Genomic DNA, 72,089 nt, shown 5'->3' on the forward strand with positions numbered 1-72,089 from the left:
ATATTTGTAACTCGAAACAGGAGATATGGATTAAACGAAGATTGGCCAAGGACGAGGTGATGATGCGCGTCGGGAATGGTTCCAAGGTCGATGTGATCGCCATCGGCACGCAACCACTACATATACCTTCGGGGCTAGTTTTAGACCTGAATAATTGTTATTTGGTGCTAGCGTTGAGCATGAACATTATATCTGGATCTGTTTTAGTGCAAGACAGTTATTCATTTAAATCAGAGAATACTGGTTGTTCTATTTATATGAGTAATATCTTTTATGGTCATGCACCCTTGAAGAGTGGTCTATTTTTTTTCATAATATTGATGCCAAAATATGCAAAGTTGATAATGATATTGCAACATATTTGTGGCACTACCATTTAGGTCATATTGGTGTAAAGCGTATGAAGAAACTCCATCAGATGGACTTTTGGAATCACTTGATTATGAATCATTTGATACTTGCGAACTATGTGTCTATGCCTCATGGACAAGATGACTAAAGCTCCATTCTCCGGAACAATGGAGCGAGCTAATGACTTATTGGAAATAATACATACCGATGTATGCGGTGCGATGAGTGTTGAGGCACGCGGCGGATATCGTTATTTTTTAACCTTCACAGATGATTTGAGCAGATATGGGTATATCTACTTAATGAAACACAAGTCTGAAACATTTGAAAAGTTTAAAGAATTTTAGAGTGAAGTGGAGAATCATCGTAACAAGAAAATAAAGTTCCTACAATCTGATCGCGAGGGCGAATATTTGAGTTACGAGTTTGGCCTTCATTTAAAACAATGTGGCATAGTTTCACAACTCACGCCACCTGGAAGACCACAACATAATGGTGTGTCCGAACATCGTAATCGTACTTTATTAGATATGGTGCGATCTATGATGTCTCTTACCGATTTACCACTATTGTTTTGGGGTTATGCATTAGAGACAGCTGCATTCACGTTAAATAGGGCACCATCTAAATCCGTTGAGATGACACCGTATGAACTGTGGTTTGGCAACAAACCTAAGCTGTCGTTTCTTAAAGTTTGGGGTTGCCACACTTATGTAGAAAGGCTTCAGCCTGATAAGCTCGAACCCAAATCAGAGAAGTGCGTCTTCATAGGATACCCTAAGGATACAATTGGGTACACCTTCTACCACATATCCGAAGGCAAGATCTTTGTTGCCAAGAATGGAAACTTTCTAGAGAAGGAGTTTCTCTCGAAAGAAGTGAGTGGGAGGAAAGTAGAACTTGATAAGGTAATTGTACCTTCTCTCGAATTGGAAAGTAGCTCATGAGAGAAATCCGTTCCCGTGATGCCTACACCAATTAGAGAGGAAGCTAATGATGATGATCATGAAACATCAGATCAAGTTACTACTGGACCTCATAGGTTGAACAGAGCACGTTCCGCACCAGAGTGGTATGGTAATCCTGTTCTGGAAGTCATGTTACTAGACCATGACGAACCTACGAACTATGAAGAAGCTATGATGAGCCCAGATTCCGATAAATGGGCTTGACGCCATGAAATCTGAGATGGGATCCATGTATGAGAACAAAGTGTGGTATTTGGCGGACTTGCCTGATGATCGGCGAGCCATAGAGAATAAATGGATCTTCAAGAAGAAGACTGACGCTGATGGTAATTTACTATCTACAAAGCTCGACTTGTCGCAACAGGTTTTCGACAAGTTCAAGTAGTTGACTACGATGAGACTTTCTCACCCGTAGCGATGCTTAAGTCTGTCCGAATCATGTTAGCAATTGCCGCATTTTATGATTATGAAATCTGGCAAATGGACGTCAAAACTGCATTCCTTAATGGACTTCTTAAAGAAGAGTTGTATTTGATGCAACCAAAAGGTTTTGTCGATCCTAAAGGTGCTAACAAAGTGTGCAAGCTCCAGCGATCCATCTATGGACTGGTGCAAGCATCTCGGAGTTGGAATATACGTTTTGATGAAGTGATCAAAGCATATGGTTTTATACAGACTTTCAATGAAGCCTGTATTTACAAGAAAGTGAGTGGGAGCTGTGCAGCATTTCTAATATTATATGTAGATGACATATTGTTGATTGGAAATGATATAGAATTTCTAGATAGCATAAAAGGATACTTGAATAAGAGTTTTTCAATGAAAGACCTCGGTGAAGCTGCTTATATATTGGGCATCAAGATCTATGGAGATAGATCAAGACACTTAATAGGACTTTCACAAAGCACATACCTTGACAATGTTTAGAAGAAGTTCAAAATGGATCAGTATAAGAAAGGGTTCTTGCCTGTGTTACAAGGTGTGAAGTTGAGTTAGAATCAATGCCCGACCACTTCAGAAGATAGAGAGACAATGAAAGTCATTCCCTATGCCTCAGCCATAGGTTCTACCATGTATGCTATGCTTGTTGGAAATATGCCCTAGAGGCAATAATAAATGGTTATTATTATATTTCTGTGTTCATGATAATAGTCTTTTATTCATGTTATAATTGTATTGTCCGGAAATCGTAATACATGTGTGAATACATAGACCACAACCTGTCCCTAGTAAGCCTCTAGTTGACTAGCTCGTTGATCAAAAGATAGTCATGGTTTCCTGACTATGGACATAGGATGTCATTGATGACGGGATCACATCATTAGGAGAATGATGTGATGGACAAGACCCAACTTAAGCATAGCATAAAAGATCGTGTAGTTTCGTTTGCTAGAGCTTTTCCAATGTCAAGTATCTTTTCCTTAGACCATGAGATCGTGCAACTCCCGGATACCGTAGGAGTGCTTTGGGTGTGCCAAACGTCACAACGTAACTGGGTGACTATAAAGGTGCATTACGGGTATCTCCGAAAGTGTCTGTTGGGTTGGCACGGATCGAGACTGGGATTTGTCACTCCGTGTAAACGGAGAGGTAACTCTGGGCCCACTCGGTAATGCATCATCATAATGAGCTCAATGTGACTAAGGCGTTAGTCACGGGATCATGCATTGCGGTACGAGTAAAGAGACTTGCCGGTAACGAGATTGAACGAGGTATTGGGATACCGACGATCGAATCTCGGGCAAGTAACATGCCGATTGACAAAGGGAATTGCATACGGATTGATTGAATCCTCGACACCGTGGTTCACCCGATGATATCATCGTGGAACATGTGGGAGCCAACATGGGTATCCAGATCCCGCTGTTGGTTATTGACCGGAGAGGCGTCTCGGTCATGTCTGCATGTCTCCCGAACCCGTAGGGTCTACACACTTAAGGTCCGGTGACGGTAGGGTTGTAGAGATATATGTATGCGGAAACCCGAAAGTTGTTCGGAGTCCCGGATGAGATCCTGGACGTCACGAGAGGTTCCGGAATGGTCCGGAGGTGAGGAATTATATATAGGAAGTCCAGTTTTGGCCACCGGGAAAGTTTCGGGGGTTATCGGTATTGTACCGGGACCACCGGAAGGGTCCCGGGGGTCCACCGGGTGGGGCCACCTGTCCCGGAGGGCCCCGTGGGCTGAAAGTGGAGGGGAACCAGCCCCTAATGGGCTGGGGCGCCACTTTAGGCCTCCCCCCCATGCGCCTAGGGTTGGGAACCCTAGGGGGGAGTTCCCCCTTGCCTTGGGGGGGCAAGGCAACCCCTTCCCCCCTTGGCCACCGCCCCCCCTTGGAGATCCCATCTCCAAGGGCTGCGCACCCCCCTTGGGGGCCTATATAAAGGGGGGGAGGGAGGGCAGCACACTACAGCCTTTGGCGCCTCCCTCCTCCCCTGCAACACCTCTCTCTCTCGCGCGCAGAAGCTCGGCGAAGCCCTGCCGGAGAGCCGCTACATCCACCACCACGCCGTCGCGCTGTTGGATCTCCATCAACCTCTCCTTCCCCCTTGCTGGATCAAGAAAGGAGGAGACGTCGCTGCACCGTACGTGTGTTGAACGCGGAGGTGCCGTACGTTCGGCACTCGGTCATCGGTGATTTGGATCACGGCGAGTACGACTCCGTCATCCACGTTCATTGGAACGCTTCCGCTCGCGATCTACAACGGTATGTAGATGCACTCCCTTCCCTCGTTTCTAGTAGACTCCATAGATGCATCTTGGTGAGCGTAGGAAAATTTTAAAATTATGCTACGATTCCCAACAATGCTGTGTACCAGACCTGATGTGTGCCTTGCGATAAGTTTGGCAGGGAGGTACCAAAGTAATCCAGGAGTGGATCACTGGACAGCGGTCAAGAACATCCTGAAGGACCTGAAAATGACTAAGGATATGTTTCTCGTTTATGGAGGTGACAAAGAGCTCGTCGCAGATGGTTACGTCGATGCTAGCTTTGACAGTGATCCGGATGACTCTAAGTCACAAACCGGATACATAATTATATTGAATGGTGGAGCTGGCAGTTGGTGCAGTTGCAAGCAGAGCATCATGGCGGGATCTACATGTCAAGCGAAGTACATAGCTGCTTCGGAAGCAGCAAATGAAGGAGTATGGATGAAGGATTTCATATCCGATCTAGGTGTAATACCTAGTGCACTGGGTCCAATGAAAATCTTTTGTGACAATACTGGAGCAATTGCCTTAGAGAAGGAATCCAGATTTCACAAAAGAACCAAACACATCAAGAGATGCTTCAACTCCATCCGTGATCAAGTCAAGGAGGGAGACATAGGCATTTGCAAAATACATACGGATCTGAATGTAGCAGACCCGTTGACTAAGCCTCTTCCACGAGCAAAACATGATCAGCACCAAGACTCCATGGGTGTTAGAATCATTACAATGTAATCTATATTATTGACTCTAGTGCAAGTGGGAGATTGAAGGAAATATACCCTAGAGGCCATAATAAAGTTGTTATTTTATATTTCCTTATTCATGATAAATGTTTATTATTCATGCTAGAATTGTATTGATCGGAAACCCAAATACATGTGTGAATACATAGACAAACACTGTGTCCCTAGTGAGCCTCTACTTGACTAGCTCGTTGATCAAAGATGGTTAAGCTTTCCTAACCATGGACATGAGTTTTCATTTGATAATGGGATCACATCATTGGGAGAATGATGTGATGGACAAGACCCATCCCTTACCTTAGCATATTGATCGTTCAGTTTTATTGCTATTGCTTTCTTCATGTCAAATACATATATTCCTTCGACTATGAGATTATGCAACTCCCGGATACCGGTGGAATACCTTGTGTGCTATCAAACGTCACAACGTAACTGGGTGATTATAAAGATGCTCTACAGGTATCTCCGAAGGTGTTTGTTGAGTTGGCATAGATCGAGATTAGGATTTGTCACTCCGAGTATCGGAGAGGTATCTCGCCCTCTCGGTAATACACATCATAAGCTTGCAAGCAACCGACTAAGGAGTTAGTCACAAGGTGATGTATTACAGAACAAGTAAAGAGACTTGCCGGTAACGAGATTGAACTAGGTATGTATATACCGACGATCGAATCTCGGGCAAGTAAGATACCGATGGACAAAGGGAATTACGTATGTTGTCATAACGGTTCGACCGATAAAGATCTTTGTAGAATATGTAGGAGCCAATATGAGCATCCAGGTTCCGCTATTGGTTATTGACCGGAGAGGTGTCTTGGTCATGTCTACATAGTTCTCGAACCCGTAGGGTCCGCACGCTTAACGTTCGTTGATGATATAGTATTATAGGAGTTATGTGATTTGGTGACCGAATGTTGTTTGGAGTCCGGGATGAGATCACAGACATGACGAGGAGTCTCGAAAATGGTCGAGAGGTAAAGATTAATATATAGGACGATAGTATTCGGACACCGGAAGTGTTCCGGAGTGTATCGGGTATTTATCGGAGTACCAGAGGGGTTACCGGAACCCCCGGGGGGATATATGGGACATTAGTGGGGAGCACACAAGCCCACAAGGGGTGGTGCACCCCCCCCCCCCCATGGCAGGAGGCCGAATAGGAGAAGGAGAAGAGGGGGTTCGCCCCCCCCCTTCCTTCTCTTCTTCCCTCTTCCCTTTTTCCTTCCGGTAATTATGGTAAGGGGGGCGAATTGGGAAGATCCCAAGTAGGATTCGGCCTACTTGGGGCGCACCCTGGCTTCTCCCATCCCCCTCCCACCTATATAGATGTGGGGAGGGGGCGCCTAGATCACACAACATCAATTGTTAGCCGTGTGCGGCGCGCCCCTCCACAGTTTACACCCTCGGTCATATTTTCGTAGTGCTTAGACGAAGCCCTACAAGGATCACTACACCATCACTGTCACCACGCCGTCATGCTGACGGAACTCATTTACTTCCTCGATTTCTTGCTGGATCAAGAAGATGAGGGACGCTACCGAGCTAAACGTGTGCAGTACTCGGAGGTGCCGTATGTTCGGTACTCGATCGGTGGAGCACGAAGAAAGTTCGACTACATCAACCGCGTTGTGAAACGCTTCTGCTAACGGTCTACGAGGGTACGTAGACACACTCTTCCCCTCGTTGCTATGCATCTCCATGGATAGATCATTGCGTGTGGGTAGAATTTTTTTGTTTTCCATGCAACGTTTCCCAACAATGTGAACTATTCGTGTTAATCACATGGCGATGTCAACTAGATTTTGACTCTAGTGTAAGTGGGAGACTGAAGGAAATATGCCCTAGAGGCAATAATAAAGTTTTTATTTTATATTTCCTTATTCATGATAAAAGGTTTATGATTCATGCTAGAATTGTATTGATCAGAAACCATAATACATGTGTGAATACATAAACAAACACCATGTCCCTACTGAGCCTCTACTAGACTAGCTCGATTATCAAAGATGGTTAAGGTTTCCTAACCATTGACATGAGTTGACATTTGATAACGGGATCACATCATTAGGAGAATGATGTGATGGACAAGACCCATCAGTTAGCTTAGCATAATGAGCCTTCAGTTTTATTGCTATTGCTTTCTTCATGTCAAATACATATTCCTTCGACTATGAGATTATGCAACTCCCGGAAACCTGACGAATGCCTTCTGTGCTATCAAACGTCACAATGTAACTGGGTGATTATAAATATGCTCTACAGGTATCTCCAAAGGTGTTTGTTGAGTTGGCATAGATCGAGATTAGGATTTGTCATTCCGAGTATCGGAGAGGTATCTCTGGGCCCTCTCGGTAATACACATCATAAGCTTGCAAGCAAACGACTAAGGAGTTAGTCACAAGGTGATGTATTACGGAACGAGTAAAGAGACTTGCCGGTAACGAGATTGAACTAGGTATGAAGATACCGACGATCGAATCTCGGGCAAGTAACATACTGATGGACAAAGGGAATTATGTATGTTCTCATAATGGTTCGACTAATAAAGATCTTCATAGAATATGTAGGAGCCAATATGAGCATCTAGGTTCCGATATTGGTTATTAACCTGAGAGGTGTCTCGGTCATGTTTACATAGTTCTCGAACCCGTAGGGTCCGCACGCTTAACGTTCGTTGACGATACAGTATTATATGAGTTATGTGATTTGCTTACCAAATGTTGTTCGGAGTCCCGGATCAGATCATGGACATGACGAGGAGTCTCGAAATGGTCGAGAGGTAAAGATTGATATATAGGACGATGGTATTCGGACACCGGAAGCGTTCCGGAAGGTATCAGGTATTTATCGGAGCACCGGAGGGGTTACCGGACACCCCGGGGGAATATATGGGCCATATTGGCCATGAGTGGGGAGCACACCAACCCACAAGGTGTGGCTGTCGGTGTCAAAACTGGAAGATCTCGGGTAGGGGGTCCCAAGCTGTGGATCATGGATCGATGGGTAACAGGAGACAAGCGACACGATGTTTACCCAGGTTTGGGCCCTCTTAATGGAGGTAATACCCTACTTCCTGCTTGATTGATCTTGATGAATATAGATTAGAAGAGTTGATCTACCTCGAGATTGTATGTTGTGGTCTAAACCCTAGGGGTATGATGATTAATGTCGTAATGATCTATCGACTAGCCTGGCCTCGGCTTATATAATGTACCGGAGGCCTAGGATAACAAGAGTCCTAGTCGAATACGTTGGTGGAGAGGAGTCCTTGTCTTGATCACCAAGTCTTGTGTAATCTTCCTTGTATGCGGCATGGGCCGAAGTGGCCCATGAGTAAACCGCCATGGGGGTCCTCGGCCCGATCTACCAGGTCGGTAGACGACGCGGGGAGTACCCCCTAGTCCAGGACACCGTTAGTAGCCCCCTGAACCAGCTTTCAAGTTGGGGACGCTCCTCGATTCTTCCGAACTGCTCTTTATCTTCGGTCGTTGGTCTTGAAAACTGGTTCAACAAATCTTCTCATCTTCGATCTTGAGGATCGCCAAAGTGAATCCGAAGGGTTTACACGTCGGGTATCCGAGGAGCCCCTTTAAGTTCTCGGGCTTTATCAATGCCTTGTTATTTTTTACGCCACAACTCGGGTTTGAAGTGTTTCCGTGCGGCGGTATCCTCTTGCATCCGAGCTCCAACGCCGGACTGCATTCGAGGTATGTTTCACAGTCGAGCACCAACGCCGGACCGCTTCCGAGCTCCAACGCCGGAATATATCCGAGCTCCAACGTCGGACTATGTCCAAGCTCCAACGCCGGACTATATCTGAGGTGTCATAGATCACCTTGGTTCAAAAAAGTTGAAGGAGCTTAGCCAAGCTTAATGCCAGAAATGCCCTCTATGGAGCCAGCCACTTGCATTTGAGCTATATCCCGAAATGCTCTCGAGGTGGTTCAGCACCTCGGTCATGGGCTGATTGTTTGCAGATTTTATTTCCGATGCGTGTAAATTTATTTGATGTCAATATGTATAACCAGTAGCCCTCAAGGTGTGTGTCGGTCTAAAACCCGAGATGCACCTGAAGGAAAACATGAAAACCGCTGATCCTAGTAGCCCCTGAGACTCAGGTCGATTCGCGAAATCGGCCTGAGGATCAACTCCTAGCTTGGCTGCATACGTAGGAGTAGAAACACAGCGTAATATATTACAGGTAATAGTGATCGGCGGACGGGCCCTTGAGAGAGGGTTGGGAGAAGTCGCCGTGATATATTAGCTTGATGTCGGATAAGTCCCAGAGTTTACTTATTGTTGTCCGAGGACGTGCTTGTCCATAGTTCGGTCGTGCCGAACACTGAGCACTTTGAATTTTCTGCATTGAATAGGCAATGCAGTAGTCCCCGAGCCACTTGTCGGGTGGCAACACCAGATCAGGGTATCGATGTGCCCCTTTCATATTTATAAATAATGAGCACGAAGCCCAGTAGCCCCCGAGCCTTAATGTGGGCACGGGTGGCCGAATTAAGGATCAATATCCGGAGTAAAAGCACAAATTATGTGTAATGATTCTATGTATCCAAGTACTCTACATCATTAATGCTTGGATCCGCATTGTACAAAACTTTGTTGACCGACCATTGGCTTCAACCTCTTCGGCCAGTAGCCGAGGAGTGTTTTCCCACTTTATAAAGCCGTTATAAGGGAAAAGATTTATGGAAAACAAGGCAATCCGGCCATATGGTTGTATAAACAAAGGTACGTAGCGAGATATAAAACATCTTCCAAAGAAAATAATCCCGCTATCAGTTCCTTTCTTTGGGTTGTCATGCTGATCATGATCATGAAACCTCACCTCCGATCAATGTGGGAGGAAAATATTGAGGATTTAGTTCAGGGAAAGTTCCCGAACTCTATGGTATTAATGAACCAAAAATTTGACTTCTGTCGTTGCCGACCAATTATCTCCTTTAAGATCGCTAGCTTTCGGCTTCACCCAGTCTGAGGTACTAACTCGGATGACCCGGTAACAATCACAGAGGTGCTCCCTTTACCGCCTAGCGGAACAATCGGGAACGTAGGGGTAAGCACAGGAGCTAGGCAACCCAGCTTGGCCAAAATCTTAAGTCAAATTGATGCATATTTATGCTTTATAACGATGATTGCAGAAGGCAGCCCTCATATATTAAATACAAACACCGATGATATGTTTATTTTGACTCCGTTGTGACCGTTTATCAGTTGAAAGTGACCCATCATCGGCTTCCACCCCCTTGTAGATGCTATGCAGGGTGTTTTCACAATAACAAAACAACCCTTAGCCGATGTCTCAGTGCCCGAAGGCGGTTGTGTTAGCGGAAACGAGGCAATCAGATATGCGGGCTTTATAACTTTCACTTAGTCATAGGAGCTTAAAGTTGGGAGGCCAGTTCCCCGGTTAGTGTTCGGCGACAGTCGAGGTCAAGCCGTAAACACTTCGGCCAATGTTATGAACGGACCGTCATTTAACACGGGGTGACCTCTATCAATCTTATAGTTTAATACAGTCATCGGATCGCTGAGCAGTTTATGCTTATTGTGGTAGTCAGTTTTCGGCTTTCTCCACTGAGGTGCTTAACCATGCTAGCTGGAAGCACAATCGCAGTGGTTCTCCCTTTGCGCACCTAGCCGAACAAAGCGGAACATATGAGGCAAGCACAGGAGCCGGGCAACCCAACTATTGACCAAAGACACAATTCGAAACTAATGCATATAAACCAATATCCAAGAACATTTTGCCTAGGACTCCTCAGAGTACCTTGGCTTTTAGTGGGTTCGGCTCAAGTCGCACTGTACTGCGGGATTTATGCTCGGACCCAACACCGAGGTGCAGGTCGGCAGGAAAAATGCCGAACTATGGGTCGAAAAAGATTTCCCAAGCTGGATTATTACGCAGGGTACCTCGGTCAAGAGGATGTTCTGCCTCATAAAAGAAAAACACACAAATAGATCAAAAGTTCCATAAGCTTAAAAAACAAAAAAACTTATGCAGAAACTTTACGTCCGAACTAAATCAATTTTTTCTTTTGGTGCCAATCCAAAAATTGGTCTTAAAATTAGTTTGTGCTTCCGTCGTGCTTTAACATGACACATCCGATCTCAAGACTTCGAGTGGGTCAGCCTTCGGCTTCAACCTCCTATCCTTAAGGCGGAGTGCTTCTCAGGCCAGTTTAGCGAACTAAGCTCGAGCGACTTTAGATAGAAACCAGGCTATCCGGCTATTGACCACATACTCGAGTCGAGGAAGGAGTGATAGAAAAAGACTTTGCAAGGAACAAGAAGAAAACACATATATTATAAAACGATTCATATAAATTTTAAGAGCCCCCAGTTAACATGGGTAAAGGGAGTTTTTTTTAACAAACAACTCACGCGAGCATGGTTGAACTGAACTCAAATTAAGAATTTAAAAACTTTGAGCATGAAAGCGACTTAGCTGATTAATGTGTTCGGCGTTGATGATGCGGGTCGAGCTTGCAGCGAGTCGAGGTCCCAGCTCCCAAGCCAATCCCGAGGTGTCCGAGCGAAGAGCTCGGCTTGATGAAGTCGCTACATAGCACGACCAATGTGGCGAGGTGGAACCCCCAGGCCGACCGAGGCGACGGAGCAGGCCGGTAGTATGACGCCGAAGTCCCCAGTGTTGGTTAACGAAGTGATGACGAAACCCTCGGTTCAGCCTAGGTGTCGTGGTTCGTCGGTACGTCGAGGTGACAGCGCGGCCCGGTCTGGACCAATCGCCTGCACACATAAAATAGTGCAAGCCAGAAATAATAACAATAATATGCTTTAAAAAATTCTTCTACTTAATTAACTTAAGTGAAGTAAATAATTAAAGAAATATGGCCTGAATGCCGAGGTGACGAAGCAGGTCCGTAAGGTGATGTTGCAGCCACCATGCCCGCCGAGTGTCGAAGCTGGTCGGACGGTGACGCCGAAGTCACCGGAGCATGTTGATGAAGAAATAGCAGAGCCCCCGGTGCAGCCGAGGTGTCGAAGCCTCCATGTTAGCCGATGAGTCGAAGTAGGTCAGCGTGATGGACATCGGCTTGAAGAAGCAACAGTGCGGCCATGCCGATGCAGGTCATAACTCGTGACGTGGTCAATGCCGGCTTGATGAAGTGACCGTGCGGCGATGCCGGTGTGCCCGCTCCGTGTAATCTGTGGGGAGGCGATGTTGGTGATGATTTATCCTTCGCAATGCCGAGCTCTTGTTCGGCTCACCGAGATGATGCTCCGAAGAAGTTGAGCTCGGCTTAACAAAGCGACGACGTGTCTAGCGCAAGTCGGCAGCCGTGGAGCAATGTTACCGGACTGGTTTGACACCAGCGTGATGGTGAAGAGTACCTCAGAGAAGGCTTAAAATTTTATGGGCACGTGTTAAGAACAAAGCACAATACCTTAGAAGAAAATTCTTTTAAAAATGTTGTCCAATATCACGTTCATAAAGAAACACGAATTCAGGTCGGATCTGTATTCGCGCAGAAAACAGATCAGAAAATTGGTCCACTCATCGGAAGGTCCCGGAGTTTGAACCGTCGGATCGCGCTGAAATTTTGAGGGGTGGTAGATATGGGAATTCCTCAGCAGATGAACGGTTGGATCTTCTAAAGGACCTCCGAGCTGGGCTCTGGAGACCACGCCCTAAACTCCTCCAGATTCCCGTCCAGATTTGACACGGCTCCAGTATATCGTAGATTGCCGGAGATTTCTCCATCGGAACTCGACGATATTTTGCATGGTTGTTGTAGACTTAATTCCGCACAGTTCCACCTAAGCAATCGTTAAAACGACACTCGAGGAGGCGGTGGCAGCGGATACAAGTTCGCTGTCCAGAAAAACAGCACGGTCGCTCAAGGGCAATGTTGACGTTGAGCCCCCGGGCTCCATGAATGATTCCTCCATGATCTTGAGAGAGATCGAAGTTGATGTTGATGAAGGTCATCGTCAGAACATGACGATCTGACGCGGAGTGCAGTCCTCGGTCGAGCTAAGGTGACCAGTCGAGCCGGTGACGAAGATGCCGACGTCGAAGTTAATCTGCAGATGAGCCATTGATCCTTCATTGATCTCACAGCCGAACTCTCAATGAAAGCACCATTGTCGGTGTCAAAACCGGCAGTTCTCGGGTAGGGGGTCCCAAGCAATGGATCATGGATCGATGGGTAACAGGAGACAAGGGACACGATGTTTACCCAGGTTCGGGCCCTCTTAATGGAGGTAATATCCTACTTCCTGCTTGATTGATCTTGATGAATATAGAGATTACAAGAGTTGATCTACCTCGAGATTGTATGTTGTGATCTAAACCCTAGGGGTATGATGATTAATGTCGTAATGATCTATCGACTAGCCTAGCCTCGGCTTATATAATGTACCGGAGGCCTAGGATAACAAGAGTCCTAGTCGAATACGTTGGTGGAGAGGAGTTCTTGTCTTGATCACCAAGTCTTGTGGAATCTTCCTTGTATGCTGCATGGGCCGTCCGAAGTGGCCCATGAGTAAACCGCCATGGGGGTGTTCAGCCCGATCCACCAGGTCGGTAGACGACGTGGTGAGTACCCCCTAGTCCAGGACACCGTCAGTGGCGCGCCCCCCTATGGCAGGAGGCTGATTGGGAGAAGGAAAAGAGGGGGTTCGGCCCCCATCCTTCTCCCTTCCCCCTTCCCTTTTCTCTCTGGTGTTTTATGGAGGGGGGCGCCACTTGGGGAAACCCCAAGTAGGATTCGGATCCTACTTGGGGCGCACCCTGGCTGCCTCCCCTCTCCCTCCCACCTATATATATGTGGGGAGGGCGCCCCTAGCACACCCCAGACAATTTCCTAGCCATGTGCGGCGCCCCCCTCTACCGTTTACGCCTCCGGTCATATTTTCGTAGTGCTTAGGCGAAGCCCTGCGGAGATCACTTCACCATCACCGTCACCACGCCGTCGTGCTAACGGAACTCATCTACTACCTCGACGTCTTGCTGGATCAAGAAGGCGAGGGACGACACCGAGTTGAACGTGTGCAGAAGTCGGAGGTGTCGTACGTTCGGTGCTTGATCGGTCGGAGCTAGAAGAAGTTCGACTACATCAACCGCGTTGTCAAACGCTTCCGCTTAAGGTCTACGAGGGTACGTAGACACACTCCCCCTCGTTGCTATGCATCTCTATGGATAGATCATTGCGTGTGCGTAGATTTTTTTTGTTTTTCCATGCAACGTTTCCCAACACATCGTACAATGCACCGGCGAGGGTGGTGCGGAGGAGGAGGGTGGCGCCGGTTCATCGTCAGCAGCGTCCTCCATTGGGACGTCGTCGTCCTTCGGCTGCCTGCCAGCCGACAGCAATGGCGGCCATCTCCTTCCTCTAGTCCGGTGTCAGCCCGTCCGAGAGTTTTGACGGGGGAGGAATCCATGGTGGGAGTCGTGCGGAGAGGGATCAAAGGCGGATGACTGTGGCTATGGCCAGGGCAACGGTTTATATAACAATGGTGGGCGATAGAGGGACGAACAGGTGAGACGCCTCGGCAATCGCGTGCCATCAATGTGGACGGCAGACGAATGGATAGCCGTCGTGTCGTTTAAACGAGCATGAGTTGTTAGAGTTAAACATGACTTAGTAGTCCGTGTCCGGTTACGGTCTTGGAGGTAGTCACCGTGTAGGACTAGTATTGCTAGGTATAGCCTAGTATATATATGTATCTACCGTGCTCCTTTGTATCACAACAAAAAAGAGAAATAAAGCAAGGCTCGATACGAGCCTTTGGCCATAAATGATCACTTTTCCTGTCGTTAAGTTAGCCGATCACATGTTAAAGCAAGCCAAGGCCTACATGGTACTGTCCATCAATCCACCTGCTAGCTTGTGTGCTTGTTGAGGCTAGCTTGCGCCAAATATTCCTCTGTTTGTTCGCTGAGTCACGATCCGCTGACGATACAATCGAGTCTAGCTAGCTATGCTACTAGAGGTTCACGTACACGTACGGTGGTTACGCCGGCCCGGCAAGTTGCATGTACGTGGCTACTGTTGTCAATCCATCCAGTTGCCTGCCTGCGTGCTAGCTTGCACAAGTACGTGAGTCAACTCCTGTGATTTGATCTAGCGATCAAGACCCAACAATTGGTATCTAGAGCCTTGATGATCTACGATGACGGACAGCGACATTGAGTCAGTCAAGTCCAGCAATGGCGGTTCCAAAGGAAACAAGTCCGGCAACGGCGGTTCCAAGGCGAACAAGAACGGCGACAAGGTGAAAAAGGGTGGCAAGTCAGCAACTAGTGGTGACGGAACGGGCGGCGCCAATGTGCAGGCGCATGGCAACATCCCCATCCAATACCCGATGCTCACCGACGCCAACTACGACGTGTGGGCGGTCAAGATGAAGATTATTCTCTGAACCCTTCGAGTGTGGGAGGCCATAACGGACGACGACGTCGACCAGGAGTGCGACGAAGGTGCCATGGCCGCCATAGTTCAGTCTATGCCGGATTCTGTGTTGATGACATTGGCGGAGTTCGAGACAACAAGAGAGGCATGGAACGCACTCAAAGAGACGAGGATCGGAGAAGATCGCGTCACGAAGGCTCGGGCACAAGTGCTAAAGCGCCAATTTCACAAGTTGCAGATGGATGAAACTGAATCGGTGAACGACTATGCCATGCGTTCGACTACTTTGGTGGGAGAGATCTGCGCGCTTGGTGCAAAGCTCGACGAGACCGAGATTGTGGAGAAGTTTTTCAGTTCGGTGACTGATAAATTCACGTACATCATCAGCACGCTCGAGCAGCTTTACGACATCGACGACATGACCATAACGGAGGCGATCGGACGCTTGCGGACATGGGAAGAGAATGCTCGTGGTTGTCGAAAAGGCAACGGAGGAGGTAGTGACCAACTCATGTACTCGCGCGCAGATTGGGAGTCCCCAAGTAGCAAAGGAAGGCGCAACGTTGGCGAAGGCTTAGGCAACGCGAAGCGCGACGGACAAACCAAAGAAAGCAAAGGAAAAGGAAAGCCACAAGGTCGTGGTAAGGCGGACCGGTCTAAAGAGCGGAAGCCACGAAACTTGGATATGTCCGAGGTCATGTGCTATAACTGCAACAAAATGGGTCACTTTGCGAAGGATTATCCGGAGCCTAACAAGAGGGAGATCAAGGCAAATTTGGCGAAGCAGGAAGACGAACGTCCAGGTCTTCTGATGGCCAAAGTTTGTGATCTTGTCCAAACAGTGGTTGTGAAACCAAGCCGGAAGGTGCTACTTCATGAGAAGAAAGTAATAGCGAAGATATCCGGAAACCAGAACGTGTCATGGTATCTAGACACGGGTGCCAGTAACCACATGACGGGGTGCAAGGAGAAATTCCTCGAGCTGGAATATGATGTTCAAGGCTCGGTCAAGTTCGGTGATGGTTCAAATGTGGAGATTTGCGGGCAAGGTTATGTCCTCTTTGAGGGTCTCACAGGAGAACATCGCATACTCACCGGAGTGTACTACATCCCACGGCTCCGCAACAACATCATCTCTGTGGGAAACTTGACGAGAATGGATGGAAGGTGGATATTGAGAAAGGAGTGATGACGATCTTCGACAACCTTCGAAACGTTCTAGCGCGTGTGAATCGCATGCGTAACAGGCTCTATATCCTCAACCTTGATCAATCTCAACCAGAGCGTTGGCTTGCCAAGAGTGATGATGATTCATGGTTATGGCATGCTAGATTTGGACATGTTAACTTCTACGCCTTGAAGAAGATGTCGAAGATGGAGATTGTATCCGGGATGCCATTTATGGACCATGTTGATCGAGTATGTGATGGGTGCTTGGATGGAAAACAGCACCGCAGGCCATTCCCTGCTCAGTCTACCTATCGTACAAGTGATGCACTCGAGCTGCTCCATGGTGATCTATGTGGCCCTATCACCCCAGCAACTCATGGAGGAAAGAAGTATTTCTTCCTTGTGGTAGATGACTACTCGAGATACATGTGGGTCGTTCTCCTACGATCTAAAGATGAGGCGATTGAAGCGTTTAAGAAGCTGAAGGCTGCAACGGAGATGGAACACAAGCTGAAGGTTCTCGCTCTACGGACAGATCGCGGCGAAGAGTTTACGTCGAACGAGTTCAACGACTACTGCGAGAAGATTGGCATAAATAGGTTCCTCACGGCACCTTATACGCCACAACAAAACGGGGTTGTTGAAAGGCGCAATCGAACCATCGTTGACATGGCGAGAAGTTTACTCAAGAGCAAGAACTTGCCGGGGACTTTTTGGGGAGAAGCTGTCTCAACGGCGGTCTATCTTCTAAACCGGGCTCCAACGAAGGCAGTGATCGGCAAGACTCCATATGAAGCAATTTACGGACGGAAGCCGAATGTGTCTCATCTACGGACATTTGGGTGTGTGGCACATGTGAAGACGGCGGAGCCGCATCTCTCAAAGCTTGCCGATCGTAGCACCAAGATGGTGTTCATCGGATACGAGAGGAGTTCCAGCACCAAGGCATACCGCTTCTACGATCCACGAACCAAGCGTCTACGAATTTCACGCGATGTTGTGTTTGAAGAAAACCAAGCGTGGAATTGGAGCGCAGCAGCCGACGATGCTCCAAACGGTAACATATTCACAGTTGAACCAACTGATGATGATGCAGGGGAGGACATCCAGGTGGTTGGCAAGACTCCCAACCAAGGTGACCGCAATGGCAGTGACCACCATGGTGCCGACACCAACGACGGTGCACATGGGTCGCAAGGTGATAGCGACAACGACGTGCACGACACAGGTGGAGATCTCGACAACGACATCGACAACGAGGCGCTTACAATCAAGATGATGGTCACGGTCACGACGACTACGTCGACGATGAGGATGCCAACGATCCGACATCTACCACGCCCGAGACTCAACCGTCTTCCTCAAGTGCATCGACGCCGACACAATTTGTGTCACCTCCTTCACAAGCCACAATGGATTCTTCCGGGCCTCGTCGCTACAAGACCCTCAAGAAAGTCTACAACTACGCAAAGCCAGTTACGCTCGAGTACTCCGATTTGTGTTTAATCGGAGTTGAGGAGCCAGTGAACTTCGTAGAGGCAAGCAAAAGTTCAAGTTGGACGCACGCCATGGATGAGGAAATGAAGGCGATCGAGAGCAATGGCACGTGGACTTTGGTAACCCGACCTCCGAACCAAAAGGCCATAGGTTTGAAGTGGGTTTACAAGTTGAAGAAGGACACGAAGGGTGCCATTGTGAAGTACAAGGCAAGACTCGTTGCAAAGGGCTACATACAACGTCAAGGAGTTGACTATGAGGAGGTGTTTGCACCGGTTGCTCGAACCGAGATGGTGAGAGTGCTCCTAGCTTTGGCAGCACAAGAGGATTGGAAGGTTCATCATATGGATGATAAATCCGCTTTCCTCAACGGCGACCTCACAGAAGAAGTGTACGTGGAACAACCCCTCGGCTACGAGAAAAAAGGCGAAGAAGGGAAAGTTTACAAGCTCAAGAAGGCACTTTACAGGCTGAAGCAAGCGCCAAGAGCTTGAAACTCAAAGTTAGACCGAAGTTTGGTCTCGCTCGGGTTTAAAGGATGTTCCCTTGACGATCCAAAGGACAGTCTACCAAGCACCGAAGAACGGGTGAAGATTGAAGACGCGACCAAGGATGAGTGTTACCGTCAAGCTATGGATGACTTGACGGTAACAAAGTTAGTCCCTAGAATGCTACGAGGAACGACGAAGGCATTGCCAAGGGTAAAGCATAAAAGTAGTCGCATTTGGGATCCAGGTCGCAGAGAAGAGTATGTCATGTTTAAGGGGGTGAATGTTAGAGTTAAACATGACTTAGTAGTCCTTGTCCGGTACGGGCACATGACTTAGTAGTCCTTGTCCGGTACGGGCACATGACTTAGTAGTCCTTGTCCGGTACGGGCTTGGAGGTAGTCACCGTGTAGGACTAGTATTGCTAGGTATAGCCTAATGTATATATGTATCTACCATGCTCCTTTGTACCACAACGAAAAAGAGAAATAAAGCAAGGCTCGATACGAGCCTTTGGCCATAAACGATCACTTTTCCTGTCGCTAAGTTTACCGTCAGTTTCGCCGAGTTGTACGATCAGAGATCGTATCGATCCTGTTGGCGCTAGTACGTTCCGCCAAGAGAGCCGATCACAAGTTAAAGCAAGCCAAGGCCTACGTGGTACTGTTCATCAATCCACCTGGTAGCTTGTGTGCTTGTTGAGGCTAGCTTGCACATACATGTTGCTCCTGGTTGATTTGTTCTAGCGTTCAAAAGCCAACAGCAGTCACCTGCGTCGGGAAGCGGCACGGGCGGCGATCTCTCAGTCGCGCGTCGCTTCAATGTCGACGCCAGTGAACGGGCAGCGATCTCTCAGTCGGCCTGTCCCTGTTTAGGTGTTGTTATTTTTGTGTTTTGCTCTTGCTATTCGCTGAATTGTGAATCTGATCGTAAAACCTGACTCATTATAAGGCCGAGGGGAGTAGCCTGCTATCTAAAAGGGAAGCTGAATCCAAGAAATGAAGGACAAAAAACCTTAAGAGAAAAGGGGTGGATGAGAGATACCCGCCCCTCTATTGAGCTCCTGAGCTGTCAGCCATCTGAGGATGGGCACTTTGTTGCTGAGTTTGCCCATCCCAAGAAGTAGGGCCTCTTGAAATCCTGAATCTTTACTGCTTGTAGCAGGCCTCGAGGAGTTAGTGCTCACCACTCCTCCTCAGTTTAGGTGTCCGGTGGATAGCGAGTTGCTGCATAGCGGCGGCAAAGTCCTCACAGAGGACGGCTCCACGCCACCATCAAAGGCCTCACAGAGTCACGGATGGAGATGACCAGGGAGGACAGCGCCACCACCGGGCGCCGCGTCCTCTGACGGACCGCGCCCCTTCGCCACACCACCAGCAGGTTCGCAGGGGAGGGTGCCACAGTGGGGTCGCATCGTGGACGACAGAAGGAGGGGGTGGCTCACGGCCGATGCTGAGAATGGGAGAAGTAAGAGGAGGTGATAGAGGCGGATGAGGGTTGAACGTCAGACGCCGCGCCGATTTGTGCACGAGGCGCCGACGAAACCAATCTGTGTATGCGCCGTCGATGAAGAACCACCCCTCCGAAGAAGGGGCACCTATAGAGCCCACAACCGAAGAACGCCGCCACCCAAATCGGAAGAGGAAACAATTACGGAGAAAAAAAAAAGATGCAACACAGGAACAAGAATAGCCTGACGAATCCCCGCAACCAGACGTCGCCGTGAACACCTCCAGCCACCCAGCAGACCGGAGAAGGCCGATTTGGAAGACGAAACCCTCCCCGAGAAAACAGCAAGCGCCCAGCGCTGGGAACATCCTGACGCCCTCTCTGCGAAGTGTGAACCGACGCACAGCTGCCACCCACAAAACTCATACAGTATTTTTTAGGGGTACAAAACTCATCGAGAAGCAAGAGACGCAGAGGCCAGCACGTAAGGATTAGGCACATACAATTGCCACGACTCACCTACGTGCAGGCCCATATACATCTAAGCAGCGTAAATAATAGTATTAACCATCAGGCACGAACTGACTCTCTTTACGACGAGTCATCAGAAGCTCTCAATTTCTGGGAGCTTAGAAACTGTAGTGATGTTTCAGACAAGACTCGTGCATTCCTCTGAAGCTTAGAAGAATCAGGCTCCACATCACGGCACTTGGCAAGAGCGACTGCACGTCTCAACACGTCGACCATCGCCGCCGCGGCCAGGAGCAGGAGCAGAGAGCGGGGCATCGTCGTGGCCGATCAATGAGGACTGATGGACGAGTAGTTTGCAGCTAATGCAGCTGGTCTAAAAAAGTCTAACCGCTCGCAGATTCCACCCAGAGTCCATCTTATAACAAACGGGCGGTCTCCTCATCACCACCAAAATAAAACCCAAAACAGATCGAGGGTTCCCAAAACGATCGTTGCCACAGTCGGCGAGGCGATGGCCGGCGATGAGAACCAGCCGCTAAACGATGCACGTGCCGACGGCGTGGATGAGGACCAGCCGGCGCGCCTGCCCGACGACGTGATCGCGGACGTCCTCCGCCGCGTCCCGCCACTCTGGCTCGCCGCCTCCCGCTGCGTCTGCAGGGCCTGGCGCGACACCATCGATGCGCACCGCCTCCTGCGCGCCGACCTGCTCCCGCTCTCGCTGGCCGGCCTCTTCATCCACTTCAACGAGCACAAATATCCCGAGTTTTTCGCCCGTCCCTCCTCCGTGGACGGCGCCCATGCGGTCAGCGGCAACCTCAGCTTCCTGCCCTCCCCTGCCCCTCACGCCGGCGGTATATGGGACAACTGTGATGATTGGTACGACTACTACATCCACGATCATTGCAACGGGCTCCTCTTGCTTGGCAATAACTGCGTGGTTAACCCTGCCACACGCCAATGGAGTACTCTACCAACGTGCCCGGTCAAGGGTCGTACAGGGAGGGTGTCCTACAGTGAGCACCTAGTTTATGATCCCACAGTATCACCACACTACGAGGTGTTTATGATCCCTTTCTTGGAAGGCAATCCTTACGGACACGATGTAGACCCCTTGACGGAGGATTCTGAATGGCCACCGTCCCAATGTAAGATGTATGTATTCTCATCAATCTCTGGATGTTGGGAGGATAGGTATTTCTACCGAGAAGGGGCGGCTGCTGGGATCGTCGGCGACATGCCGGAAGTTTTCATGCATTTCAATGCTGTCTATTTCCGAAGAGCACTTTATGTACACGTCGGAGCTGGTTTTGTTATGAGGTACGCACTTAATTCATTTTATATATCATTTCACTTTTATCCTACAGAATTCTTCTTAAAACACTTCTATATAATTATTTGATTCTGCAGAATATCATTGTCCGGTAACACGTACAGTGTAATTGAACCACCCGTTGACACCACTAGCAACTATATGGATGCTCACGTTGTAAGATCAAAATATGGAGTCTACTTTGTGGCTTTCGAGAACTCCCGCCGTCTGGATAAGTATCGGCTTAGAGTTTGGATCCTTAATGAATCATGTGAAGAGACAAAGTGGATGCTGAAGCATGACAAAGACCTTAAGCCCGTGCTAGCACGTCACCGGTCCGACCAACGAGCCCATGGACCCTGGATCTTAGAAGATATTAACTACGACCTGTTTCATTCTTCTCGTTCTCCGAAAGACATCAAGGAAGCATCAACTAAAGACATACATGAATGGAACTCTGACGATGATAATGATGATGTTGAAGATTGTTACTGCAATAAAGAGAGTTGCAAGGAGACATATGATATCGAGATTCTCGGGTTTCACCCCCATAAAGAGATTGTGTTCCTGAGTGAATCGGTGCATACAGGACTGGCCTATCATTTAAATGGATCAAAGATTGAAGTCTTAGGAAATATATACCCAAAGGATTGTCTTAAGTTCAAAACGATATTGAATGAAAGGGAGTGGATCGCACCCTTTCCATACACGCCATGTTGGATTGAAGAGTTTCCCGGGAACAACTATAGTAAACTAGTCTTGTAGTTTCTCTCACATATGAGCCTATGTTTAGTTGCATGTATTTGAGCGCTGGAAGAGATGGCTCGATGTTTTTGTCGACTCAAATTTATCAAAAAGCGTAACTATATGTATTTATATGGACTGATTATTTTACTATTGAACGGAGTCAGAACTATATTTGTTTGTTTAGTTGCATGTATGTCGGACGTTAATTTTTAAGACATGGTGGCACGCGAGGATGGTATCTGAGCTGTCCATCTGTGCTATGAGATTAGCACTTAATATAACAAAATATTGAATACAAAAGTCATACGATGGATTTATTTGCAGAATACACATCTGTGATGCGTGAAGTACGTGGGTTGAGTGACCTCATCTTAAAGGGCACTGATCTGTGCCGGTCGACCGGCCGAGTCGTTCCGCCGGTCCAACTGCGTCCGTCAGATCTGATCCCCTGCACCGTCAGATCCCTTCCTCCCCTCACCTCCTTCTTCAACCTCCCGCACGGGAAAGGGACGGGCCCCCTCGTGTGCGTCGACGCCCCAGCACGCGCCGACCGCCTCGCCTCGCCTCTTCACCGCCGGTCGCCTACGGTCGCCGCCCTCGCCGCTGGTCGCCCGCCCTCACCTATGTCGTCTTCGTGTGTTTCTGAAACCTTCGTGGATGCAGCAGCGTGCGGCCATGGTTACGGCCGGTCGAGGTTGCAGCTCGCCGCGAGCCCGTAGCAGCTCGCCGGCGACCGGTTGCAGCATCCGCCCCTACCCCCCGTGCTGGATCTCGCCGCCGGAATTCACAGAAACCCACCACCGGCATCTGGCCGTCGTGAGAAAATGGATGTAGCAAAAACTGTGGACGGTAGTAGCAAAAATCCACATGGTTGAAGCAAAAATGTCACACGGTGGTAGCAAAAAGAAAAATGCCGGTTCCAACACAAAAACAATGTAGCATATCCAGGTGATGGTTCCAGCATCACCACCGGCCGTGTCGTAGCTCGCCATGCGCCCATTGTAGCACCGCCACACAGCTTCATCTTCGCCGGCCGCCATTGCTAGTTAGCCGTTTTCTGTTTGAAGCTTTTCTAGAAGCGGGTTGTAGCTTTTCTCATCACCGGTTGCAGCTTTTTGCGCTGCGCGGTGGCCGACCTCGATCTACCCCATATCTAGTTGAAGCTTTTTCTAAAGCCGGATGTAGCTTTTTTGGTTGCCGGATGTAGCATTTTTCAGTACTAGTTGCAGCTCTGATGCATGTCCATCGAAACTCATTCTTTCTCTGGTTCCAGCAAAATTGTCACCGGTCGTAGCATTTGGCTTTGACGGTTGTAGCTCCTATGTGCACCGGTTGTAACACCTGTTTTATCTTGTCCCTGCAGAAATAATGGCGCATGTAGCAATTTATGTCTCTGGTTGCAGCTTCGACCAGTGTCGTTAACAGCTTCGTCGTAGCCGGTTGAAGCATTCCCGTGCAGCACGTCGGCTTCTGCTGGTTCGCCGGCATATGGCGCCCTTGGCAGCACCGGCCATGGGCGGCAGAACAGCAGCATCGCGTGCACTCCCCAAATATGTCTCTGGTTGCAGCTTCCCACCGCAGGCCCTGACGCTCGTCTCGTCCCCATGGCGCGTCGCTGGTTCCACCATGGCGGCTTGAGCTTGCAGCACATCATGCGCGGGAGAGAGAAGAAGAAAATGAGAGGAAGAAGAGATCGAGAGGAGAGAGATGCGATCGATCATGAGAGAAAGAAGAAAAAAAACATGAAACGGTTCGTGGTGGGACCGGACAATTAGAACTTACACGAGGCGCACGCGGCCGTAGGATGTGGGCAATCGAACGCAGCGTCCGGCCGAAGACTCGGCCGGACTGCCGGCTGTAAACGTTTCCCCATCTTAAATGGGTTGGTGGGCTATACATCTATTTTAATGGTGTTGTGTTAATGCGACTCGGGCCATTTAAAACAATGGTTGACGTTTAATCGTGTGTCTCGAACCTGTACACCTTGAATGACAATTAACAAGTGTGGGCTTTCCGTTTTTGTTGCGTTTCGTTTTCCCAAGTTCATTTTGGTGTCAGTATAACTGAGGTGTAGTGATGTATCAATTCATCAGAGCCATGTGTTCATATTAATGCTGCTGCTCACTCTACTGTTTCTTGCTGTCCATATCACCATATGGCATGCACTCACTCTAGGCTATCATTTTGCTATCCATATAGAGCATGCACTCTACTGTTTCTTGATGTTGACAATGTTGGGACAGAATACTATATGGGGCCTTGTTCACTTAATGGTGCCATTTGGATTCCTCCAGTCATTGATTGTGCATGTTAAGAATGTATTAATGCTCCCTCCCAAGTGTGGCTGTGTGGACGACAATATGGATTAGAGTGCTCACATGTTTTGCTTACAATTTCTGGAAGAAATATAATATATTTTTGCTATGCATAAACAATAACTCAAACGACACTGGCATCAAATATGTATAAGAATATTTATAATTAAATTAAAAGGAAATATTTCATTTAGGCGGTTAGAACATTAGCGCTTGACAGAATCAAGAATGGTAAACTACTATGTCGCCCTAGATACATCTGCACGTTTGACTCCACAACATGAATCTCAACTTGTGATGACTAGTGGCAGTACAGCGACCTCATTGCCATGGGCGTCACTGGATGAGCTAAAGAACTGCTCTGGGACATTAATGAACACATGAATGATACTACTAGACATGAACATAAAATACAAGTGATGGAGAAGCTGGTGCTATGACGGAGAGGAGAGAGAGAGAGAGAGAGAGAGAGAGAGAGGACGAGGAATATCGACTGCAATATAGCTACGACTCTACATCTCCATTTTTTTCAGGAGGAGCTCTATATATATCTCCATGGATGAGTTCTAGCTAGCTATGCACGTGAACAGTGTGCATGAACTAGAGAAGAAGGATGAACAACGTGCATGAACTAGAGAAGGATAAGTGAGAGTGGAGCTGCTGGATGGAAAAAGGATTGGGAGAAAATGTAGGTGGTGGTTTAGTTATTGTCTCTTAACTGTAACGTGAAGAGAGATGCAGGTGGTACAGGTTGCCAATTAACTTTTCTAAACAATAACGTTGGATCAGTGCACTTATTGTCTGGTGGGGCATATACACTTATTGATTGTGGAATACATGAACTATATGACACTGATACGGTGCCAAGAAATCCATATACGGGGCTCATTGTATACAAACTGCACGAATCACGTGGCAACCGACGGGGTGATACCAACCTCGCGTGGCACCATGTGCACTCATGCATTTTCGCAGGTATGTCAATTTATATTATTATCCCACTACTTTCTACTACTATAGTAGTGGAAGAGGGTTAGAAATTTTGGAGCTCCTCGGTGCCCCACCCCCTATATAAACTTTAAATTTTAAAAATACCTAGATTTTTTTTAAAAGAACCCATGAGATTTCGGGATATCAAACCTTGGTGCTCAATTTACTCCCGTGTGAAGTTTTGTGAAAAACTCGGATCGGTGGTATTCTTAGTAGAAAAGACAAAAACTTCTATGTATAGAAAAAACCTGTTTGGATGGATCGTAGATCAGATTGTATTTTCTTCGCCACAAATACATCTCCTGCTATTTTTTCATGAAACTTCACACGGAGTAGATTGGGCACACAGTTTCAGTTTTTGATTTCAAAAATTTCCTGGTATTTTTAATAGAGAAAAGTATGTTTTTGGTCCCTCAAGTTTCCACAAAGTATAGAATTGGTCTCTCAAGATTTTTTCGCATACATTTGGTCCCTCAAGTCTCAAAACCGGATAAGTTTGGTCCTAAACCAGATTTTGAGCACGTTGACCGGTTTTGACCGCCACAAAACTGCCCGATGAACAGTAAATTTGAAAAAAAAACTTCAAAAAAATCTGATTTTTTTGGGATCCAATATGCTTACATGCGCAAGGTGCGACCAACTTTTCATGCTCTTTCGACACTCTAGGAGCTGGTGAAAAATAAAACAAAATTTTGCTCACAAAAAAATAGCCAAAATTGTTTCTTTTTGCTAGAGCCCGTCCGATGTCATTTCATGACAAAATTTTGGTCGGACCTTGCGCATGTAAGCATATTGGACCCCAAACAATTTCAGAATTTTTTGATTTTTTTGAATTTACTATTCATCAGGCAGATATTTTTGTTTTTTTACCACGAGCTCCTTGAGTGCCGAAAGAGAACGAAATTTTGTTCACATCTTGCGTATGCAAGCATATTCGACCCGAAATTTTTTCAGATTTTCTTGATTTTTTTAATTTTTTTGTCGAATTTACTGTTCATCGGGCGGTTTTGTTGCGGTCAAAACCGGTCAACGTGCTCAAAATCTGGTTTAGGACCAAACTTATCCGGTTTTGAGACTTGAGGGACCAGATGTATACCAAAAAAATTGAGGGACCAAGTCTATACTTTGTGGGAACTTGAGGGACCAAAAACATACTTTTCTCTTTTTAATATAATATTTATATACGGGGTGGAACATCTGGATGGTCTTGTGTACTTTCCCTATATAGTAGTGCTCTATGTTTTCGATAAAGGGTGGATTTTATTACTCAAAATGAAGCATCAAGAAGATACAACTAAAATGAGCACACACCCGGCCTCTGCATTGCTAGAATGCACACAGCCAACACTAACGCACACACACACAAAAAAAACCTACCGGCAATAGCAAAGTCATATAAGACCAAAGCTATGCCTAACCAAGCAAAAAAAAACAGAAGCGATCAAATCCACGATCGATAAACTACGACAATGACCATATCCGCACCAACCATCTCATGACACCACAAAGACAACAAGGTTCTTCAACAACAACGCCTTCAGGAAGGGAGTGACGTTCGAGCGCCACCGTCATCGATCTGACCACCAAAAGCCAGAGTGTAGGTTTTCACCCTGAAGAAACAGTCCGAGCATATCCGAGCAAGGCCTTCAACAAGGTAACGACGCAAAAAACATCGTCATTGTCAGGTACAACCAACTCAGGTCAGACCTAGGTTTTCACCCCGCAGCTCGAGACTTGGTACTCGAGGGCCGCAAACCATGGCACCCCTGCCGATCTGGGTGAGTTCAGGGTGGAAATTCGCGGGAGCGTGGCCGGAGGATCCTCGTCCAAATCGGTGACCTGGGAAAATCCGTGGGATTGAGTACCTGGCAAGCTGGCCGCATCTCTTGGGCATCAGTAGCCATGACGGAGAGTGAACGATCTGCTTTCATGGGCTTGAAGCATGCACTCTCTGAAGATGTATTTCTCCGCTTGAATAAAGTTAGTGAAATTTAATTTGGGTGGATGAACCACCCCCCCCCCCCTAGCTCTATAATCTCCATGATATTTTTTTTTGCGGGTGAATTTTTATGATAATTAACGACGTAACCACTATTTAAACAATAAAGGAGGCATGATGGCAGTTAAAAAAAAATACAACTGTTACGGTGATTGGCGATTTTATGAGCCGTCCATCTGCCCTAATCTGACGGTGGGAAAATAGGAGTTACAAAGAATTACAAAACTAAAATTACAGGAAATTACATCTAACAGTGGGACCATTACAAAACTTTAGTAGGACCAGTTAGTTTTTTCAAGGGTAAATCCGTCATGTAGGCCTCATTTGGTTGGCATTGATCACGGGGCATCTTTCCACGCCCGGGAGCTATTCCCTGATCTTATGGCAGGAAATCCTCGAGAAGCGACGACGCCGACCCGATCCTCCCGAGCTTCTGCCTCCGGCGACCGCCCGCGCCTCCGGCCAAGAGCTTCTCCCTCCACCGGCGATGTCATCCCTCCCCTCCTGCCAAGATCCTCTGCCCGGTGATGGCGACGGCCCAGAGGTCGGTTTCTACTTCCGGCAAGATCGACTACCCCTCGTGGCTCCCATCTCCTCATACGAACAACAACGAGCTAGCGGTCACCTTCCTCGTCCTTCGAGCCAGATTAGCCCTCTCCTCTTCCTTGTCCACCACTAACATCTCGTTCTCTCCTCTATTTGATGCCTCGGTTAGCACTGATGAGGTTGCTCCAGATCCACGGACGTGAGCGTCTGTTCCTCCTTTTCCAGCTAATCGGAATCTTGGAACTCTCCCAGCATTGTCAAATTAACTGTGAGCACAATCTCTTCCTTTCGCTTCTTTCACCTAGATCTGCACAATGTTTTGATTGGTCAATTGGCTCTGGTAATTGATTCTGAAGGTCTGATGCTATATTTTTGATCTTCCAAGGAACATTTTTCTTGTTTAGATTCTTATTCCTAGAGCAAAGCATTGCCTAATGTGTCGCAATTTGTCTACCGAAGTTAGATTATTGGCTGCATACATTACAATTTAGCTGCAATTCTGAAGAATGTGGCAAATGCAGTGGATTTGCTGCATTTTAATTACTGGCGAGTCTTGTGAGCTTTGGTTTACGCAAGTTAATTGCTTTTGTGTAGGCAGGCAAATACTGAACGTTTCTCTTTGTTAGATCCTTATGGCAGTACAATTTTTCAGAATTACTTTTTCATCGCAGGTAAGGATGGGGTCCAATGGTCGTACGTTTTGAAGGTGCATGTGGAGTGAGCAATGCAGTAGAAGCACCTGAGTGTGGCTCTTTTTAGCTACAGTGATTTCAACTGGTTCGTGTTCTGTTCTAGTGTTTTTCCTAGTGACCTGATAGTAGGTAGTTTCTGTACTGGGATCTGTGTTTCCAAGTTGAACCTTTGCATCTTAGTCTTTGCAGTAAATGTGCTACCTTACTGTGGTTGCATGGGTGGTTTCGGCCATGGCCGTCTTGTGTGACTCAATTTTGCTGATGTATTATCGATTTCATTTCTATGAAATTGGGGGATTGGTTGCAACTGTGGAGGACGCCATGATATGGAAATACATCCTCCCCTGATAAATCTAGAAAGCTTCAGTATACACCAAAAAAGGAGCTACCAGCGGCCCATTTTTGTCTGAAGACCTCAGTATTGTAAAGGTAGTTGTAAAAAAATGGCTATATTATTTCATAATGTGTATGTCCACTATATTTGATCTGTTCATGTCTATCTGCAGATTATTTTATTTTGTTCCGAGGCAACCTGTTCCTTTTCTTTTGGTGTAGTACAAGATGAAGCTAAAAGCTTCAGTGTCATCTTGCTAGAGCTTCAACCTTATCTTCTTAGCTATTGAGAGCTTATGAGTTTTGAGAGCTGCAGTGTTATCTTTGAAAGTTCCTTCTGTTTAGCTTTAGAGGAATTCAACTTTATCTTGTAGAGAGATATGACTAGATATTTATTTTCTGAAAGAATTGTATGTTGTCACGGGTTTATGTACTGTGTCCACCCTGAATTAAATACTTTGCAATATGGGCAATGTATTTTCTTGTTGTTAATTAAGGTTGAACGCACAAGAATATGCTAGTTTTCCAATAATTTGTTTCTAAGTATGATACATGATCATGGCAAGATTAATCGGTTTCCCAATTTGCTGCAACCAATTATTAACCACCGAATCAAATAAATCAAAGTCAAATTCAAAATCATATAGCCATGGACATTAGGAATTACAAGAGTTGTAATGTGAATAAATCTCTACTATTAAAGGAGAACCTACAGTTGTTTTCGTTCGACCTCCTCCTTCCAACGTTTTGCTGAAAATGACATGGTACTTAGAAATAGGCTACCTCCATGTAGCATGCGTGCTAAATGGGTCAATGCCGAAGCTACAACCTATAGGCCACATGGTACTACGGGATCAATACTTGTGGGCCTGAAAGAGTAAGACTATTACTTGTGGGTTTGGACTGCAAAGATTGGTACTTGTAAGCCTGAACGAGTAAGATCCATACTAGTGAGCCCGAAGGAGTAAGATCGATAGTAGAGATCTCAGACGAGTAAGACTGGTACTTGTGGGTCCGAACGTCTAAGATCGATAATATGAGCCTGAATGAGTATACTGGTGCTTGTGGGTTCGGACTACTCTGATCTGACACTTGTGGCCCAGACGAGTAAGATCGATAGTAGTGAGCCCGAACGAGTAAGATCTTTACTTGTGGGTTTGGACAGCAAAGATCTATATTTGTGGGCCTGAACGAGTAAGATTGATAGTAGTGAGCCCGAACGAGTAAGATCAATAGCAGAGAGCCTGGACGAGTAAGACTGGTACTTGTTGGTCTGGACGAAGATCGATATTTGTGAGTCCAAATGAGTCAGACCAGTACTTGTGGTTCGGAGTACTAAGATCGACACTGGTGGGTCCGAACAAGTAATATTGATAGTGGTGAGCCCGAATGAGTAAGACCATTACTTGTGGGTTTGGGTGGCAAAGATCGATATTAGTGGGCCCGAACGAGTAAAATCAATAAAAGAGAGCCTGAATGAGTAAGACTGGTACTTGTGGGTGTGGACGGCTAAGAATGGTACTTATTGAACGATTTCGCTTGATATTAGTAAGTCTGATGAGTAGGACCGATACTTGTGTGTCCGGATGACTAAGATCTGTACTAGTTGGCCTGAATGAGTAAGAACGGTACTAGTTGGCCCAAATGAGTAAGAAAGGTACTCGTGGGCTTGATCCCACTACTATCGCTACGAGTCGTTCGAACTCACAACTAGCATCATGAGTCACCCATCTTGCTACTAGCACTATCAGTTACCGGATCCCCTACTAGCAGTCCAGTATTATGGGTCGTCTGAACCCACAACTATTAATATGGGTAGTTCGGATACAGATCTACTAACACTACACTATAGATAGTCCTGACACACAACTATTGTTACAGGTCGTTGGACCACGACTAGCACTATGGGTTATCTGAACCCACAATTAGCACTACGAGTCACCCAAATCCACAACTAGCATTACCGGTCGTCTTGGTCCACTAACACTACTGACTACTAGCATTGTGAGTTGTTTGGAATTTGCATGGTTTGATTCGGAGATAAGGCAAGGACGTTGACTAAACTTAAAAAAAATCCAAGACTGCGGTTGTGTTCATCTCGTTGAGTAGCTCCAAATTTGATCCAAAATGCTCCAAGTTTGAACTGTACTTATAGTTTCTTTTTCTATTTGGCAAAACTTCTTCGGTTTTTCTTATAGTTCTTTTTTCTATTTGGCAAAACTTCTTTGATTTTTCTCAGATTGAATATGAGGGTATTGTTCATTTTTGAGAAAGATAGTCTTGTAGCAACAACAATGAAAAGTCAGAACCTAGTCCGCTGCAAACACTAGGATATCGGGAGCAGAAATCCAAAGCTGAATTGTGCAAACTGTATCAAAAAGACGCACAAGAAAATGCAAGCCACGGATATGATGCAGTGAAGCACTAAGTCGCAGAGACATAAATCAGAATTAATCAACAAGGCACTAACACACTGACTGGTCCAAGCATATGCAGAAGCAACTCCACGACACACTGGACTACAAGTCGCCTTCACAAATCACGTCATGCAAGACGAAAGAACCAACATGCTATACGTCGAATCAAGTTCAGAGTCGCTTCTGTAGACATCGAACAAAATGATCACCTATGTCCTCATTTTCAACTTCATCGTCTTCACCAACAATGCCTACAAGCAAAATAAGTCCAATAAATCGATGGTTGGTAAGAAAAAAAAATTGACTGGCAGGTGAAAGATGCAACACAAGTAATCCAACAATCTCACATACGGAAACAGTCTAAAACAATCATGCATGCAATTCAAATTAAAATGTACTGTATTACACACAAAGTAACTGATGTCGCGACAAAGAAACTACATCATTTTTCTTCTCAACAAAATGCATTTAACATCAAGTTTGCTGCCATCATGTCCTACACAACAAAGAAATATAATTACTCTAAAAGCTCCATCTGCTTGCAAAGCAATATTGGTTTCTTCATTGCTCCATGGTAGTTCCACCTTTTGTAATCTCAATTCTTTGTGGTGAAATCATATTCATGCGGCGATATTACTATTATTTTATCCACGTCAAAAAACAGAAATTTAATCTAGATAACAAATATTTTAACATCTGAAGAAGCTTCTTTGGTGCTTACTTGTATACCACGTCTGTTGTTTATGGTACAGAACAAGATCTGCACCATAGGATAGTGATTCTCCATTCTAGAAACTAGTGGTTTCATGAAGTATCCCTTTTGCCCTTCTAGAAACTAGTGGTTTTACTAACCATCAACAATTGATGCTCCTTCTTGATTTCTACTTTCGCGGTGTCAAACATCGCGAATAGCTCAAGGATCATCGTAACTATCCCTGATATGTTATGATTTCTACTTTCGCGGTGTCAAACATCGCGAATAGCGCAAGGATCATCATAACTATCCCTGATATGTTATAATTCATCACGAAGCTCTACTAGCTTGGTGGCAGTGACTATGGAGAACCATCACTATCTCATCTAGGAGATTAACTCCCACTCGATTCAAGCGATTGTATACAAGTCGTCTCGGTCATGTCTGCCTGTCTCCCGAACCCGTAGGGTCTACACACTTAAGGTTCGGTGACGCTAGGGTTGTAGAGATATTAGTATGCGGTAACCCGAAAGTTGTTCGGAGTCCCGGATGAGATCCCGGACGTCACGAGGAGTTCCGGAATGGTCCGGAGGTAAAGATTTATATATGGGAAGTCTTATTTTGGTCGCCGGAAAAGTTTCGCACTTTATCGGTATTGTACCGGGAGTGCCGAAAGGGGTCCGGGGGTCCACCAGCCCCGGGGGGGCCACATGGGCTGTGGGGGGTGCGCCTTGGCCTATATGGGCCAAGGGAACCAGCCCCAAAAGGCCCATGCGCCAAGAGATAAGATAAACGGAGAGTCCTAAAGAGGGAAGGCACCTCCGAGGTGCCTTGGGGGGGGGGGGGGGGAGGACTCCTCCCTGGCCGCACCCTTCCTTGGAGGAAGGGCCAAGGCTGCGCCCCCCCTCCCTTGGCCCTATATATAGTGGGGGGAAGGGAGGGCAGCAATATCTAAGCCCTGGCGCCTCCCTCTCCCTCCCGTGACACACCTCCCTCCTCCCGCAGCGCTTGGCGAAGCCCTGTTGGAATCCCGATACTTCCACCACCACGCCGTCGTGCTGCTGGATCTCCATCAACCTCTCCTCCCCCCTTGCTGGATCAAGAAGGAGGAGACGTCGCTGCTCCGTACGTGTGTTGAACGCGGAGGTGCCGTCCGTTCGGCGCTAGGATCATCGGTGATTTGGATCACGACGAGTACGACTCCATCAACCCCGTTCTCTTGAACGCTTCCGCTCGCGATCTACAAGGGTATGTAGATGCACTCCCCTTCCCCTCGTTGCTAGATTACTCCATAGATTGATCTTGGTGATGCGTAGAAAATTTTGAATTTCTGCTACGTTCCCCAACAGTACACTGTTATGTGTCAGGGAAGAGAATGTGGGCAGAGAGAAGGGTGAGTGACTGCATGCATATAATATTATCTATCTTCAAAATGAAGACTAGCATTTTATTTCATTGTGATAGTTAGAATAGTTGATAACTTTCAAAATATTTATTCGTCTTTGAAACTTTTTATAGATTTGAATTGCTCGCGCCATGAACTTTAAAATAAGACCAATATTGGATATATTTCAACTCATTTTATTTAACCGATTTCAAGAAAACATATTTCACTCAACGAAAAGAAATATTTCACTCATTTCACCAGTTTTAGAAAACACACTACACTCATTTACAAAAGATAGATTTCACTCATTTTAGAAAACACATTACACCCAATTAAAAAGGATACATTTCACTCATTTCAGAAAAACAGGTTACACTCACTCAATTGAAATACAAATTTCATACGTTTCAAAAAACTGATTTCACTTGTTACAAAAGATATATTTCACTCGTTTATCTAGTTTCATAGAACACACTACACTCATTTGCAAAAGATAGGCTTCACTCATTTCAGAAAATACATTACACTCATTTAAAAAAATCAATTAAAAAACCATTTCACCATTTCAAAAATAGATTTCACACATTTCAGAAAACACATTACTCTCACAGAAAAACTAGCATTTATTTTCTTGCGAGATGTTAATTCACCAATATATTTTAAACAAAAATCTAGTTATTTCATTTTTATATATTTGAGTTCCTGACAGTGAGATCTTTAAAACAAGACTAATCTTGAATATATTTCAAACAAGTTTCAAAAAACGATTTTACTCATGAAAAAAAATGATTTCACTCATTTCAATGAACAAAGTTTACTCATTTCAAAAAAATTATTGCACTAATTTGAAAATATATATTCACTCATTTACAAAATGATTTCACTCTTTTGAAATACTAAGTTTCAGTCTTTTGTAAAATATGATAGTGAAATAATTTTTTGAAAGGATTGAAATTTTCTTTTTGAAGTATTGAAATCAGTTCATTGATAGTTGATATAACCAGTTCACTCATTGTGAAATATGAAATTGGAACTGGAATAACTGAAAATGATAGTGCAAAACAAATAAAATTATTTATGACACTCTCTTGAAATACTAAGTTTCAGTACTATTTTTTAAACTGGTAGTATATTTTTTATTGGATTGAAATCTTCTTTTTCGAAGAATTGAAATAAGTTCTTTGAGAGTTCAAATAATCAGTTTCAATCATCGTGAAAAATGTGAATTCGGAAATGGAATAACTAAAATGACATTGCAAAAAAATAAATTGACTCATTTTGAAACACAGATTTAAGTCATTTCAGAGAAATGATTTCGCTCATTTTGAAAAGGTGATTTCACTCATTTCAAAAAATTAAATTCACTCATTTTGAAACACTGATCTCACTTATTCCGAAACACAGATTTCACTCATTTAAAAGACAATTTCACTCATTCAAAAACAGATTACGCTCGTCTCAAAAGACCAATTTAAACACCGATTTCACATATTTGAAAACACATATTTCATTAGTTTCAAAGAACTAGTTACACTAATTTCGTAAAACTGATTTCACTCATTAAAAAAAACTCATTTCATTATGTTAAAGAAATGATTTCACTTATCTGAAATAACAAGTTTCACGTATTTTACACCCAAAAATGTCTCATGTGTATGAAAAACATATTTCACTCATTTAAAAAAATTGGTTTCATTCAATTCTAAGATCATATTCACTACTTTCAGAAAACCGATTTCACGTATTTCAAACGTTGAAATTTAAACGTGTTTGTATTTATTCAAGATTGATATTGTTCTATAGGTCTTGGCTCCAGGAGTTCAAATATATAAAAAGTTTTGAAAACGGAATTTTTGTTTTGAAGATATGAACAATCTAAATAGTGAAAAGAGTATTAAAAGTGATGGATTTGGAGATGGGGAGGAGAGATAATATCAGAGACATGCATGTCATAGTTTGTACTATGAACATTAAAAACAGAGAAGCAGGACCATGCATGCGTCGTTTGCATGTGCATGGTGAGACCCAAGATAGGGAAATACGAACTCCAAATAAACAGAATACTGCAGAGGTTTTCCAAATACTCTATGCGGTGGCGCATCGTGATTGGGCGTAGTCCGCCGGTACCTCCCGGCACCGGTAAAAAAAGGTTTGCGTACTAGTAAATTGATCCTTCAACCTTATGTCAAGGAGATTGATCACCTGCTGATGCGACGAGAATACGGATTGCGGCCGGATTTTGACTAACAACGAAAGGCAATCAAACCGCTTATTACAGGTCCGCTCCGAGGTCGATCGGAATTTGACTCCATCGTCGCAGGTCTTCGCTCTTCTGCAGCCGTGATGGCCTCGCCATCACCTCCCCCACCACCGAAGCCTGATTAGAGTCGCTTCTTTCTTGTCTTTGGGGCATGTCTGGCTGTGCCCCCAGCCGAACCTCGTTTATTTATTGTTCGTACTCTGACCTTGTATTCTCATGTTGTTGGATACTTGGCGGTTGTACTTTATAACATAAAGCGGGGGAAATCCTTTTTCGAAGGCCGATTTGGAACACGCACTACCACCCTGAGCCCATCATCTTATACAACACGCGCGGTCTCCTCGCCGAACTAAACTCCTAAAAAAATCGAGGGTTTCCACTTTCCAGACCGAAGATCATCGCGGTGGGCAAAACGATGGCCGCCGACGAGGACCAGCCACGGAAGGCTGCACATGTCGGCGGCGCGGGGAGGACCGGCTGACGGGCCCGCTGGACGATGTGCTCGCCGACATCCTCCACCGCGTCCCGCCGCGATGGGTTGCTGCCTCCCGCTGCGTCCACAGGTCCCTGCGCGACGCCATCGATACACATGGCCTTCTGCGCGCCGACCTGCTCCCGCTCTCGCTTGCCGGCTTCTTCATCTGCTTCCAAGACTTCAACTTCCATCAATTCTTTGCTCGCCCCACCTCCGTGGCTGGCGCCCGTGCAGTCAGTGGCAATCTCAGCTTCCTGGGCTCCAACAGTCAGTCGTGTGATTCGCGTCGCTATAAGATTCACGTTAAGGATCACTGCAACGGTCTCCTCTTACTCAGCAATAATTGTGTGGTTAACCCTGCCACGCGACGGTGGAATGCTCTACCAACGTGCTCGGCCAAGGACGATACGGAGAGTGTGTGTGATACAGAGTGGATGACTTACTGTCGGCAGCTAGTATATGATCCCACAGAATCACCACACTATGAGGTGTTTATGATCCCAAATTTGTGTTATAAATATCCTAATTATGATTCTAATGATGAAGACGTGGTAGACCTCTCCACCAAGGAACCTGAATGGCCACGGTCTCCATGCAAGATGTATGTATACTCATCAAGGTCTAGTTGTTGGGAGAAGTATTTCCTCCGAGAGGGGGATGTTACACGGATTTTCTGTGACATACAACTGCATCCACAACAATTCAGGAAGGCCGTCTATTTTCGAAGAGCACTATATATACATTGTGGAGCTGCTTTTGTTATGAGTTAAATATTTATCTAGTTTTATTATTTGATTTGAGGTTTACGTTGATGGTCCCTTCTCAAAACATTTCTCGACAATGATTTGTTTTTGCAGAATGTCACTGTCTAGTAATACTTACCATGTGATTAGACCGCCAATGGATATTAAACTGGAGGAATTTCAAAACCTTGACGTAGTAAGATCTGAAAAAGGGGTGTACTTTGTGGCACTTGAAAAGTGTTGCCTTCGAGTTTGGATCCTTAATGAATCGCGTGACCAAACGGAGTGGATTTTGAAGCATGACAAAGACCTTGAACCTGTTCTACCACGTCACCTGTTCGACCAACGAGTCCGTGGACCCTAGATCTTAGAATCTCGTTGCCGAGAAGACAACAAGAACGAATCAACTGAAGAGATATTTAAATGGAACTCTAATAATGATGACGGTGTTGAAAATGAAGTGATGGTTGAACATTGTGACTTAGAAGACAATAAGAATGCACTAGTTGAGAAGAAATTGGAATTGAATTCCAACTGTGGCAATGCTCTTAACAATGGAGATATGGCTGAGGATTGTTACGGAAATAAAGAGAGTTTCGATCAAAAATATGATATTGAAATACTCGGGTTTCACCCCCATAAAGAAATTGTCTTCTTGAGTGAATCAATGCGGGCAGGAGTGGCCTATCATTTAAATGGCTCGAAGATTGAAGTCTTAGGAAATATATATATACCCAAAGGATTATGAATTAGATTTATTGAATTTTGATGTACTGGTCAATTCCTTTCCATACACCCCATGTTGGATTGAGGAGTTTCCTGGAAACAATTAGTCTAGAGTGTAGACAGATAATTTGCAATACAATATACGTTGTATTGATGGGGTGCTGGTGCACGTATATATAATACAAGGGAAGACCTCTACCTCAACTATACAAGACTAGGAGGTGGGCCACAAATCCAATACACGTGCAATACACAATACATACTCAACACCCCCTCCCCCCCCCCCCCCCCCCCCCCCCCCCGCGCGCGCAGTCGAAGCGTCGCCGGAGACATAGAGACTGGACCGAAACTCCTCGAAGACGGGAGTAGGCAATCCCTTAGTCATCACATCAGCAAACTGTTGCGTCGTCGGCACGTGGAGAACCCGAACACGGCCAAGGGCAACCTGCTCGCGCACGAAGTGAATATCGAGCTCAATATGCTTCGTCCGTCGATGGTGCACCGGGTTGGCGGAGAGGTAGACCGCGCTGACGTTATCGCAGTAGACAAGAGTGGCCTTGTGAACATCACAAAGTAACTCCGGGAGCAGCTGACGTATCCAAGAGCACTCGGCCACGGCGCGATACTATGCCTCGGCGCTGGAGCGGGAGACCGTGGGCTGCCGCTTCGATGACCAAGAGATCAACGAGGGCCCAAGGTAGACGCAGTAGCCTGACGTAGAGCGTCGCGTGTCGGGGCAGCCAGCCCAGTCGGCATCCGAGTAGGCCACGAGGTCGGTGGAAGCGGAGGCCGTCAGGGTGAGTCCCAAGGACATGGTGCCGCGTATGTAACGGAGAATACGCTTCACCAGAGTCCAGTGAGAGGCACGTGGGGCGTGCATATGGAGGCACACCTGCTGGACAGCATACTGCAGGTCGGGGCGAGTCAGCGTTAGGTACTGTAAAGCACCGACAATAGAGCGATAAAACGCTCCATCGGACGCAAGAGACCCCTCGAGAGCAGAGACCTTCGCCTTCGTGTCGACGACGGTGGGCGCCGGCTTGCAGTTAAGCATACCGGCACGCTCCAGGAGCTCGTGGGCGTACTTCTGCTGATGCAGAAAGTAGCCATCAGTACGTCGGACCACCTCGATGCCGAGGAAGTAGTGTAGGGGCCCCAAGTCCTTGAGGGCAAACTCATCACGAAGACGAGCAGTTAGCCGCTGAAGGAGGTCGGAGGCGGATGCCGTGAGGATGATGTCGTCGACATAGAGCAGCAGATATGCAGTGTCAACTCCCTGATGATACACGAAGAGTGAAGCATCGGAGCGAGTGGACCGAAATCCGAGAGACTGCAGGAAGGCTGCGATGCGCTGGTACCAAGCCCGAGGCGCCTGCTTCAACCCATAAATAGAACGGGACAGCAAGCACACGAAGTCGCGGTGCTCGGCGTCGACAAACCCAGTGGGCTGCTCACAGAACACCTACTCGGCGAGATGGCCGTGCAAGAAGGCGTTGGAGACATCCAACTGGTGCACAGGCCAGGCGCCGGAGACCGCCAGCTGAAGCACGGCGCGAATCGTGCCCGGTTTCACAACCGGGGCGAAGGTGTCGGTGAAGTCCACGCCCGCGCGCTGCCGAAAACCACGAACCACCCACCGAGCCTTGTAGCGCTCGAGAGAACCGTCCGGGCGAGTCTTGTGGCGGAACACCCACTTGCCAGAGATGATGTTGGCACAAGGGGGTCGCGGAACAAGTTGCCACGTGCGGTTGCGATGTAAGGCGTCGAACTCCTCCTGCATTGCAGCTAGCCAGTGGGGATCCCCAAGGGCAGCGCGAGCGGAGGTGGGGACGGGTGATGGCGTCGATGTCGAGGCGGCGCACACATACTCGTCGGCGGAGTAGCGCGTGCTGGGCCGAAGCACTCCTGCTCGGGCACGGGTAGTCACGCCAAGTGGCGGGGCAGCAGGGCCGGCGGGTGCCGTGGCGGCGGCGGCAGGGGCCGCGGTGGCAGCAGCGTCGGCCGAGCCGGCGGCGGAAGAGGCGACGGGTGAGGGTGACGTCGAGCCCGTCGCAGGGTGGGCGAGCGGGGTGCCGGGCTTAACCTCGTATGAGGAAGACGGGGACCCGGGGGCCCGCTCGGACTCGACCTCGGGGGAGGGAGTCACGAAGCCAGGTGGTGGCGGCAGAGGGCGCCGGGGGCTACCGCCATGCATCGCTTCACGAAGGGGGCGCGGGGGGCCGGCGCCGAAGGGCCCGAAGCCGGAGGAACCTAAAAAAGGGGAACACCGTCTCGACAAAGTACACATGCCTCGAGGTGTACACACGATGAGTGACAGGATCATAGCACCGGTAACCTTTGGCGTTAGGAGGGTAGCCAAGGAAGACGCATGGGACGGATCGTGGTGCGAGCTTGTGTGGCGTGGTGGACGCGGTGCTAGGATAACAGAGACACCCGAAGATGCGAAGACCATCATAGGACGGTGGTATGCCGAAGAGAAGGTGGTGAGGGGTGTAGTTCCACCGAGGGCGACACAGACGAATGTTAACTAAGAGAGTGGCGGTAGCGAGGGCATCGGGCCAAAACCGAGCGGGCACGTTAGAGTGAAAGAGTAACGTGTGAACGCAGCCATTAAGAGTGCGGAGAATGCGCTCGGCGCGGCCGTTCTGCTGGGAAGTGTAGGGGCAAGTCAGACGGAAGGTGGTGCCATGAGTGGCAAGAAGTGTGCGAAAAGCGACGTTGTCAAACTCTTTTCCGTTATCAGTTTGGAGTGCGAGTATGGGGCGACCGAACTAGGTGGTGACATAGGAATAAAAGGCGGTGAGTGTGGCTAAAGCATCGGATTTACGACGAAGGGGAAAAGTCCACACATAATGAGAATAATCATCTAAAATCACCAAGTAGTATAGATAGCCCGTGTTACTCGCAACGGGAGATGTCCAAACATCACTATGAAGTAATTGAAACGGAAAAGTGGAAACTGAAGAAGACGCACTAAAGGGAAGACGAACGTGCTTGCCTAAGCGGCAAGCCTCACAAGAGTGCTCGTCGAGCTTATCACATGAGAAAGAGAAACTCCTAAGAATTTGACGTAAGACTGTGTGGTTGGGGTGACCCAAGCGAGCGTGCCAAAGGTCAACGCCGGCGGCAAGGGCGACGGGTGTGGATGTGGAGGCGCCGGCGTGCACGGGGTAGAGCTCATCGGGACTATCACATCGGTGAAGGACCATCCGGGCACGGGCGTCTTTCACAGAAAAGCCAACACCGTCAAATTCAACAGTAGGTGGGTTCTCACGAGTAAGACGACGAACGGAAACTAGGTTCGTGACTAAATCAGGTGAAACAAGAACATTAGACATAAGGCGGAGCCGTTGTCGACGGTGATACGAGTGGGTGTGTGAACGGGAGTGGAGGAGGTTAGGTTACCGGGATGAGCTGCCATGTGCGCAGTAGCACCTGAGTCCATGTACCAGTCGCCTCCACCGATAGAGCTACTCGGCAACGGCGCGGAGTGCTGGGCGGCGAGGAGGGTGGGGTCTCGTGGCACAGGTACCGGCGGCGGCGGAAGGCCCCTGTAGGGCGGCGCCGGGACGGGCGGGCCATAACCACCGAGAGGCGGCAACGCAAGGAGGGCGCCGTAACCGGCGCCAGTCGGCTGGAAGGGCGCGCCGATGAACACCTGGTGGCCAGCGGGGAGAGCCTGCTGATAGTGCGGCGCCCCCCCCGGCGTCCTGGGCCTGCTGCTGCTGCAGGCGGCGGCGACCGCCGCCACGCCGGTTGCGTCGGCCCCCTCCCCCTTGCGGGTGCTGCGGGGGAGGCGCTGGTGGCCACAACGGGTAACACCCGACGGGTGTGGGAGGACGCGACTGGATCAGCGCGGCCGGTGGAGCGGTTCCACCGCAGATGGTGAAGTAGTCCTATTGAGGATATAGACCTTAGAGTCACCCGCCAGGAGGGGCCGGGTTACTCTAATGGTCATTGCCAGAAGCCCGACGCCAGGCTTAAAGACAGTGGGCCGAAGATGGGCTTAAGACCCGGATATGGTTTAAAAAGCTTGTAGTTACAATCATTATTATGGTAGAACTTGTAGTGTAAGGCAAGAATAGTTGAGAGTCCGAGCCGGACACTCTTATGAGCCGGCCAGGACTCTGAGAGCTGCTGGGCGTCAGCCTCCCTATATAAAGGGAGGACCCGGCAGCGGTTTAGGGACAAGAACAACCTCATCGAGAGCCAGGCATAGGAGTTAAGCTCCCTGGTCATCGAAACCCCAATCAATACCACCGCAAACTGGACGTAGGCTTTTACCTTCACCGTAAGGGGCCGAACCAGTATAAACCCTCGTGTTCCTTGTCCCGCTTAACCCCTTCAAGCTTCCTAGTAGCGATGGCTCCACGACTAAGTCCTAGCTTGAGGACATCTGCCGTGACAATTCCACGACAGTTGGCGCCCACCGTGGGGCCAGCACATGGTGGATTTGAGTTCTTGAAGGGCAGCTTCGAAGGGCTCAAGGGATACGCTGTAGGCTGGATGACCAAGAGTCGTCGCGGCAAGCTCTATATCGACGATACAAACTGGGGCCCCGACGCCGGCTCAATTGAGCACGGGTATCGGGTCCCCTTCGGCGGAATTCACGTGTTCATCGGCAAGATTGGTGAGCCAGGCCCGGAGCCGGATCTCTGCGCCGATCTCATCGAGACGGCTCAGCGTGCACGACCCGCCCGGGCCCGGCCTGCCGTAAGGCATGCTTTTGTGGGATGCATCCATGGAGGGATCTCTGATCGATCTGTGTCTGGTGCTGAGACGGCCGCCGGCTCTGACGGCGAGTCGTCCACCGATGAGTCAAACTCGTTGTATCAACTTCAAGATGGCCGGCTCATGGGTTATTCCGATGGTGACAGTGTGCCGGACCCGTTTGAGCCGCCAAGTCAGGTTGGGGTCTTTATGACCGGTACACAGCCTGTTCAGGACCCTGCTGCTGGAGCGGGGAACCCGGTGCCCTCATCGGCTCAGGTGCTAATGGATCTCACGGACAAGATAACAGCCCTGTTAACCGCCATGGTTGACCCGGCGGATCAAGCTCAGCATGATGCAGAGGTGGCACAGTTAAAATTGGATCTAGGGAAAGCTAAGGAGGACCTCGCAGCGGAAGGGATCAGGATGGCTGCGGAGAGGGCGGCTCTCGATGCCCAAACCCAGTTGATTCAAGCGCAATCCTTCCGGCTCACGATGGATCAAAACGCGTCCAATGAGGTCCTGAGAAGGAGGCATCAAAAGGCCCAATCTCGACTCCCTCCGGTTTACGATCCACGCAACCTCTTCAACACGCCAGGTGCAGGGTCTAGTAACCCGCCTGGGGTCATAGTGCCCGGGTCGGGGACCCCTATTCAGCCACAAGTAATGGGGCCTCCCCAGATGCCCCCTGCTCCGCCTCAATACGTACCAACACCACCGGGTCATTATAACAACCCGCTGGAGAACATGGTCGCTGCGGCAGCACGGCTGGCGGCTCTTCCGGTCGACGGCGACTCTCCGACGGCTATTGAAACCCGCCGGGTCAGGGAACTCCTTCAGACAGCACTGGCACAGCAAGAGGCGTACTCCTACAGCCGGGACAGGATCCACTCGACCCCTCGTCCAGGCCGGAGCCCGAGTTACAGCCGGCACATGGTCTCAGCGACCGGCTCAAGTAACGTCCGACGCCATGACCCGCCCCCTGGCCACGGCCTGGCTCATAACGGAGTCTTTCACGTAGCAGACCAAGACAGAGCGCGGCAAGAGGCGGAGCAGGTGCCACAATTGACGGCCTACCAGACTCCTCCGGCTTATCCGACGACGTCCGTCGATGTGGGTATCCCTACCAGGACTGGGGGTGTCCCTTGCTTAGTACCAGCTATCCGCAATGAGCGTTTACCCAAGGACTTCAAAGGCCCTAGGAAGGTGCCCAACTACACGGCTGACTTACAACCCGCAGCCTGGATCGAGAGTTACGAGATGGCCATGGAACTACTGGAGGTCAGTGAGGCGGCAATGGCCAAGTACTTCACCATGATGTTGGATGGGACTGCCCGCACTTGGTTGAAAGGGCTACCACCGAACTCCATCGGGTCTTGGGCTGAGCTGAAAGCCCGGTTCATCCAAAACTTCAAAGATACCTGTAGGCAGTCCATGTCAATTGTGGATTTGACTAACTGTAAGCAGCAAGAGGGTGAGTCTACGACACATTGGGTTCGCCGGGTTAAAGAGATCATACACTCGTCAGACAAGATGGATTCCGGCTCAGCAGTTTTGATGCTGGAGCAGAATTGTCGTTTTGTGCCCTTGAAGATGAAACTCGGGCGGCTTAAGCGTGACTGCAGTGACATGGGTACACTAATGGCGGCTCTTGTCAAGTACGCCGATTCTGATGGTACCAAGGATCCCCCTTCAGATGATGAAAGGACAGGGAAGGGAAAGAAGAACGGCAATGGCAAGGGTCCTCAGCATAACCCGGGGAACCAAGGAGGAGGCAAGCGCAAGGCCGATGGCAGCCTCGAGTTTGTAGCCAACGCCAGCTCACAAGGTAATAACCAGCGACGCAAGGGGAGGCCCCCTCCCCGAGGCGGCGGGTCAGGCCCGATGCTGGAGCAACTGTTGAATGAGCCTTGTCCAAGGCATGGTTCTAGAGAGAAGCCAGCGACTCATCTATGGAAGGATTGTGCAATAATGAAGGCCTTTAAGAATTACAACGGCCCGGGCGGCGGCTCAGGCGCCGGCGGCTTTCATGGTCCGGGCGGCGGCTCAGGCGCCGGCGGCTTTCATGGTCCGGGCGGCGGCTCAAATTCTGGTCCTCCGAACGGTCAAGGGGGCTTTAGTCAACAGTCTGGTCAAGGCCATCAACAGCAGCAGGGGGGTTATTAGACCAATCCAAAGCAGCTCAGCGGTGGACAATATCATGTGTTTACCACCAGTTTGTGTAAGCGAGATCAGAAGCTTCATAAGAGGGTTGTGAATGCTGTTGAGCCGGCGGTTCCACGCTACTTGCGGTGGTCTGAGCAGCCTATAGTGTAGAGTAGGGAGGATCACCCTCCACGGGTGGATAATCCGGGTCACTTGGCCCTAGTGGTGGCCCCTCAGGTGGGAGGATATAAGTTCACTAAGGTGCTCATGGACGGAGGCAGTAGCATCAACATCCTCTATTATGAGACTTTTCGTTGTATGGGATTGATTGATAAAAATCTCAGCCAGTCCAACACTATTTTCCACGGTGTGGTACCTGGTAAGTCGGCTTATCCAGTCGGCAAGATTGAATTGGAAGTGGCCTTTGGAGATGAGAACAACTACAGGGTGGAGAAATTAACCTTTGAGGTGGTCAAGATAAGAAGCCCATACCATGCTATATTTGGACGGCCGGCTTACGCCAAGTTCATGGCACAGCCGTGTTATGTGTACTTACAGCTCAAGATGCCGGGTCACAATGGGACCATTACGGTTCACGGCAGCCGGAAAGTGGCTCTGGAGTGTGAGGAAGGCGACGCGGCTTATGCAGAATCTGTTTGTGCAACAGAGGAGTTGAAGTTTTACAAAGATAATGTTGACCCAACAGATATGACCTCTCTGAAAAAGCCAATTACGGAGAATGAGCCGGCGATGAAATTTAAGTCGGCTGATGAAACTAAGCTTGTCGATTTTGTTCCAGGAGATTCATCTCAACAGTTTAGTATCAGTGCCAATGTGGATCCGAAATAGGAAAGCGCGCTCATCGAGTTCATCCGTGAGAATAGGAACATCTTCGCATGGAAACCTTCTGACATGCCAGGTGTACCTAGAGAACTCGCTGAGCACACTCTCAATGTTGATCCGAAATTTAAGCCGGTCAGGCAGTTCCTTCGGCGGTTTAATGAAGAGAGGCGGAAAGCTATTGGTGAAGAGGTGGCCCGGCTCTTGGCGGCCGGGTTTATTGTTGAAGTCTTTCACCCAGAGTGGTTAGCTAACCCGGTGCTCGTACTCAAGAAGAACCGCACTTGGCGGATGTGTGTGGACTACACGGACTTGAACAAAGCGTGTCCGGCTGATCCTTTCACCCTTCCCCGTATTGATCAAATTATTGATGCTACGGCCGGTTGTGCGCGTTTAAGTTTCCTGGACGCTTACTCCGGATATCATCAGATTAAAATGGCAGTTAAGGACCAGGAGAAGACGGCGTTCATCACTCCCTTTGGAGCCTTCTGCTATGTGTCCATGCCTTTTGGACTCAAGTGTGCGCAGGCGACTTATCAGCGTTGTGTGCAGAACTGTCTTCATAAACAGATTGGGCGCAATGTTCATGCTTATGTGGATGATATTGTGGTTAAGTCCATAAAGGAGGAAACCCTAATAGATGATTTGAGAGAAACCTTCGATAATCTCCGGGTCTACAAGATGATGCTTAACCCGGCCAAGTGTGTCTTTGGTGTTCCTGCAGGCAAACTCTTGGGTTTTTTGGTTTCTGACAGAGGCATTGAAGCTAACCCAGAGAAGATCAAGGCCATCACCTCCCTGGCTAAGCCGGCGTGTATAAATGACGTTCAGCGCTTGGCGGGTCGCATCGCTGCATTAAGCCGGTTTATAAGCCGTCTGGGTGAGAAGGCCATGCCATTATATCAGTTGATGAAAAAGACTGATAACTTTGTCTGGAATGATGCAGCTAATACTGCCTTCGAGGATTTGAAGAAGCAGCTGGCAGAGCCTCCAGTCCTTGCTGCTCCGGTTGATAAGGAGCCCTTATTATTATATGTAGCGGCGAACACACGAGCCGTCAGTGTGGCTATTGTGGTGGAGCGCAAGGAGGAGGGTAAGGAGCATCCGGTTCAGCGGCCGGTTTATTATGTCAGCGAGGTGCTCATTGAGTCCAAGCAGCGATACCCGCATTGGCAGAAGCTTGTGTATGGTGTGTTCATGGCGAGCCGGAAACTTAAGCATTATTTTCAGGGTCATCCCATCACTGTCGTCAGTTCTGCCCCTCTTGGTGATATCATTCAAAACAGAGAGGCCACAGGGAGAATTGCTAAGTGGGCTATAGAACTTGGACCTCATGGTCTCAAATACGTGCCACGCACTGCTGTTAAATCTCAGGCCTTGGTGGATTTCATCAATGATTGGACAGAGTCACAGGTGCCTGAGCAGAAGCCGGATAACACATATTGGACTATTTACTTTGATGGGTCCAGGCAGTTGGAGGGCTCGGGGGCTGGAGTCGTGTTGGCTTCCCCTAAAGGTGACAAGTTCCATTATGTGCTACAGTTGCTTTTTCCTTGCACTAACAACGCGGCTGAGTACGAGGCCTTGCTCCATGGTCTTCGGATGGCTAAAGAGATGAGCTTAAGCCGGGTAAGGTGCTTCGGTGACTCAGACTTGGTGGCTCAACAGGTATCAGGAATGTGGGATTCCAAGGACCCTCTCATGGCGGCTTATCGCCGCGAGGTTGATGCCATTGCTGGGCACTTTCAGGGTTACCAAGTGGAACACATCGATCGCAGGAAGAACGAGGCGGCGGATGCTTTAAGCCGGCTGGGCTCTCAGCGAAAACCGGTGCCGCCTAACACTTTCCTGGACGTCCTGTATAGCCCTTCTGTTAAGTTGCCTACAGAGGAAGATTTGGCTGTCCCTGACCCGGAGGCACGACTGGTGGCGGCTCTCCATATCATACCAGACTGGACAATGCCGTATCTGGCTTACATGACCCGGGGCGAGTTGCCTGAGGATGAAACTTTGGCCAGGCAAATAACCCGGCGGGCTAAGTCAATGATCGTTATCGATGGCGAGTTGCATCATCGCAGTGTTACAGGGGCGTTTCAGCGTTGTGTCTCCCCTGAGGAAGGTCAAGAAATCTTGCGTGAGATCCATGAAGGGGACTGTGGCCATCACGCCGGCTCAAAGTCTCTTGTGGCCAAGGCTTTTCGCCATGGTTTTTATTGGCTGACGGCTCATGCTGATGCAGAGGACTTGGTCAGTAAATGTGATGGTTGCCAGAGGTTCTCACGACGGGCTCATGTGCCGGCTCAGGAGCTGAGGATGATCCCAATCACTTGGCCCTTTGCGGTCTGGGGGCTTGATATGGTTGGGCCTTTTAAAAGGTCCAAGGATAAGAAGACCCACCTCTTGGTGGCAGTTGACAAATTCACAAAATGGGTGGAAGCTGAGCCAGTTAGCAAGTGCGATGCAGCCACGGCGGTTCAATTTATGAAAAAGGTGATTTTTCGCTTTGGCTTTTCGCACAGCATTATAACTGACAATGGCACCAATCTATCCAAGGGCGTCATGGAAGAGTTTTGTCAACGAGAGCGTATCCGGCTTGATGTTTCCTCAGTTGCTCATCCTCAATCCAATGGCCAAGCTGAGAGAGCTAATCAGGAGATTCTGAAGGGCATTAAGCCCCGGCTTTTGGTCCCTTTGCAACGAACGCCGGGTTGTTGGGTGGAGGAGCTGCCCTCCGTGTTATGGAGCATCAACACTACTCCTAACAGGTCTACAGGCTTCACGCCTTTCTTCATGGTTTATGGGGCAGAGGCCGTCCTCCCCAGTGACATCCGTCATGACTCACCTCGAGTGGCGGCTTATGTCGAGGCGGACAATGAACAGGCGCGCCAAGATGCTCTTGACTTGTTGGACGAACAGCGTGATGTGGCCGCAGCTCGCTCCGCGATTTACCAACAAGACCTGCGCCGTTATCATAGTCGCCGGGTTAAAACTCGGGTCTTCCAGGAAGGCGATCTCGTGCTCTGGCTCATCCAGGATCAAACAGATGCGCACAAGCTCTCCCCGCCTTGGGAAGGACCTTTTGTGGTCAGCAAGAACTTGCACAACGGGTCATATTACCTCATTGACATCCGGGAGCATAAGGATTCACGTAAGTCGGAGGAAGAGACCCGTCGGCCGTGGAACATAGCTCAGCTTCGGCCTTACTACACTTGAGCCGCCAGCTCTCGTGATGTACATATTTCTCTCAGCCATGTATACATTATGATAAGCAATAAAGCAGGACATCTGTCCTTTTTTCCCCCTCCAAATATGCACGTGTTGTTTTCATTGCAAGATTACATGATGAGTTAAAGGAGGATCCGGCTTATGATCGTATTCGAATCTAGCTGTAAGCAGTAAGGTCACCTGGGGGCTTCCTGTTCAAACATGGGTCGTATTCGAACCAAAGAGAACATAGCTGTCGATACCCATTTGATTGGCAAAGTGCCGAGCTCATTGGGGAGTTTTCCTTGATCATATTTGAATCATGGTTTCACCCCTTTGGGAACCAACGTGGATCGTATTCGAATCAGCGTCGTTAAACAATTCTTAAAATCACTTGGGGGCTTCCTGTTCAAACATGGGTCGTATTTGAACCAAAGAGAACATAGCTGTCGATACCCTCCTGATTGGCATCGCCACACCCACTGGGGGCTGTATGATCGTATTCGAATCTTAGCATAACCCCTGTGGGCCGGGTCTCTGGTCGTATTCGAACCGGAAGCTCCTAAGTTCTTTTGTTTCATTATAGGGTTCTTCTGATCATTTCAAGGTGTGTATGGCCAGGTCTTACTTGGCCGGTTTAAACTTTGATTTCCAGTGATAGTTGGACACAATGGGTGTTATTAAGACAGGTAAGCCGGAATTGAGGTGCTAACCTTATTAATCGGGTTATCTAAACCGGAAGTATGCTTGCAGGCCGCTAAGTATGATATTACGGCTACATTAAGGATATAATTGGAGCTCAGTCCTTTTTGATTCATATTCCGGGTTATATATCTAAGACTTATGATTCTCAGGGCGGTAAGCCGCCTCGAGACTTGTGATTTGCCCTTCTATGCAGGATAATTAAAGTCAGCTACTTTGAGATTAAGGAAAACAAAGGATTGATTATGACCCGGAGAAACATAAAGGAGACAACTTCATCAGACTTTAACATTCAAGGCGTGTACGATGGCACGGCAAGGATAAAAGTATTGGTCCTATTCTATTACAAAGACTCATTGAGTCCAAAAGGGTGGAACATTGTTTGGTAAGCCGGCTGCAGAAGCTAAGACACTTGCTGGGTGGAAGTCTCCGGCTCATTCCTTTCTTCTCCTCCGGCTGTCCCCAAGGTCTGGAAGGTCGACGACTTCCAGTCGATGCCGCTCAGCGCCTCGAATTGGGCTTCCTCGTCAATTAACCCGGCCGGGTCAATCTCTTGGGCAAAGGTGTGCTGACGAGCCGGCGGAATTAAACTCAGAGCTTCATAGCGAGGGGTTGGAATCCTCTGATTTTCTGCGTTATAACCCGGCTGGTACTTGGTCAGATCCGTGTCGTTGCCAATAAGAGTCGCCACCGGGCGCACAATCTTCACGCAGGCGGCGAAGTCTTTTTGGTCGAAAGCCGTGCCATCTTCCTTCAGACTTGGATAGCCGAGGGCGATGTCTGCCGGGTCTAGCTCCGGCAGGAAAGCCTTGGCCTGGCTCAGCGCGGCGATCGCTCCGGATCTCGCAGAGGCCCGTCGCAGCTCTTGGATACGTTGCGGCAGGACGGCGAGCCGACGAAGAACCTCCGCCAAGTGAGTCGGCACCTCGTTGGATAAGGCTACCACAGCTAAGGCACGTTGTGACCCGGTGTAGAGTTGCTCCACCAGGGTGTACACGACCTTTAGCTTGGTTACCACGCTTTGGTTGAGGTTGGCACTTCTGGAACCTGATTCATAGAGCAGGACAAGCCGCCGACCAGGGTGAGATATGAGGCGTTAAAATTTTAAACTGGATGAAAGCCGGCGGGTGACTTACCGAAGATTGCAGCAACCATTTGAGACACTTGGCGCTTTAAGCCGGAGAGTTCGGCCGTCTTCTCTGACAGGGCCCTCTCCGCCTGATCAGCCCGGTTCACCAATGCGGCCTTTTCTTCGGCCCACGCTTTTCGTTCAGCGTCAAACTCTGTCTTCAGCTTCTCTTGTGAGGCGATGCTGGACACGAACTTGGCATTTGCCTTCCGGGTCTCCATCTCTTGCATCTTCAGCCGGTTCTTAAGATCGGCAAGGTCAGCCTCAAGCTTCTTGCCAACAGCCTGTATAAATGTCCGGGTTATGGCATGAACAATTGCTATATAAATTTCAAGTCCCAAGTGTTTTCCAAGCAAAGACTCTTGGCACTTGGGGGCTAATGCATGTTCAATGTTTCTATTTACAACTTTCCGGTTCATGCGAGTAAGCCGGAAGATAAGTCCCAAGTATTTTCCAAGCAAAGACACTTGGCACTTGGGGGCTAATGTGTATAGAAGGTTCTTATCTACAAATTACCGGTTTAATTGGCTAAGCCGGAACTTCAGTCTACAGCATATTCAATCCTAAGTCGTTGGCTTGAGGGCTAGCATGGAAAAAGTAACTAAGAGGACAGAAGGATAATACCTCAGATTTCTGCTGGATCTGGGTCACCATGGCAACCTCCGCGTCCCGGCTCTTGTGCACTTGGTTGACGTAGCCGGAGACGAGCTCTCCGATGCTCAGATTGGCGTAGTCAGTTAGATCCAGACTGACCCGGTGGGGCTGCAGTACTTCCCCCTTGGCAGAGCACTTGGCCAGTGCCGTAGGCCTCCCCGGCTCAACAAATTCGGTCCGGGTGATTTCCACGTCCGGGTCATTTGTTGGTTGAGCCGAGCCGGAGGCCTCCGGGTCAGCAGAAGCTTCTACAGGTGCCGTGTCCATTGGAGTGGTGGCTTCGGGGGCGGAGGCAGCTGGCGGTTCTTGGACCGTCACCTCCGGCTCTCCGGCCGACTTGGTTTTCTTCGCCCTCTTTGTGAGCTTTGCCTGGGCACTGAAAGAACAACAAAGGTTAGTATAAAAAGTATGAGCAAAGACCAGAACAAATATAAGAGGGTTATCATTACCCGGGCACGGTCTTGAAAGTTGGCAAATTCGACTGCATAGAGTCGCTGGAAGAAGGGGAAGTCTCTTGATAATTTGAATTAGAGGAATTAAGCGGTTGGCGTATAACACCCGCAAAAGGATGAAAAGGGTACAATTTTGTGGTCACCTCGGTCCGACGTTTCCTTGATGCATCAGGTAACCCGGAGGAGAGGTCAGCGTCCTTGTTGGTCCGGGTATGCCGCCGGCTTTCATGAACCTGTCGCTTCAAAATAAATTGAGGATCTTGGTAAGCTAAAGGATGGGAAAAGCTTACTTTCAGGGTTACTCTTCGGATTTTCAGCCGTGGCAAGGGCTCTGGGTCGGAGGAAAGTATTGTTACCTCTTCAACCACCGGGTTACTGGCTTCGGTGTCCTCCTGTTGATAAACAGCATTGATAAAGCGGATAGAACTAAAGCAACAAGTATAATAAGAGCTCACATGTTTAGGAATTACCTCAGACTCCGAGCTGTCACTCAGCTGCAACAGCTCCGAAGCAGTGGGCCTACTTCCCTTCTTACGGGGAGCGGCTTTCTTGGCGGCTTTCTTTGCCTTTCTGGCCTTTTTGGCGGCGTCATGGTCATACTTGACCTGCCAGAACTTGTCATCAGCCTGAAAAATACAATGATGAATTCTTAAAACGGTTCAGATGAAGGTTATATGCAGAAGAAGATAAAATGTTAAAGTCAGCGGCTTACCGCTGGGGCTGGGTTGGTCTTGCAGAAGGGGGCTAACCCGGTCCTCCCGCAGTCTGCCAGGCTCTCGTTCAGAAGAGCCTTGGTCATATCTTCTGCAACGTCTTCTAGAAGATCATTGCGGCTGTGTCTCTAGGGGTCATCCTTTCGTCCTGTGTACTCGCACATTAAGCCGGGGCGGCGGCTCAATGGGATCACCCGCCACGATATCCAGACTCGGACCAGATCGATTCCATTTAGACCATTGCCCAGGAGAGCCTTGATCTTGTTGATGGTGGGGAGCAGAGGTTGGCGCTCCGCTTGAGTCAGCTTGTCTGACAGTGGGTGAGTCGGCTCCAGACGCGAGGGGCGAAAGCCGGGCAACGGACTCTCGTCAGCCGGCGACGTGTCTTGGCAGTAAAACCACGTCAGATTCCAGTCCTTGGGGTGGCTGGGCGGCTCTGCGTAAGGGAAAAGGCAGTCCCTACGCCGCTGGATGGAGATGCCACCTAACTCCAGGCTTGGCCCATTGGCGCACTCATTCTGACGGTTCAAGTAAAAAAGCTCTCTGAAGAGCAGCAGACTAGGTTCTTCTCGAAGGTAAACTTCGCAGAATACTTGGAAGTTGCAGATGTTGGACACTGAGTTGGGTCCTATGTCCTGAGGCCGCAAGTCGAAGAAGTTTAGAACGTCTCTAAAAAACTTTGAGCCGGGCGGTGCGAAGCCCCGGCTCATGCGATCCGCAAAAATCACTACCTCCCCGTCCTTTGGCTGTGGTCTCTCTTCTGACGGGTCGGGGGCACGGTAGGACATGACGTCCTTCTTGGGCAGGTATCCGGACTTAACAAAATCTGCTAGTGTCTCACTGGTGACATTGGACCTCATCCAGTTGCAAGTGATGGAGGCTTTGGGAGCTTTGGGAGGCATGGTGAAAGTCGGCAGTCTATGACAAAAAGGAAAACGTCCGGATTAATTATAAGCCGGAGGAAATCTACAGCTCAATGTCAAGGTGGCGGCTTATGAAGGGGACTAATGGTATATACTTAAGTACAGCGGGTTATTTAAGCCGCAGGGGCATTCAGAATAAATTGATTATCTACGGCCTTATCACAGCTAAGCCGGAGGATTCTACGAAGCATGATTTTCTTTAACCCGGAAAGTTCTATGGCGTGTGGTTTCTTTAAACCGGAAATGTAAACCGCCGTGATTCAATGGTTGCCGTTTTTTACTAAGTGTGGTAAAACAGGTTTTACATAGTGCAGTAACTATTTCGGATCAAAATGGTCGGGCAAAAGAAAAGTTTCTAGACCTAGAAACAGAAGCGAGGGAGTTCTTGGGCTCGAACAAAGTTCTTATGCAGTAAAAAGAGAGCTGCTTGCATGTAAAATGGGTGCTAAACAGTCACCGCAATAGTTCTATGCAGGTCTAAGATCAAAAGGAGGCAGTAAAAATCAAATCTACTGAGGCCCGCGAAGAACTACGAAGAACAGAGGGATAACGATGAAACCCTAGTGCGGATCTGCCCCATGGAGTAGCAAGGACTCACTGATGCTGAAGAAGAGCGGAGGTTGCCGCCGTTTGTCTGGACCAAGTCAGGGTGATGTAGCGGCCGAGGTTGACGAAGACCGGGGGCGAGGCGACGGCGGCAGAGTTCGAGCTCGGGTGGAGGAGCAGTGGCGCGAGGAGGAAGAAGGGTGGCAGAGAAGCCTGTCGGGCCGGCCTATTTATAAGGGCGAGCTCATAAGTGGGCGCGAGAATCAAGGAGTCCACGGCGTGGTTATCTCCTCACGAAACGCCTCGATTTTCGGGATGACAGTAAATGTAAATATCCGTTGCGGATCTGGCGGAGTAAATAACGGGCTTAATGGAAGATGACGTCATGGCGGATTATCCGGAGTCCAGAGGATGACGTTACGCCGGGTTACGGTCTTCACACAATTGTAAGCCGGTGATTTTCTATCGAAGGAATTGAAGATTGACATGAGCTGGCTCAATCAATCTGGGGCCTAATGTTGAGGATATAGACCTTAGAGTCACCCGCCAGGAGGGGCCGGGTTACTCTAATGGTCATTGCCAGAAGCCCGACGCCAGGCTTAAAGACAGTGGGCCGAAGATGGGCTTAAGACCCGGATATGGTTTAAAAAGCCTGTAGTTACAATCATTATTATGGTAGAACTTGTAGTGTAAGGCAAGAATAGTTGAGAGTCCGAGCCGGACACTCTTATGAGCCGGCCACGACTCTGAGAGCTGCTGGGCGTCAGCCTCCCTATATAAAGGGAGGACCCGGCAGCGGTTTAGGGACAAGAACAACCTCATCGAGAGCCAGGCATAGGAGTTAAGCTCCCTGGTCATCGAAACCCCAATCAATACCACCGCAAACTGGACGTAGGCTTTTACCTTCACCGTAAAGGGCCGAACCAGTATAAACCCTCGTGTTCCTTGTCCCGCTTAACCCCTTCAAGCTTCCTAGTAGCGATGGCTCCACGACTAAGTCCTAGCTTGAGGACATCTGCCGTGACAATTCCACGACAAATCCGGAGAGTCCATGGAAGGCGTCATAAGCGGCAGGAAGAGGAAGGGAGCGGTGGCGGCGGCACGTGGGAGCGCGCGGCAGCGGCGCGCGCGAGGAGGCGTGGCGCGACGGCGACGGCGCGCGCGAGGAGGCGCGGCGCAGCAGCAGCGGCGGCGGCGGTGGGGAGCGGCGGCGGCGCGCGCGAGGAGGCGCTGCGCGGCGGCGGCGGCGGCGGCGGTGGGGAGCGGTGGCAGTGGCGGCGCACGCGGGGAGGCGCTGCGCAGCGGCGGCGGCGGCGGAGCGAGAGGCGGACGCAGCGGCGCGGGGCACGGGATGTGCAGCTGGTGTGATGCAGCTCGGGGCGAGGCTGCATTGGCGGGATGCGCAGGCAAAAGCGAGACGCGGGCGGCAGCGATCACAGCGCACGGGCGGCAGCGGCAGCAACGCATGGCTTGACGATCGATGTTGCTACTTGACGAGATGAACACGCGAGAACACAGGAGATTGAGCTTCATGTACAATTAGCACATGCACGTAGGAAACAACCAGCCGCCGGCTTGACGATCGATGTTGCTACTTGACGAGATGCACATGTGAGAACACAGGAGATTGAGCGGGCGCGGCGTGGAAGGGGAGGCACGGCGCAGGGAGGCGGCGGCGGCGGCAGCGGCGGTGGCTAGGTTTAGGCGGAAGCGGGAGAGGATTGACTTGCGATAGATACCATGTTGATAGATAATTTGCAATACAATAGATGTTGTATTGATGAGGTGTTGGTGCATGTATATATAATATAAGGGAAGGCCTCTACCTCAACTATACAAGACTAGGAGGTGGGCCACAAATCCAATACACGTGCAATACACAATACATACTCAACATAAAGGTTGATCTTGCATATGAGTCTATGTTGTTTGGCATCTACTTGAGAGACGTATGCAAGATGGCTTGGGACAAGATCTTTAAGTCAATCTTTAGTTTATACTATGTATTTATGCGGTTCGATCCGTTGATTTCTACTTGGAGAAGATTCACAGTGATATCTATTTGTTTTCCTGGCTATGGTACTGTTATTTTTGAACTGTAGTACTTACTAAAGTACTACGTGTTTTATCATCAGTCTTGTTTTTTTTGCACATCAGGAATTTAATTAGGGGCACGAAGTTGAACAGACAATTAAGTTCAGTAGTTTAGTGTTGATGTTTTTATATTGGCACGAACAACATGGAACTGTAAGTCAGGCGTTGCACTTCACATGTATGTATTTTCTCCCCATATATGTATGTGTGTCCTGTTCAATTGTTTCTACATTCCTCGTTAGAGGGCTGGCCCATGCAAGTTAGTCTGAAGCTTAGTGGGGTAGCCCAAGGTACTTGATGGGGAAGTTCGCGATCGGACCTCTGCACTACTACCACTCGTCGACAAGCTCTCCAAGAAGCTGGCTACATGAAAGGCCTCCTTGCTGTCACGAGGCCAGGGGCTAGCTCTTGCCCGCTCGGCCATGCCGGTTCACATCTAGCATTGGCAATCAACCCGTCCATCTTAAAGAAGATCAACCGGCTCATCCGTGACTTCCTCTGGCACGACAACAAAGATGCACATACTGGCTCTTGCATCGTGTCCTGCAAAAGGTTTGTCGCCCCCTGGCACTAGGCGGACTGGCGATCCGCGACCGACACCGCACCGGCATCGCCTTACACACGCGTTGGCTTTGGCTACAACATACTGACCCTTCGCGTGCCTGGAAACATCTCCACCTGCCATCCGATCCCGAGGCTTCCCAGCTCTTTCGCGCCTCGACAACTTGGACCCTCGGCGATGGCAACACCTGCAAGTTCTGGCAGGATCATTGGCTCCATGGCAAATCCATTCCTGAGATCGCTCCCACCCTATCCTCTTTCGTCCTGAGGCGCCGAAGAGGATGACGACTTGTGCGTGAAGCTCTCACAAACCGCGGCTGGATCACTGATATCCATGGCAACTTAAACCCTATGGCAGTCATTGAATACGTCCAGTTGTGGAGAATGCTACAAGGCATTGAGCTCTCTGAGGAGCCGGACAAGCTGTCCTGGAGGTGGACTGTCGACGGCAGCTACTCGGCACGTTGAGCCTACCATGCGCTGTTTCTTGGTGCTACCAACGCGCCGTACTGGCAGCTCAACTGGAAAACCTGGGCCCCCTCCAACGCGAAGATCTTCCTCTGGCTCGCCTTCCTCAACCGATGTTGGACTGCCGACCGTCGCGCACGACACAACCTGCCGCATGACCCCATCTGCAAACTATGCGGCCAGGATGACGAGACTCTCCACCACCTCCTCGTTGCGTGCGTTTTCTCGCGCATCATTTGGCATGACATCTTGTCCTGGTGCTGCTTGCCCGCAATGCCGCCCGATGGCAACACCGACTTCTTCGAATGGTGGACGGCGACAAAAACTAATGTGCCGGCAAGCGTCCGCAAGGCTCTCAACTCCCTAACCATCCTCACTTCATGGGCCATATGGAAGTACCGCAACGCAATCCTCTTCGACAATCCAACACCCTCCCTAGGCAACCTTCTAGACGACATCAAACAGGAGGCGAAACTATGGGCAAGAGCCGGCACCAAAGGGCTCGACATGATCATTCTTGTAACATAAACTATAAACTTGGAGGCTGAGCATCCTCCTATCTCTCTCTGCTCACCCCTGCGCCCGGGCACCGCCATCTGTTGTGTATGATGCCCGGGACGCTAACCTTGTACTCTATCCCACCCTATCAATGGAATGATACGCAATCTCGCGTATTCGAGAAAAAAAAAGTCTGAAGCTTAGTACTAGGATGCATGGAGACAATTAGATGAACGACAACTGAAGCATGACCTTAATTTATGTCGCTAAATTGTTGCCTCAACCTCGAATGGTCATAAGCTACAGTGGCTGCCATCTGTGTTTTTGGCTTGAGAACAAAGGATTCCACCTACTCAGACAACAAACTGGAATTCTTTCAGTCTTAAATCTCCGCTCGCCACGATTCGCCTTGTTTCGTTCAGTCCACCAAACACCAAAGAATTGCCAAAACCGTGAATCGTTTTACTTCCGCCATGGATTGGACTCGTTGCATCATTCACCCATGTTACTGAAACTCATTGCAACTCCTCGTTTGGACCTTGATTAATAGATATCTTTCTTCACATAAAAAAAATGGGCATAATATGAATGAATAAGAAATAAGAATAACCAGGATGAAGGATGGTAGGGACTAGGGACTCACATCTGCATCGGTTTATCTGCTAAATTTTTTAAGAGAGACCTCAGTTATCTAAACATTGCGCTGCTGCAGAAATAGATGAATTTGAGAGCAAAAACTGTTTTCAATAAGACAATCAGATTTCGTGGCTGCGGCTGCGCTGCTACATGTTCCAAACTTCCAATAATATTCCTCTAATATTACGCCGAGAACTGTTTTCGTCTGAAAAGGAGTACTACTAAATTGAACTGTATGTGTAGCAGGACTTCTCTTCGTGCTTTCCAAACCGAGGCCCATCATCTTATAACACCCGCGCGGTCTCCTCGCCGAACTAAACTCCTAATCAATCGAGGGTTCCCAGATCGAACGTCATCACGGTAGGCAGGACGATGGCCGCCGACCAGGACAAGCCGCTCAAGGCTGCTCGTGTCGACGGCAGGGATGATCAGCTGGCACGCCTGCCGGAAGACGTGCTCGCCGACATCCTCGGCCGCGTCCCGCCGCGCTGGGTCGCCGCCTCCCGCTGCGTCTGCAGGGCCTGGCACGACGCCATCGATGCACACGGCCTCCTGCGCGCCGACCTGCTCCCGCTCTCGTTCGCTGGCCTCCTCATCCACTTCGACAAGCACAAGTATACCGAATTCTTCGCTCGTCCCTCCGCCCATGCGGTCAGCGGCAACCTCAGCTTCCTGCCTTCCGCTGCCCCTCATGCTGGCACTATATGGGACGACGCCAGTGATTGGGACGACTACAAGATTCAGAACCATTGCAACGGGCTCCTCTTGCTTAGCAACAACCATGTGGTTAACCCTGCCATCCAAAGGTGGAATGCTTTGCCACCGTGCCCGGCCAAAGATGGTACATGGTACATGTGGTACGGTGGGCATTTGGTCTATGATCCGATGGTATCACCACATTACGAGGTGTTCATGGTCCCACGTTTGCGTGATAAAGATGATCCTTATAATCGTCCGGACCTCTTGATGGAGAAATCTGAATGGCCACCGTCTCCATGCAAGATGTATGTATTCTCATCAAGGTCGGGTTGTTGGGAGGAGAAGTATTTCACCCGAGAAGGCGATGCTGCGGGGATCGTTAGTGAGATGCAAGTAGGCTGGCTGGAGTTCAGGACCGCTGTATATTTTCGAACAGCACTTTATATATACAGCGAAGCTGCATTTCTTATGAGGTACATGTTTATCCGTGTTCCTATCTGATTCGATGTCTATCTTGTTGATTCCCTTTTTGAAACATTTTTTGACATGATTTGGTTTTGCAGAATATCACTGTCAGATACTGCATATCATGTAATAAAACCACCTTTTGATATTAAAGTAAAGGACTGTTGTCTACACACTGATATAGTTAGATCAGAAAAGGGGGTGTACTTTGTGGCATTTGAAGATGATAAGTGTTGGCTTCGAGTTTGGATCCTTAATGAATCATGTGGCCAAATGGAGTGGATGTTGAAGCATGACAAAGACCTTAACCCTGTGCTAGCACGCCACCGGTTTGACCAACGAGTACATGGACCCTGGATCTTAGAAGATATTAACTACAACCTATTTCGTTCTTCTCATTCTTCAAATGATATCAAGGAAGCATCAACTGAACAGATATATGAATGGAACTCTGACAATGATGATGACGATGTTGAAAATTGCCACCGGAATAAAGACGGTCGTCGCAAGGAATATGATATTCAGATACTTGGGTTTCACCCCCATAAAGAGATTGTCTTCATGAGTGAATCTCAGGAGACAGGACTGGCTTATCACTTAAACGGCTCGAAGATTGAAGTCTTAGGGAGTATATACCCAAAGGAGTATTCATGTTTCAAAGAGCTATTAAATGACATGGAGTACTTCACTTCTTTTCCATACACCCCATGTTGGATTAAAGAGTTTCCTCAGAACAACTAGTCGAGTAGTTTATCTCACCTACGGGATTATGTTAGTTGATATCTATTTGAGCAAGAAAATGGATGGATTGCACAAGACGTATAGTTACCTTTAATTTATATGTATTTATAATAAGGATTAGGATCAATTAATTTCCACTGGAAGGATTTACAATTATCTTTGTTTGTTATTTGGTTGTGAGTACTATTCATTTTTAATTGTTACTCCTGCTATAGTACTCCCTCTGTTTCCAAAAATTTGACGTTTTGGATATTTCAATATGGACTACATACATAATGAAATGAGTGAACAAACACACTACAATCATCCGAATCAGAAAAAAGTTACAACATCTTATAATAGTGAACGGATAGGGACTAATATGTTTTCTCAGCCAGGGGCTTCTTTTGAATCATGCATTAGGGAAATATGTGTTTCTCTGCCTGAATCAATTTTCTAGTGTCGGACATCTCACACCTGTCATCCTTTGGGATGAATTATCTGGATAGACAAAGATTTTCCCTTGTATATCAGGCATTTCTTCTTGTTGATCAGGAATTTAGGGGTAGAAGTTCAACAGACTAAGTTCACAGGTTTATAATGTTGATGGATTTTGTGGTGGCAGTAATTTCAGACTTGTGTATCTTCTTCCCATATGTGTATATATATTCAAATGTTTCTGCCTTCCTGAGCCAACAAGAATCACAAGCGTAGTAGGATGCATGTAGTCTCTGACCAACTTGCGGTTTGCAAAGTGAAGATTCATACCAGTCTGATTTGATGATCAAGTCGGTTATATATATATATATATATATATATATATATATATATATATATATATATATATATATATATATATATATATATATATGGAGCTCCTTTACGGTGATTGAGGCAGTACTGGGAGTACTTTCGAGTACTTACCCCTCCGAATTTTATTAGCCGTCCGATCTGGTGGGGGATTAAAAATGAATTAACCTAATTATTTTAATCAGAGAAGGGCATAATGGTCCAGGGTAAAATATTCTGTTTTCAACCGATCACGTCCACGACGTCTAGATCCAGTCCTCGTTCTCGTCCTCTTCCTTCTGTCCGACGAGCCCGGCGAGAGGTACCAACAACGTCGTCGGCGTCGTCCTCGTCCTCCACCTCGTCCCCTTCACTATAAACGACGTGCCCGGCAGCAGGAAGAAGATTAAGGCGCGACATTTGTGGCGGCAGTGTCGGCGGCGACGGTGGCGGCGCTATAGGAACTCGCCCCCGCCGATCACATCGCTTCCGGGCTTGCATACTAAGGTATGAATCGCCCGAATCTCAACTCCTTCCCGTTTGATTGGCCCGTTGGAAGTGACTCTTGGCAGGAACTCCAACTTCCTGGTAGATGGATCTATACTCTGCGGTTGGCCCCTCGGTTAGGCCACCGGGAGATATCAATGCTTGTTCTGAAAGTAGGCTTATTTTTCTTGATGCAGCAGGAGATAGCAATGCCTGCGGGAGATATCGCCATAAACTTACTTTGTTTCGTAGCCTGCACTTCCTACTTAGATTTGTTTAGTCATCATCGATTTAGGTTTCCCTAGTGCATGCAATTCAATTTAGAATTTTTCATCATCCATGGTCACTTCACTAGTTTATGGGGGACCCAGTTTATGAACGTTTATGATCGCTTGCCATAACATGTACAAGGAGCAAAGTTTAAAATTCCACGCAAGATTTCGTACTGGGTTTTGCATGCATTTATGTTTGTCCTTTCAGATTTTTATTCGTCCGAATTGTGATGCAGGAAGACATGGCGGATGTAAGTCATGAGTCAATGATGGAGTACTATCATATTGCCAACAACATGTTTAATAGTGAGGATGAAGGTTATACATTCTATAACAAATATGGTCTTGAGAAAGGTTTTAGTGTCCGGAGAAGCTATGTCGAGTGGGATGGATCCAACTGCCATATAATTTTAAGGAAATTTGTGTGTAGTCGTGAAGGGGTTCGTGAAGAGAAGCACATGAAGAGGAAGATGGAAGATAGAAAGAGGACGCCACGGAGTATAACTTGTGTAGGGTGTAAAGCTAAATTGGTGATTGCAAGACAGGAGGAAACATGTCAGTGGTTTGTCAAGGATTTCATCGATGAACACAACCATCCTCTAGCCCCACGGGATCTGTCGTGTCTTTTGCGTTCACACAGTAGAATTAGCGATGAGCAAAAAGCGGACATTGCAGACATGGAAAAATCTGGGATCAGAAAACTCCATATTGTGGATATTATGTGCATGCAATACGGTGGATATGATGAGGTTGGATGCATTATGAGGGACATTTACAATTTCTGCCATGCTAACAAGCAGGAAACAATTTCTTCCGGGGATGCTCAAACGGTGATCAATCACATGGTGGCGAGGCAAGAGCAAGATTCAGATTTTTTCTTCAGGTACTTGGTTGATGAAGCTGGCTATCTGAAGGGACTGTTCTGGTCTGATAGTCAATCCCGACTTGACTACGAGGCTTCCGGAGACGTTATTGTATTTGATAGCACATACAGAACCAATAAGTACAATCTGCCATTTGTGCCGTTTGTCGGGTTGAATCACCACCGCAGCACCGTTATTTTTGCATGTGGTATCATTTCACATCAAACAAGCCAGGCATACGAGTGGATGTTACAGACCTTTTCTGATGCTATGGGACAGAAGCATCCTATATCTGTGATCACGGATGGGGACCTTGCAATGCAGAGAGCAATCAGGGTGGTGTGGCCTGACTCAAACCATAGGCTCTGTATATGGCACATTCAGCAGAACATTGTACGCCATCTGCATGATGACGCGGTAAAGGAGGAATTCAGATCTTTCATATATGATACATCTTCCATTGAAGAGCATGAGAGAAAATGGTTACACTTCTTACAACGTAATAAAGTAACAAGTGAGGACTCCTGGCTGCATCAGATGTATAAGATGAGAAAACTGTGGTGTGCTCCATATCTTAAGGGCCGTTGTTTCCTAGGATTGAACAGCAATCAGCGGAGTGAGAGTTTAAACTCGGTGCTAAATACGCATCTTGAGGCTAAGATGACGTTGTTTCAAATGCTAGAGCACTATGAGCATTGCCTTGCGTCGCGACGCTTGAACGAGGCTCTCCAAGACGTTGAGGCCTTGCAGTCCGTTCCGTTCACAGAGGAAAATTCTTCAGTTCTTGAGAAACACGCCATGAAATTTTTCACTCCTGCTGTGTTTAAGTTGGTCTTATGGAGCATAGATGTTGTCAAAAAATGTGAGATCAGAGAGGTACTTGATGCAGCAGAGGTTACCACATACGTTGTGTCTAAGAAGGAAAGAATGGATAAAAAGATCGAAGTGCGCACGGAGTCGAAGGAAGGTCTGCTTCGCAGTATTAGTTGTTCTTGCCGCAAATTGGAATGCGCAGGCACACCATGTTCCCACATATTTTACATATTGGGAATTTTACAAGAAGAAACACTGCCCATGCGTTGTGTTCCCACTAGGTGGACAATGAATGCAAAATGTGCATTCGCACCGACTAGAAAGAGCGAGATGTATGCATACTCTGCAGCCCTACAAAGGTACCGTAAGCTAAGGAATTTTAGTCACGCAGCATGTTTCAAGGCATGCCACTCTGATGAGGCGTTTCAGCATCTAAAAAGGATTTTGGAAGGACAAGATGTTTGCAAGGGATCAACAAGTGAACAAGCTGATAGCAAGGGATCAACTAATGCTCAGGGTAACAGCATTAGGTTTGGCCTGTTGATGCCACAATCGGCTAACCTTGATGGTGAAGGTTTCGAAAAGGTTCTGGATCCCGTGCATGTGCCAGGCCGAGGTGCTCCGAAAAAAAGGCTACAAGCAAAGATGAAGAAAACCAGAACAAAGGATAGATGTAGCTATTGTCATGAGGCAGATGGTCACAATCGACGTACCTGCGCCAAATTGATAGAGGTACCTAATATGCCGTAATTTAATGTTTTAATGTGTCCAAATATATTCCATGGCATTAATAATATCCTTATGTGCAGGATCTCAAAGCAGAACTATGATAGCTACAACATTGTGCGCACGGTCGGACAGCAAGTACGTCGACGATCAACCTTATGTTGGCGTGTGCATTGTTGTCTATGTCTAGTATCGTGTGACCTTTTCTCTAAAATACTTGATTCTGTCAGTTAGTGACTTCCTCATAATGTATGACTCAGCTATTTGGTGTCCACTCCCTTGTAACAGTATGAGTTTGGGATATTTTTTTTGCATTTTATATGTGAGTTTTTCAAGTGCAACCTCAAGAATCATGGTTTCTTCGTGGCCAGCGTGTAGCTTGTTTATGTTGCACGATAAAATTGGAAATAGATGTAATCGAGGAATTATATTTTTTTTCCAAATTTTCTTTCATAGACATTTTTGGCACATGTGGGTCACCATGTAAAAGAAAATTTGGGTAATTTGGAGGTGGTGGAAAAAATTACCTTTGTTCAAAAAATGGCTTAAGTTAGACCAAATGGTCCCTTCGGAATGCGGTGATTTTTTCGACCACCTCGAAATCACCTCAATTTTGGCACACATGATCTCTTGCACAAACAAAGCTAGGTTTCCAAGGTTTTATTTTTTTTGAATTTTTTTAATTTATACTGCCCTCTAGACTGACTGATCATAACATTGGTCTATACCTCAAGGGGCATTGTAAAATATATTTTTTTCCAAATTTTCTTTCATAGACATGTTTGGCACATGTGGGTCACCGTGTAAAAGAAAATTTGGGTGATTTGGAGGTGGTGGAAAAATCACCTTTGTTCAAAAAATGGAGGTGATTTTTTTCGACCACCTCCAAATCACCCAAGTTTTGGCACACAAGATCTCTTGCACAAACAAAGCTAGGTTTCCAAGGTTTTATATTTTTTGATTTTTTTAATTTATACTGCCCTCTAGACACACTGATCATAACATCGGTCTATACCTTAAGGGGGTAATGTAAAATATATTTTTTCCAAATTTTCTTTATAGACATGTTTGGCACATGTGGGTCACCGTGTAAAAGAATATTTGGGTGATTTGGAGGTGGTGGAAAAAATCACCTTTGTTCAAAAAATGGCTTAAGATAGACCAAATGGTCGCTCCGGAATGCGGTGATTTTTTCGACCACCTCCAAAGCACCTAATTTTTGGCACACATGATCTCTTGCACAAACAAAGCTAGGTTTCCAAGGTTTTAATTTTTTTTGAATTTTTTTGAATTTATACTGCCCTCTAGACTCACTGATCATAACATCGGTCTATACCTCAAGGGGCATTGTAAATTATATTTTTTTCCAAATTTTATTTCATAGACATGTTTGGCACATGTGGGTCACCATGTAAAAGAAAATTTGGGTGATTTGGAGGTGGTGGAAAAAATCACCTTTGTTCAAAACAAATGGTCCCTCCGGAATGCGGTGATTTTTTCGACCACCTCCAAATCACCTCAATTTTGGCACACATGATCTCTTGCACCAACAAAGCTAGGTAAGTCAGTGAGCATGTGTTAAATTTTGTTGGTGATATGAAGAAGATCAAAACTAAATTCAATATGCAAAAAAATGCCCACCTACCAGAGGTAGGAGATTTCATACACCACGGCCTGTATACGACTAGGAACCCAACAGTTTATGGGCCAGGATGCAGGCCCGTGGTGTAGATTACTCTTCTGCTGGTAGGCCCAACGGGGCAGAGAGCATGATCATTAGGCAAAGTACTGCCTGCATATGAGAGGAGCTTGAGTGGGGAGGCACAACCGGGTATATAAGCTGGTGTGTCTCCCTCTTGCTCGGCGAGGTGGGACTAAACTCCCACCACCGTCTGCTCTGCCCTAGTGCGCCCATGCGATGGGCCAGATTAGATGGGCTTTCACAGGCCAGCCTATCCCGCATGCTGGACCACGCGTGGGTCTAGCTGTCTAGGCTGGCCCATGCTTTTCCTTTTGTTTATTTTTTTCCTTTTCCTTTTGTTTACATAAAAATTACCTGACCACTCAAAAAATAACATAAAAGTTACATGATGCCTCGAAAAATAACATACAAAAAATTCAAAAGGTATTTTTATCAAACACAGCTTTTTAAATATTTAGATTTTCTTTTCTTATAAATAAGTGACATTTTCAAACTTCTAATAAGTAGGATAATATAACTTTATTAAAAATATATATTACATCTTATTTCAAATTTTCTTTTTTGCACACACTATTTTTAATAGTCCACATCCTTGTAACAGTATGAGTTTGCGATATTTGGTTTGCATTTTCTATAAATCCGAAAAAATAGATCAGTCATCCTTGCTCTCCAATTGAAGAATATACAGGATGAATACAGATGATTAATCATACTCATCCTACATATCCTCCACGTAGAGTGCAAGGAAGACCAACGCTTGTAATAAGCAAATAGATGAAGGTATTTAAGCCGGTGCAGCACTTGCTCGGGGGGCGAGGTGGGACTAAAAATATTAAGACGTGATCCTGGAATGAGATCGGCGCGACGTGGGCCGGCCCGCCCTGAATTGATTGAATGGATCGGGCTTTGGGGGAGGAGGCGTGGCGGACGTGGGAAACCTACGTGCATGCATGGAACTCCACAGCAGGCGGATCGCGCGGGATTATCGAACTGGCCCGACAGGCGTACATGTGCAGGGCCCGCATCGATTAATTCGGTCGGCCTGTCTCCGGGTGACAACGCGCGCGCGTGCGACGGCCCTTTCTCGTGCGCTTTGGCGGGGATCCGCCTGCGCTTCGATGCGCCCTGACACCACACCGATCCCGGAGCAAATCTCGTCAAGTCTGACTCCGCGGATCCCGAGGATGATTCGCCAGCACTTTTGTCATGTTGTGTCACATAAAATGTCCGTTTGGTTTATTTCCTGCACCGTTTTGCAGCAAATTTTTTCAGTCGCAGTTGTACATGATCCTGCAGCACCTGCTCACTAACTACTCCCTCTGTTCGTAAATATAAGTCTTTTTTGAGATTTCAGTATGAAATACGTACGGAGCAAAATGAGTGAATCTACACTCTAAATATGTCTATATACATCTGTATGTAGTTCATACTGAAATATCTTAAAAGTCATATATTTAGGAACGGACGGAGTGTACAGTTGGGTATAAACACATGCATGTCGCGTCGAAAATGGAAATCACATTCTAACAAAAATGTTGTTACAAGACCTCCATCGTGAATGAATTGTTCCATAACTGCAAACATTCGTAAAAAACAAAAAAAGTTGTCTCCAGCTTAAAACATTTCAAATAACATTAGCCCTCCTACGGAAGCTCGTCTCCGGTGCCAAAATCCAGTGACTTCTTCATATTGGTCGTTGGAGTTTGCGTCCGGATTTGCGACGACCCACCTTCTCCCATATTTTTACACGGTACATCAATGTAACCTAAGGAGTTCAATTGTTCCTTTGCCTCAAGCTCTCTAGCCAGAGCCTTCTCATGCTGGAAGTCTTGGATGCGCAGTTCCTGTAAAATCATACGAACGTATTAGGACAAACTTAAGGATGATGAAGCCATAAAATTGATGTAACATGAAGAATTGGAACCTCTGAATCCATGTCCGACCACCCGTCATAATCATCTTTCGGTGGACGATTATACACCAAATACAAATGACATGTCTTGCTGCCGTTCAGGCGGGAAATCATCTTTGCAAAATCACCTGGTCCTGAAATCAGGAACATTCTTTCCGGTAGGTTGCACGCATGCTCAGGTAAGAAGTGGTACAAATCTGAATCCTTTTTATGACCATATCCAGCCACTTCTTTCATGAGAAAATCATAGTCCGATACGCCGGGTTCAAACAATCTCATCTCAATGGGTCTTTCGTCCAAGTATCCTGTCGGGACATGCGAAAGCTCACAATCCCTATGAATGTAAAATTCCATTACCAGCACCTACATACGAGTATCTCACGTCAAATTAATACATTGCAATCACCAAAGTTCCATAAATAATTTTTGATGTGCGTAGCAACATCGCGACGAAGTTACCTCATTATTATATGGGATGTAAACTTTATCTGCGAGGATTCGGGATTGTTCCGTCACTGGATGCTTAGCCTATGTATGAATCGCCGACATAGAGTTACACACGAATTAAATATGGTCATACAAAATGTTGGATGTTAATGTTTACCATGGGTGCGAGGTACTTACAGGGGGAGAATTGAAGACATGTTCTTCGAGTGGAGAACTGTGGCATTCAACGGGTGACACCGACATCACTAGGTCTTTAGTGTTTGGAGATTGTATCGCGTAATGCTTCTTGGACTGCATATGAATAGCTTACACAAAGTTACTCACAAAAAAACTATTCATACACAATATCGGTCGTGATCGTGACTGAATAGCATCGTTGCAAGGTACTCACAGGGGGAGTACTGAAGACATGATCTTGCGGTTGACTGTTGTGGCATTGAACGTGGGATTGAAACATCGCACGGTCTTCCAGCATCTTTCCTTCCATCATGACCTGCTCCACCATAGCCTTGTAGTCCATGTCCTTGCGCTCATGTTGCAGCCTAATGTCCATATTGGCACGTGCCTGCAACACATTCGCGTCCATGTTGACACGCTCTATCTGTATAAGGCCGTCGACAACCTTCCGGCCCTTTTGCAATTTAAGCCGCATCTCCTTGTACGCCAGCTGGAATTTCTTTTCCATGACCTCGCGGTCCTGATTTAACTTTTTTTCCATCTCTTCACGCATCTGCTTAATCTTTTGAGACATATCAGCATGCTCATCCTTAAGCATCCTATCGAGATACGCACGTTCGTGTTGGACCTTCGCGTCGATCTCCCGGCGGGCTTCACGCAACAACCTGTCGTACTCCGCACGCTTATTGCCATGCACATGTGAATCCATGGTGCCTACAACACCAGATAGTAGAATGCGATTAATGAGATCCAAATTGTCAAAATATACCGATTCTCACTAAAACATAGGACTATTTAAATACCTCGTAATATAGAATAACATGGTATGTGTAAGACAAACTGAGTCATGAATTCCCAGCAAACGCTTTAATCTCCTAAAATTCGTATTCCTAATTTGGTATGAACAACCTCATCCAAATCAGTCCTAAATAATCCAGCAACTCCTTCAACAGCACCTCCTTTACTGTAGTATTGAGAACAAGTCTTTGTATGCCACATCGAAGTGGCTAAATCAAACATCATCCAAATCATTCCTACTAATGGAACATAGCCTAAAGGTCTTGTAAAGAAAATTCAACGACAAAAGAATACCCATAACTAGATCATATGATCAGGATCCCATAACAACCAATCGCAAAGCTCTTGCATAAAATTCTTCACTCCAACCTTATGCAAATCATTCATAGTAATCCAGTATAGCGGAAAGGGCTAGAAAATTAGCTCCACCAACATAATATTTCCGTAACCATATCGTATTATGAACTACTGTGAACTTGTAATCACATCTAATCTCATAACGGCCTTTACTCCAAGTAAAGACAAGCACACACAATCTTGCACCAAAATAGTACCTTCGACGAAAAACTAATCCGCCAGGAACAAATACCAAATATCTTGCACACAAATATGGCATCTCTAATCTCATCACAACCTCCTTTTTGGTCCAATCAACGGAAAAAAGGATGAACGTTTCAAGAGATGGGAGGAGACGTGGAGGATGATACCTTTTTCTTTTTTACTCCGGCGTCGGCATGGGCTTCCGCAGAGCGATGGCGATTATCCCGGTGACGGCTACCTCTGGACACCAAAACTTTCTGGGCGGTTAAGGAAGGAGCGATATGCGGAATGAAAAGATGGGAGGGATATGTGGTACGATGGAAGGGTACATATCTCCCGTGATATCTAACGATATATTTACAAGTAATGCGCATGGATGGTCCATCCGTGATTTTAGGGTGGGTTAGTCGGTTGGAAGATTTGTTAGTTAGCCTATTTAGAGGGAGCACGATGCTCTGCTGTTGGTGTTAGGGTTTGTTATCCCAGCGGAGGAGTCCCTAGTTCTTCTCTTACCCAAAGGATTACGACCACCGTCTGTCATTGCCGCAGTCGCCTGACACCAAATCAACCATGTCGTCATCGAGCTCGATTAGGTGCGCGCTGAGGGGCCGATCAGGTGATGTGCCCCTGATCCCTTGCCCTGACTGTGGCGAAACGGTTAGATTGTATCTCTCTAGTACCAAAGAGAACGATGGTTGGGTGTTCTACAAGTGCAAGCACCACGATGTACAATCCCTTTACACTTTGGGTCGACATTTACTAGATGAGTATATTTTTCTACTGTTTCGTTAGTGCTGGCTTGATTTGAGTTCACTTGATTCATAGGATCCATGTGATTTCTGGCGCTGGGAACTAGAGTACGTGGATCATCTTGTTGGTACAAGTGTCCTTGTTCGTGCTTATGCCCTTGATGCAATGGCTGCGGCACATGATAGAAGGGAACAGCTACAACGCACAAAAAACAGTGGGAAAAGAATGCATGTACCAAGAGTGGCAACATTGGAGGCAGGAAAAATTATAGTCAGAGCAATGTGGCAACCATTACGAAGCACCAAGCTTATACGATGTTAGGACTAGGGAGACAAATTGTTTTCATGCTGAAGCTGTTGACGGCTAGTGTAATGGTGTTGTGTGTGTTGTGTGTGATGTTGATTGTGAAGAAATAATATATTTGTGATCGTATCAAGGCGATTATCATGGTCACATGTAATAACAGCTTAATAAGAAGAGGTGTTCTAACATGATACCTCTTACACCCCCACCCCTCTTTTAACATGACAGGTAAGAGTAAGAAATAAATCTTACACGATGATTGCATGAAATAGTTGTTTTGATTATTTCTTACCTTCTTGACTATTATGAGAAAATAAGGGGTAAGACGGAGCATGTTAAAATTGCTAAAAAATAATGAATAAACCGAGTTGCAATGAAGGCAATCGAATGGAAAAACGTAAACGACCATTTAAATTCTTGCCCACTATGTTGTGCACGAACAGAAGAGTACCATGATATAAAAATAAAGTACGCCATTACAGCAATGACTTAAAAATCCCTTAATTTATTTTCACACACTACGTTTTGCCAAAACTACTCTAGAGGCACATTAGGGACATGGGAAACAAACAGATAAATCCCATGATCTCCTAGGTACAGCAACATCGGCACCTTCTGTCCTAACAACAAGATTTTTTCCTTCTTCATGAACTCGTTCCATTTGTTGACGCAGACACGACCATCAATATCAGAAATGGTGTATGTACTTGACACAGTACTATGTGGATGACAAACAATGGTTATGGCACCATATTCCTCCATTTCTTCGGGGACAACACGATTAGGCAGTTTCTGTTTGAAAACAATATTTGTTACATCAACACGTGGCAACTTATTGTTATGTAGTAAAGGAAGAACAATTAATTTGGAACAAAGCTAAAAACATACTGAAATGACACAAAGTAAATGAAGAACAGAAAGATGGTTACTGAGAAGTTCTTGTTGCAATCTGACCATGTCAACATATGGAGGAATGCATATGCTCTTCCTTGATCATAGTTTCCAGCATCATGATGCTCCACTAACTTGTCAAGGTCCATCACTTGGCGTATGACATACTCCATCATTCTCCAGTTTAAGCTTGTCCCCTCAGTTATAGCGACATTGTCAATAATATCTCTTTTCTCATTGGACAATTGGTAGTATGCTACAATATTATAGCACTGACAATTTAATTTATTATGTATGGTATATGATAAAGTTAGAGTAATAAACTTGCAGGAGCAAAAAAGTATCTTACTCGGATGTATGATAGGCAAATTCCCAGTTGTCACAACACTACTTGGTACTTCTGAATAGTCAGTACTGAACGTAATCTCCTGACCCACATGTAGCGTGTAAACTCTAACAAATTCCTTCCAAGACTCCCCTGAAATGTATGTCAACTCATTGTCATTTTTAATCTCACATGGAAATTCAAACCCCTCATTGGTACTGAAACTTGCTTCAAAGTTCCCATATTTTCCCAAGGGC

At 47.4% G+C, this 72,089-nt stretch overlaps 2 protein-coding genes and 1 long non-coding RNA gene across 4 annotated transcripts; all 3 read left to right on the plus strand.

Annotated features, from left to right (window-relative positions):
* The first annotated feature begins 19,613 nt into the window (after positions 1-19,613).
* LOC123124372 (uncharacterized) lies at positions 19,614-22,331 on the plus strand. Its single transcript, XM_044544996.1, has 2 exons — positions 19,614-21,563; positions 21,654-22,331. The coding sequence occupies exons 1-2, from the start codon at positions 20,755-20,757 to the stop codon at positions 22,318-22,320; spliced, it is 1,476 nt and encodes a 491-aa protein (XP_044400931.1). The 5' UTR covers positions 19,614-20,754; the 3' UTR covers positions 22,321-22,331.
* A 5,599-nt stretch (positions 22,332-27,930) lies between these two features.
* On the plus strand, positions 27,931-29,643 carry LOC123124373 (uncharacterized). 2 transcript variants are annotated; one of them, XR_006461064.1, is made up of 4 exons: positions 27,931-28,420; positions 28,824-28,929; positions 29,034-29,273; positions 29,351-29,643. It is a non-coding gene; the product is annotated as an uncharacterized lncRNA (long non-coding RNA). The 2 variants fall into 2 exon arrangements; XR_006461063.1 differs by having other exon boundaries at positions 28,824-29,273.
* A 28,841-nt stretch (positions 29,644-58,484) lies between these two features.
* Positions 58,485-60,196, plus strand: LOC123124374 (uncharacterized). The gene is made up of 2 exons (XM_044544997.1): positions 58,485-59,326; positions 59,417-60,196. The coding sequence occupies exons 1-2, from the start codon at positions 58,527-58,529 to the stop codon at positions 60,057-60,059; spliced, it is 1,443 nt and encodes a 480-aa protein (XP_044400932.1). The 5' UTR covers positions 58,485-58,526; the 3' UTR covers positions 60,060-60,196.
* Positions 60,197-72,089: the final 11,893 nt, after the last annotated feature.

This window comes from Triticum aestivum, chromosome 5D (genome assembly GCF_018294505.1).
Source record: "Triticum aestivum cultivar Chinese Spring chromosome 5D, IWGSC CS RefSeq v2.1, whole genome shotgun sequence".
Lineage (NCBI taxonomy): Eukaryota > Viridiplantae > Streptophyta > Magnoliopsida > Poales > Poaceae > Triticum > Triticum aestivum.

Excerpts from the sequence above, each read along its gene's own strand:
- LOC123124372 (XM_044544996.1), top strand. The coding sequence starts at position 20,755 with ATGGCCGGCGATGAGAACCAGCCGCTAAACGATGCACGTGCCGACGGC. Across the intron at positions 21,564-21,653 it reads GGAGCTGGTTTTGTTATGAG|AATATCATTGTCCGGTAACA; the intron begins GTACGCACTTAA and ends TTGATTCTGCAG.
- LOC123124374 (XM_044544997.1), top strand. The coding sequence starts at position 58,527 with ATGGCCGCCGACCAGGACAAGCCGCTCAAGGCTGCTCGTGTCGACGGC. Across the intron at positions 59,327-59,416 it reads GAAGCTGCATTTCTTATGAG|AATATCACTGTCAGATACTG; the intron begins GTACATGTTTAT and ends TTGGTTTTGCAG.